The following is a 72,089-nucleotide window of genomic DNA, read 5'->3' on the forward strand; positions in this document are numbered from 1 at the left end:
TCTGCCTACTACAAATGGCTACCATTTATTATGCATGACCGTATCCTCTCAATGACACCATTATGCAGAGATTCTTATCCCTGTTTTGTAGATGAGGAATCTGTGGCTCAAACAGATGAACTTGCCAAAAGTAACCTAGCCAGCAAGTGTCAAACTAAAGTTTGAACTGAAGTCATCTAATTCGCAAGTCTATGTTCTTGTCCACCTCCTTCTGCTGTCTCCCCTATCAAGAATTCAGTAAACCAATTCCCTGGTTTAACATAGAATTTCCACGGCAACAGTTGGGTTGCTGTGGTGGTGGTAGAGGGGGATTTATTCTCAGAGATGTATGGAGTGATCTAGAATTGATGCTGAAAATGAAAGTTGCCCTGGATAGCATGTCCCATCAGTGGTGATCCCCTGCAGTAACCAGAGTAAAATCTACCAAAATTGTTTCTAGACTTTAGGTAGGCTGATTTCACAAAACTTTGTCCACCACAGTCACACACAGAGAAAAAAAATGAATCAGTGAAAATTAAATGAACCCTCTCCAGCTGTGTTGGAACTCAAAGCTGTCTTACAGAGCAACAAAATAGGGAAAATAGAGTAAATTCTACTTTAGTCCAAGTCAGACTTATTGTCATCTTGGGGAGGGAGGGAAAGTTCACAAAAACCATGATTCATAAAGCCATTTTCTGAAAAATAACCCAAACATGGCTTAAGAAAATAGGTTAACTCAGTTTCCATGGAAATAGTCCCTAATGTTAAAATTTTATGGCTCACAGCAAAAAGTGACAATGACAGAGAGATCAAAATGAGTGAAGCTGTAGAGATTGCTATAGAAACTTCCTGTTTCATTATCACATCCTATTCTAATTGTCCCTTTACACTTCACACCTCTATTGTATTTTGCGGACAGGGACTAACTTATTTCACATCAGTTTGTATCCGCATCATTTAGCACAATGTCTAACAGGAGGTAGGTGCTTCCTAAATGTTGGTAGAATGCAGTTGGATATTGCCGTACCCTGGGGGAGTGGTTCCCAAAGGCAATCTGCAGATTCGTAGCCCTAGAATCTCCTGATGAGATCTGAAAAATATGGGTTCCCTGTATTTATCATAGAGATTCCCAAGTATAAGATCTGTGACGGGGCCCCGATGCTTGCATTTTCATAAAGCCACATGGGGGTTCTGCATGCACCCAAGTTTTGGAACCACACCTTCCCCCGTACATAAATTTATAGGCATCATGCTACACTCACATTTGCCAAAAGCCAAGCTCGAGTTAATGTCCCCTATGAAAAAGCATAGGAAGAGCTTCTTTCACTCATTATGTTCACCACTGCATTGCCAATGTCCTTTGTAGATCCTACTTATCAACTATTAGTTGAATAGGTGAATCAATGAATGAGTGAGCGAGTGAATAATATTGGGCAGAAAGTGATTAAACAGCAAATTATGAGTTTCTTTTGAATTACTATCTGGGGGGGTAGTTTATCAAGCATAAACCATAGAAAGAATAGTGTCACTGGTCATATAAGATATATACTTTGGGGGCTGGCCCTGCAGTGCAGTGGTTAACTGCACACGTTCCGCTTTGGAGGCCCAGGGTTCACCGGTTCGGATCCCAGGTGTGGACATGGCACCGCTTGGCAAGCCATGCTGTGGTAGGCGTCCCACATATAAAGTAGGAAGATGGGCACAGATGTTAGCTCAGGGCCACTCTTCCTCAGCAAAAAGGGGAGGATTGGCAGCAGATGTTAGCCCAGGGCTAATCTTCCTCAAAAAAAAAAAAGATACATACTTTGTTTCCAAACCAAACGGGAAATGACTCTTCTCTCCAAAATGAAATATAAAATCCTTCAACTTAAAAAAGTATATATTCAGTATATTGTAGGCTAAGTATGTTAAAAATAAACCCCACAATTTCCGTCACTTAAGACAATAAAATATAACTTCTTTTTCATGTCACAGCCCCTTGAGCAGTTCTCCTATAAGCTGTAACTTGGGGATCTAAGTTCTTTCCATCTTGTGGCTCCACCATCTTGAACTCTTTCTTTTCAAGTCTTTAAATGAGCATAGAGAGAGCAAGGAAGATACGTGTGACATGTTATGGCCAGGATTCAAATAATGCACATCACTTCCATCCATATTCCATTTGCATGGTCTCATCAAGTTTTAAGAGGGCTGGAAAGTGTAGTCATCTTGTGCGCCAAGGAGGAAAATTAAATGGTTTGCTGAACAAGTGGCATTGTCTCATGTTACGTTTCCAACACTGAGTTTGAAAATAGGAAGAGCTGTGGTATTTCTAGCCATAGGTGATAGGTACAGAAAATACAAATAGGAAACAAAATAGTCTATAGTAATCCTTTAATAAAGATCCAATAATCAGATGTTAATCAGTTCACTCATTAGAAATATATGAAGTTCTTACTATGTACCAGTGTTCCCACTTTCTTATAGCTTACAGTCTAGAGAAGCTAAATGGGCCATTATAATGAAGTAAGATGAGAGCCTTGTTAGAGAAAGTTCAGCACGTGTGGGAGAACAATAATAATATTTTAAAATCATAATAATTCCTAATTTTTTGAGCATTTCCTGTGAATCAGTCACTTTAAAGACATTGCATTTATTTTTCACAATGCAAAGAGATACACACTGTTATTGTTGTTGCTTTGTGGATGGGTAAACTAAGCCTTAGAGGAAATCAGCAATTTGCTCAAGGTCACCCAGTAATGAGTGTACTGTGAGTAACTGAACAAGTGATGATTGACCTTGGTAATGAAAGTTTCTAAAACAAGGACTGGATGGTTTTACCCCAGATTGCATCATGTAGACTGAAAATAATGTAAAACACCTAGGAAAAAACCCACATGAGACGAGCATTGAGACTATTCCGTGACCACACAGTGATTCTCACCAGTCCTTAGTGAAGAGCTGGGGGTGACAGTAGAACCCACCCTACATCCCCTTGGTCTGCTGCATGGAGCTCTGGAAATGAAGCCCAGGAGTTCCCATTCCGAAGTGTGGGTTCTACCTTTACAAATGAATCTTTTGTCCTTTTGTCATCTCAACTTAAAAATCTTCTCAGTCGCTGCAAAACACTAGCTCTCTGTCTAATCTGTCTATCCATATATATCCATCTACCTAGCTAGCTAGCTACCTACCTACCTACCTACCTAAACTATCTAATTTATCTTGTCTACCTACCCACCTGCCTACCTAGCAGAGAAGCAAGCACAGCTAAGCAGAGCGAGGCAGGTGCTCCTGTTGAAATGTGTCTCTTCTGCTGGGATGTGCTATACCCTGGCAACGTGGCTGCATATCCACGTAAACAAATCAGAAAATACCTGCGAGTGCAGACAGTCCCATTCCAAGTAAATGAGAAATTTTATGCACAGCTTAAGTCATTTATTGTTTTAGTGATTGATGTAGGAATTAGGAAACAACACAATTTATATTTATGACATTCTTAATGTGAAAACTATCTTTCCACAGTAAAAAAAAATGAAACAAAATAACTAGAGTTGTGCCTAGCTTTAATATGACCTGCCTCCCCACTGCCTCCCACCCCCCACTCCTCTGCCAGAGTTTAAATTCCTAGGCACTATAAATTTCCCACCAAGGCAAGAAAAGGTTCAATAATTGCTCTGCAAATTAGAGAAGCCAGCTATGGTAAGACACTCAACATGGATATTTTCCACTGCAATAATGTGGACATAACAGATAGAATGAGAATGGCATAATGAGGCAGACAATTTCATCCTTGAGCCAAAGTCACATTTTTTCTCTCCACAGGATGGATTAAAGAGGTGGATTGAGTAAGGAGCTCACCTGGTGAACCCACTGTTTTTGCAGATGTAAGTGGCACGCAGCTGGCTTTAACTGCTGGGATTTGCTTACTCATATGTGGTATTACATGAAATAAAGAGGTGCTGAAACCGGGGAGTGGGAAATGCAATTTTTAGCACAGCCTCACTGTCAGCAATGGAAATGGCTTTTCTAAACCTAGAGTATCCTTGATGAAAACGTTCTTCGACATGCTCGACATTGCATTGGGATAAATTTTTCCAGAAACCATGGAACACTTCCTCTTCATTTTGCAGTTTTATTGCATTTTATTGTCTACTTTATGGAATAATGCGAAGCTCTTACACTGCCCTCTGCTGTTTTCTGAGCTCTATAACTAGGGTGTTCCCAAGTAAGAGTCTGAGATCATTTAATTCAAATTAAATACTTCTTTGAGTACGTGTCAGGCATGAGGGATGCAAGAACAATTAAGTAAAACAAGAATATAATGAGTAAAGCCCAGGTTTTAGAGTTAGACAGAATGAGTCTCGATTCCAGCCCCACCTCGTGCTGGCTGCGGGATTATGGGGGATTTATTTAAATTCTCTCAGGCTCCGGGCTCAGTTTCCTTAAATGCAAAATGGGAATATTAACACTTATTTGCATCATGTGATAAGGATGGGAAATGCAGGCAGAGTGTCTGAGCAGAGTAGACACACGGAAGGGAATGGAGCTATTGTAATGGAGATTAGTCATGCCCTGGGGAAGAGGATAAGACAGTTAGGGAATCTGCACTATAGGATCATGCAGCAGGAGGAGAGTCTGATGAGATGGCTATTATAGTGACCTGAATAGGAGAGTGAACCTTATTGAGGACATCAGCTATGAGAATGAAACTGCTTTAGGAAGTCCACACGAGTAGGTGAGGATCGTTCAGTAAGGGAGGTGGCGAGAGACTGGAAGAAGATGGATTGAGCTGTATACTTATGATCTGTCCATTTTTCTGTATGTATATTTCTAAGAAATTTTACTTTAAAATGTGCAAGATTTTTGTGGACTAATTTATGCTTTTTATTGGAAGACACTAAAAAAGATTTAAAACGTGTGTGTGTGTGTGTGTGTGCATCTCAAACATCTGAATCAAGTTCAAAATCCTAGCACAGATCATATACGTAGGGATTTGTTTGGTAGATGCAGTCTTTTTGCACACACAGCCTGACATCTTACCTCTGCTGAGCTAGCCTAGCTCTGAGCACTGCTTTTCGGGAGCTGGTGGCAGAAGGAGGGGAGGATTTGTTGAGAATAGATCACAGTCTGCTTCTCTGGAATCTAGATATTCCACAGCTTGTCCTGGAGGCAATCAGAATACACAATGATATGCTTTGACAAACAGACCAACAACAAACTTGAATCATATGTGGACCCTCAGGTGAAAAAAACTAAACAAAAAGGATTTTCTCAAAATCGTTTGGTTTAATTTTTACATACTGTGTATTAAACTCAGTGCTTGAATCCAGAAAGTTTGGAACAAATGGGATAGTTTGTACATAAAGTATGGTTATAAAACCATTTTAATGTTTTGCGTGATACGGTAAAACACAACATAATGCTATGAATGGTATAAAAATTCAATTGCATAAAATACAGGATTGAATAATTGCTTTGTGGATCAAGAACCATTGTTTTTATTTGGTCTGAACAAAGGCACAAACATACAGACTACGATAGTTATTCCTTACACAAACACCAGACTGAGAAAAATCCCACATGACTACAAAGCTGTCACTTTCTGTCCCCTACCTCCCTTTCTAATCCTCAGCTTTAGAATTTGAGCCTAAGAACCAGCTTGGACAGAGGAGAGGAGCAATCATGTTATATCTTTGCTTGAGTTATCATTTTCCTGCTGCAATTTATGTAGGCATTTTTTTAATGTCGAATGTCATTAGAAAATACAAATAGAGTGCTATCTTAGCTCAGAAACACCAAAAGGAAAACAAGAATAAAGAAATACGTATGGCCAAAGAAAAGGCAGAGGAGCCAAAGGCTTTAGCAAAGAAAAGTAATGAAGCACTGGTGACAATAGATATGTAGACCCTGCAATGGTTTTTATTTTGACAAAGGGTGTTTTTTAAAAATTTGAATTAGGAATAAAAGTGAGCCCAACTAGCTGGTTCATAAACATAAGACTTATATCACCTTTGGCTTAAATCTGTTTTATACACCTGTGTATGGCAATATTTCTGAGCCATTTTCATGATGACTCATGGCAGATGATGTTCATATGTCTGACATTCCGGGCATGTACAGATTCTTTCCCAGAACTGCAAAAGCTTTTGTGAGAAAGTACAGTAAATAGCCCTACAAAAATCTTTTCTTTTTGATGAGGCACTCATACGAAATATTTATTGTAAGCCTGTGAATAATAAAATCAATCCCATATAAGTATTTACTTTAAAAGGCTAAAAAATATCACGGTTAATCTCAAGTTAATATTTTTAGAAAGGTCTGATTTTTTCCAGACTTCTGTTCCAGAGGTATTATTAAGATAGACAATTTTATATCATTTCAGGAAAGGAAAAAGGCAATTTTATCGTTAATATTATAATGATAGAGTTTTCTAACTTTTAACACATATTCTATAGTACTCATTTTTTTTTCACAGTATTAGCTCAGTCTAGTTGCCTTTGATTTGGTAACAGGCATATGCTTTTGTGAATTTAGAAATAGAAGTGTTCTGCACACCTCCCTCAGTGATATACATGGAAGAGATAGTGCACAGGAACACAGCCAATCGGCTGGGCTGTGTTGCATAGATAGGAAGGTTGGAGGTTATGGCCTGCCTCCTCACTCAAGAAAGCATAACAGAATACAAATGAACAATTACGATGTTATTAGAGATAACCTTGAATGTACCACAATGTTTTTTCAGTAAATCCTTCACAAAGACTTGAACTTCACAAAAATCACTGAAAACAACAAGAAATAAACACCCAATATAAACTACTTTGTAACAATAGCATTCTAACATTGCGGCTGTGATATGTCTGATAACTATAACGTTATTGCATTTTCCGAGGAGGATTGATACTTCTGCTCATGCAGAGCTGTTTACAGAGGCTTTGTAGTAGAGTGAGCAGGGCACAATAATTTGGGGTGCGTGTTCAGGGTTCACATTCAGGCTCTGAAGCTATACTTGCCAAGGGATTGTGAGGGGTCATTTGATTTCTCAGAATCTCAGTTTTCTGCTATTTAAGTTTAGGATAATAGGACTCACCACATGATGTTTAGGAAGATTAAATGAGATAATACGCATCAAGTGGTTATCCCAGGGCCTGGAGCATAATAAATAATCTAAAAATATAGTAGCTGACTTTATGATTTGGTTGATGAAAGCAAATGATCATGGAGCAGAGAACAGTCAAAGATAGTCTGCCACAAAAATGTAAGTTATGGTAATAGTGATATTGAAGATGATTGGTTTGATGGGTTTACTTCCCTGGATTCCGATAGAAGAGTAAGAACAGGATAGGGCAGTGGAAAAAGTAAATCAAGAATAAGGTCTCAGCTGGAAATTCACTTGAGGCTGTTCCCAGTAGGAAACTCTGAAGCGTGAATGGTCTGACAGTCTTGGTCTCACCTTGTGGCAGTGGAGGTCCTTTGCTAGCCTCCCCCTCCCCAGGCCATCAGTCATTGGCCACAGTATATGGAACTGAAGGAGTTGGGACTGGAATGGGGAGCTTTCTTGCCCAGTAGGGAGCAATTCTCCTGAGAAGGAGGCACATACTTGAAGCAGCTGGGGTGGTGCACCAACCAGTAAAGGGGATAAGGGTGGAGCACCACAGTGTCCCTATGACTACCATCCTTCCTCAGTATGGTCTACTCTGCTGGGAGTACATGGTCTAGCTGTGTGCCCACCCTTTAACTTAGCCTTTCTTTTCTTTCCTCTCTCTGGTTTCCCTCCCTGATTTGGATCACTGTGTAATTTCTGTTATCATATTCTTTGTCCCATAATGTCCTACATTTCAAGATATTCCATGCCAGACTGATCATTTCCCTGTATCAGTCTTAACATACCCACTGCAGAGGGTTTCAGCACCTTTGTCCATAACTGTTGAGTGTAGTATCCTTTAAAATGTGAGACACTGCAGTGTGCTGGATAAGGTCCAGGGCAGAGAGACATGACTTGGGTTTAAAACTTATCTCCGCCATATACTAGCTCACTAGAATCTGGCACACTGGGTCTCAGTTTCTTCATCTGTAAAACAGAATTAATAATGTCACCTACTCCTTAAGATTCCATGATAATTCAATGAGCTAATGTGTTTAAAGCTCTTAGAACAGTATCGGATACAGGGTAAGCACTAGCTAAATAGAAGTGTTCATAGTCATAAAGCACAGAGGCTGCCTTTTTAAATTTCAGACCCTGTCAATTATGTTTTTAATTCTGTAGTTACTACCATAGCTCTTAATCACTATTGCACATTTGTGCAATGTTTGGATACCCATAAGGTCCAATTCTTCCTGAATGTCACGCGGCTCTACCAATGTCTTCTGCTTAGAAACAACTTCCAGAAAAGCCTTATAAAAACTCTCTGTGACTATACTAAACAGGTGTGGTTTTTAGCAAAGTGATCAGTGACTTTTAGACCAAGTCTTGCCTAGAGGACTCTTCCCCATCCCTCTGAAGCCCTTTCTTTTTATGACATTTTTTTTTCTGTCTCATATCCACTGTCTCCCAAGCTCCAAAGACTGAGACTAAAAACGCCTTATGGAGATAAAATTTTAGTCCTTAAAAATAGCAATATGTACCACCATTTGGCCACTATGGTGCTCATTTAATCCTAAAAATTACCCCGAGAGATATTATCCCCATTGATCTAGAAACTAAAGCTAGGAGAGCTTCAGTTCATAATGAAGTCACAAAGCAGGTGTTGTGTTGACCTGAGTCATGCCCACTGTTCGTGGGCTGCCTTAGCTGCCCCAAAAATGCTGCCCTGTGGACTACCCTACCAAGGTTCTACACGGGAGACGTCCCAGAAACACACACACCACAGAAAAGATTTGCTGAGGCCAGGTTCTAAAGCGTTGATTGTGCCTGGTTCTCCATCAAAGTCCACATGCTGATATTGGTTAGTCTTTTCTGTTATTTAAGCAATTAGTTACTTTTGAACTGTCTTTTTAATGAGTAAAGATAGGATAAATGTCACTGTGTAACTAAAATGTATTGTCAGGTCATTGATTCCACCTCCATTTTTAGTTTGAACTTTGGGAGGTTTTCCTATAACACACAGGGGAAAGCACTGTGTGATAGTGGTTGCTTGTGCCATTGTGCCACTTAATGATGGTGACTCTGACCAGTTGTCAGACACCACCATGCCTCTCTGTTAAAATAGGGCTGATAATACTGGCTATCTATAGAGTTATAGAGAGCAAGTAAGATAATGTATAAAAGTGCATATTTAAATGCCAGCCACTATTAAGGTACATGATTATGAGAATAGAGAGAAGCATGATTTGTGAATAAATACTGGCTAAAGACTTGGGGTATCTTTGGGTAAATAGAGGACTCATGACTTTAGTAATAAGAGAACTATTGGACAAATACATGTGCGGGGCATTCTATGGATAATTGACCTGGATTCTTTAAAAACGTCAATGTCATTAGAGAGAATAAAAATGTCAGGATCTTTGGGCTAAAGGATACTAAAAAGTAAGACACCTAAATTGTATGTGTAATTCTCTCAATTGGATCCTGGATTTGAAAGGAAAAAATACAATAAAGTGGTGATTCTCAAACTTTAATGTGTTTAGAACCACTGGGATCTTGTTAAATGAGATGAGCAGAGTCTGAGGTTCTGCATTTCTAACAAGCTCCCAGGTGATGCTGTTACTGCTCAGTCTGCCGACTGCACTTTATGTATTGAGGGAAAAATAGATGATATTGGAGCAATGGGTAAATTTAACTACAGACAACATATTAGAGTATATATCCATGATAAAGTTCTTGAGTGTAATAAAGATATTATGCTTACGTAGGTGAATATAATTAATTCTAGGATATATCTGTTGAAATACTCACTGTTGAGCTATGATGTGTTTAACTATCAAATGATTTGAGGAAAAAAGAGGTGTGTGTTCATGCATGTGTGTGAGAGAGAGAGGAACAAATGTGGCAAAATATTAACAATTTGTCAATCTTAGTTAAAGATTTTTGGATGTTCAGTACATTAATCTTACAGGTGACATCAGCATCATGGTGGAGTCAGTTGTTCTTTTGTCTCTCCCCTCTAATTACAACCAGTAGGACAGCCATTGACTAACAAAGGACTCCCTGCACAGCTCATCAAAATACCTGAGAGATCCATGCATTTATACATCTGAAGGTGGGTGTACTGGACCTCTGGGAGGCAGTGGAACATAGGGAACAACCTCTTCTCTCTCCCCTGCCAGTGATCCAAAATGCAGATGCTCCCAGCAATGGCAGTGGTACCTGACCTGAGGTTTCAAAGATCACACTGGCATGCACTGGCAATCAGAGGTAGCAGGAGTAGACACAGAACTCATGGCTCAGCCCCTACCCTTCCCCAGCAGTGGTAGGTGGTGCCCATGACCTGAGGCTCTAGAAAACAGTGGTGCTAGTGGCCCAGCCCCCTCCCCTTCCCCTGGCACTCATATCAGTCTTTCCAGCAGTAGGGGCTGCGTCCAAAATTCAGATACCACTGGCAAGGGCAAGGATACCCTGAGCTGAGGTTTCAAAAAGCACACCAGTGTGTGCCAGGAACCAGAGGCTGCAGATGCAGCAATGGCACTCACATCTTAACTCTTGCTCCTCCCCCAGCAGTGGTAGGTAGCGTCTGTGACCTGAGGCTTCAGGAGCCACAGCAGAACTTGTGACCCAGCCCCCAGTGTTGGCACCCTTGACACCAACTTTACCAGCTACAAGGGCTGCATACAAGACCCTGGGCCCCCAGTAGCAACAATGACACCTGTGAAATCAGTGACCCTGGCACTGGTGCTGCCAGCACCCCCAGATAACCTTGGAGAAGCAGTGCAGGTGGTGCAAAGGGCAGCAGCTCTTGAGCCAATGGAGAGCTTATGGAGAGCCAGTGGGAGAACATGAGCCTCAGGCAATCCTGGAAGCAGCAGAAGTGCTTGCAGCCTGGTAACCCTTGTGGCAACACCCGAGATTGCAGCAACATCATAAGCAGCAAGACATCAGCAACTTTAGAGACACAAGCAGGACAAGGAGGGCACTGACAATGCCTCTGGCAGAGACATTGGAGGGTGAAGAGTTCAGGCTCTCAAATACAACCAGAAGCAGCTCAGAATCAAAGTTAGTAAATAATTATAACATAAAGACTAAAGGGAAAGAAGGCATCAAAAATAATTATAACCACTTTAATTTGGTAACAAACTCACTACATAAAGAAAGGATAATTGGTGACAACAAAAACATAGAAGCAGAAGAGGCAAAGGGTGGAACCTGCATAGGATAATGGAGATAAGATGTTATCAGCAGAAAAGGGACTATCTCATTTGTGAGACATTTTATACAAACCTCATGGTAACCACAAAATAAAAAACCACAGCAGAGTCACAAATCATAAATAGAGAGGAAACTGAGGAAACCATCACAGAAAACGACCAAACTGAAATGGCAGACAGAAATACAATGAAAAAGAAACAATGGAAATATAGAACAACCAGAAAACAAAACAAAATTTGGCTCTTATATATCAATAATATCTCTAAATGTAAATGGATTGAATCACCAATCAAAAGACACAGAGTCAGGGCTGGCCCGGTGGCATAGTGGTTAAGTTTGTACCCTTCACTTTGGTGGCCCAGGGTTTGCAAGTTTGGATTCTGGGTGCAGACTTACATACTGCTTATTAGGCCATGCTGTGGTAGTGTCCAACACACAAAATAGAACAAGATTGTCATGGATGTTAGCTCAGCAACAATCTTCCTCAAGCAGAAGAGGAATATTGGCAACAGATGTTAGCTCAGGGCCAATGTTTCTCACCAAAAGAAGAAAGAAAAAAGACAGAGTGGCTGGATGGACTATAAAACAAGACCAAACAATATGCAGCCTCTAGGAGACCCATCTCAGCTTTAAAGACAAATATAGGCTCAGACTGAAGGGATGGAAGATGTTACTCCAAGCAAATGGCAACCAAAAGAAAGCAAGTGTAGTGATAGTTATATCAGACAAAATAGACTTCAAGCCAAAAAAGATAACCAGAGACAAAGATGGACATTATATAATGATAAAAAGGACATTCCATCAAGAAGACACAACACTTATTAATATATATGCACTAACATGGGAGCATCAAACCATATACAGCAACTATTAACAAACCTAAGGGGAGAAATTGGCAGCAACACAATAATAGTAGGGGACTTTAACTCTCCACTTACGTCAGTGGACAGAGTCAACAAGGAAACAGTGGCCTTAAATGAAACATTAGACCAATAAATGGGCTTAATAAATACCTATAGAACATTCCAACCAAAAGCAGCAGAAAACACATTCTTCTCAAGTCTATGTGGAACATTCTCAAAGAGGCCGTATATTGAGACACACAACAAGCCTCAATAAATTTAAGATTAAAATCATATCAAGCATCTTTTCCAAACACAATGGTATGAAACTAGAAATCAACTAGAAGAAGAAAGCTGGAAAAGTCACAAATATGTGGAGACTAAACAATATGCTCCTGAGAAACCATTGGATCAATGAAGAAATCAAAGAAGCAATCAAAAAATACCTGGAGACAAATGAAGATGAAAACATGTATACCAAAACTCATGGGATGCAGCAAAAGTGGTACTAGGAGGAAAGTTTATAGTAATACAAGCCTATCTCAAGAAACAAGAAAAATCTCACATAAACAATCTAACACTGTGCCTAAAAGAACTAGAGAAAGAAGAGCAAACAAAGCCCGAAGTCAATAGAAGGGAGAAAATAATAAAAGTAAGCAGAAATAAATGCAATAGAGACTAAAAAGACAATAGAAAGGATCAATGAAACTAAGAGTGGGTTCTTTGAAAAGATAAAGTAAATTGACAAACCTTTAGCTAGACTCCCTAAGAAAAAAAGAGAAGGCTCAGGTAAATAAAATCAGAAATGAAAGAGGAGAAATTATCATGGATACCAAAGAAATACAAAGGATTATAAGAGAATACTATGAAAAGCTATATGTCAACAAATTGGATAAGCTAAAAGAAATGGATACATTCTTAGAATCATATAACTTCCCAAAATGAAATCAAGAAGAAACAGAATCTGAATAGACCAATCACAAGTAAAGAGATAAAAATAGTAACCAAAAACCTCCCAAAAAACAAAATTCCAGGACCAGATGACGTCTCTGATGAATTCTACTGAACATTAAAAGAAGGTTTAATATCTATCCTTCACAAACTCTTCCAAAAAATTGAAGAAGATGGGATGCTTCCTTACTGATTTTACAAAGCCAGCACCATCCTGATACCAAAACCAGACAAGAAAAACACAAATAAAGGAAAAGTATAGCCCAAAATCACTGATAAACATAGATGCAAAAATGCTCAGTAAACTATCAGCAAACTAAATACAGCAATACATTAAAAGGATCATACTCCATGATCCAGTGTGATTTATTCCAAGGATGCAAGAATAGTTCAATATCTGTGAATCAATCAATGTGATAGACCACATTAACAAAATGAAGAATAAAAACCACACGATCATCTCAATAGATGCAAAGAAAGCATTTGACAAAATACAGCATCCATTTATTGTTAAAACTCTGAATAAAACGAGTATAGAAGGAGAGCACTTCAACATAACAAAGCCCATATATGACAAACCCACAGCAAATATCATTCTCAATGAAGAAAAACTGAAAGCTATCCTTCTAAGAACAGGAACCAGACAAAGATGCCAACTTTCACCACTCTTATGTAACATAGTGTTGGAAATCCTAGTCAGAACAATCAGGCAAGACAAAGAAATAAAAGGGATCCAAATTGGAAAGGAAGAAGTGAAACTGTCACTATTTGCAGATGACATGATTTTATATATAGAAAACCCTAAAGAATCCATTAAAAAGCTTAGAAATAATAAGTGAATACAGTAAAGTAGAAGGATACAAAATCAACATACAAAAATCAGTTGTGTTTCTATACACTAACAATGAAGTAGCAGAATGAGAAATTAAGAACACAATCTCATTTACAATTGCAACAAAAAGAATAAAATACCTAGGAATAAACTTAACCAAAGAAGTGAAAGATCTATAACTTTTGAAAACTATAAAACATTGTTGAAAGAAATTGAAAAAGACACAAAGAAATGGAAAGATATCCATGCTCTTGGATTGGAAGAATTAACATAGTTAAAATGTCCATACTTCCTAAAGCAATCTACAGATTCAATGCAATCCTGATCAAAGTTCCAACAATGCTTTTCACAGAAATAGAACAAAGTATCCTAAAATTTATATGGAACAACAAAAGACCCTGAATAGCCAAAGGAATCCTGAGAAGAAAGAACAAAGCTGTAAGCATCACACTCCCTGATTTGAAAATAGACTCCAAAGCTATAGTAACCAAAACAGCATGGTACTGGCACAAAAACAGACACAAGTCAATGCAACAGAATCAAGAGCCCAGAAATAAACCCACACATCTATGGATAGTTAATCCTCAACAAGGGAACCAAAAACATACAATGAGTAAGGAAAGTCTCTTCAATAAATGGTGTTGGGAAAACTGGACAGCCACATGCAAAAGAATGAAAGTAGACCATTATCTTACTCCATACACAAAAATTAACTCAAAATGGCCTATACACTTGAACGTACAACCTGAAACCATGAAACTTCTAGAAAACAAACAAGAAGTACACTCTTCGACTTCAGTCTTAGCAGCATATTTTCAAGTACCTTGCCTGACTGGGCAAGAGAAACAATAGAAAAAATAAACAAATGGGACTATATCAAACTAAAAAGCTTCTACACGCAAAGGAAACCATCGACAAAACAAGAAGACAACCTAACAATTGGGAGAAGATATCTGCAAACTATATACAGATAAGGGGTTAGCATCCAAAATATATAAAGAACTCATACATCTCAACAACAAAAAAAACTAACAGCCTAGTTAAAAAACGGGCAAAAGATTTGAACAGACACATCTCCAAAGATGATGTACAAATGGCCAACAGACACATGAAAGGATGCTCAACATCATTAACTATCAGGGAAACGCATATCAAAGCTACAGTAAGATATCACCTCACTCCCGTCAGAATGGCTGTAATTAACAAGACAGGAAACAAGTGTTGGAGAGGATGTGGTGAGAAGAGAATTCTCATACACTGCTGGTGGGAGTGCAAACTGGTGTAGCCACTATGAAAAACAGTATGGAGATTCCTCAAAAAATTAAGAATAGAACTACCATCCAATCCAGTTATTCCATTGCTGGTTATTCATCCAAAGAACATGAATGCATAAAGATACATGCACTCCTATGTTCTTTGCAGTGCTATTCACAATAGCCAAGACTTGCAAGCAACCTAGGTACCCATCAAAGGACGAATGGTTAAAGAAGATGTGGTATATATACACAATGGAATACTACTCAGCTGTAAGAAATGATGGAATCCAGCCATTTGTGACAACATGGATGGACCTTGAGGGTATTATGCTAAGTGAAATAAGTCAGAGGTGGAAAGTCAAATACCATATGATCTCACTCATAAGTAGAAGATAAAAACAACAACAAAATCATAGAGACAGAGATTGGATTGGTGGTTACCAGAGGGGAAAGTACGAGGGAGGAGGACGAAAGAGGTGATTAGGCACATGTGTGTGGTGATGGATTGTAATTAGTCTTTGGGTGGTGAGCATGATGTAATCTACACAGGAATCAAAATATAATGATCTGCATCTGAAATTTGTATAATGTTATAAACCAATGTTATGGCAATAAGAAAAGAAAATACAGGGTCCAAATGTTACTTATTTTCTATCAAATAAGTTGGAGTTTTTGTTTCATCTTTATTATTTCCCTAGCATTAATTTTTAATCAGGTTATATTAACAATTAATTCCATCAGTCACTTAGCAGATAACTCTATATCTATTTAAAAAGGTTGAGTTCATTTTTTAATATTTTATGAAAAAAAGTTTTAAAGACTTTCTTTATAAAAGGATCTACAATACAGAAGCATGTACAATGAAAAGGAAATACCTCACTTCATAAGTTGATAGAGTTTATAGAAGGGCAATTTGTCAATATCTATCATAATTTTAACAGTATATATCCTTAAATAGCCTGACAAATATGCTTGTAGGCATCTATATCTATCAGCATCAGTAAGATATCTTTTGGTTGACATTGACAGAAAGCTAACTTTTCCCCCAAATTCCCCACTCTCTTCACTAAAATTAATCACTGTTAACAGTTTATCTATGCTTCTGTAACTTTTTTGGACATTGCATATACGTGTAACTCCACAAGTTATAATTTAATTTTTACATAAAAGGGCCATACTGACTATGTTGCTTTGTAATATGCCCTTTTCACCTAATAGTATGTGTTAGTGGTATTTCTAAGACCCATTAGATTTCACTGAGTTGAACTAGAATCATATAATTCATTTAATGACTGCTTTATTGACAGATACTTGGGATTTTCTATTTTACTCTGCTCTAATGCTGTGATGAACAACCTTATGTTGTTTTTCTTTAGTAAAGTGCAGTGAGCACTTTTAGGCATTGGCCCATCCAGTTCCCATTGTCCATAGTTTTTGATAATGGAGTCCAATTGAGCTTTGTCAGAATCTCCTTCACCACTCTTCCAAGTGATTCAGAGAGGATCCTATCCCAATCAATCAAGTGTGGCTCAGGCCTAAGCCAGACGTAATATCCCATACCACAGACATAGCTTGCTCTTGTGATGGGCACATGACCCATTTGAGCTGGTGAGCATCATGGCTTGCATTTAATTTAGAAGGAAGAGAAACATTATTTTCTACTGAATATAAATCTGGTACAACACAGTGTTGAAATTCCTACAAACTTTCTGCCACCATCATGGGTGAATTTATCTGGGAATGGAGCCAAAATAAAGCAAGCGGAGCCAAGAAGCAGAGAGTCCTGTTGACTTAATGTCACTCCCTCAAACAGGACGTTTCTGATGCCAGCAAGAACTAGCCCCAGACTTTACAGTTATGTGAGCCAATAAATTTTCTTTCTCTGCCTAAGTCATTTTAAGTTAGCCTTTCTGTCAATGTCAACCGAAAGATATCTTACTGATGCTGAGGGATACTTACAAGTATAATTGTCAGGCTATTTAAGGGCATACACAGTTAAAATTATGATAGATATTGACAAATTGCCCTGCCATAGACTCTACCAACTTAAAATACAGCAAACCCCTAACCATCAAGAATATTGTAAATAACTTTATCCTTTGATAAAATATATTTAAAAATAATATATATTTTTAAAATTGCATTATCTTATAACTAGCTAGGTTGATCATCTTTTCATATATGTTTTGGCTGTTTATAACTTTTCTTCTGTGGCTTACGTGTACATACATTTTCCTATTTTTCTATTAGATCATTTATATGATTTTCAGATGGTCTTCATATATCCTATAAATTAATTCTTTATTACTTAGAATGCATATATTTTCTTCCAAACTACCCCTTTCCTTTTCTTTTTTCTTTAAGATTGGCCCTGAGCTAACATCTATTGCCAATTTTTTTCTTCTTCTTCATCTCCCCAGAAGCCCCCAGTACATAGACGTATATTCTAGTTGTAGGTCCTTCTAGTTGTGTTAAATGGGACGCCACCTCAGCATGGCTTCATGAGTGGTGCCGGGTCCACGTCCAGGATACAAACTAGCAAAACCCTGGGCCACTGAGGCGAAGTTCACGAATTTAACCACTCGGCCAAGGGGGTGGCCTCTCTACTCCTTTTCTTAAAACATTACTTATGGTGTTCTTATATAGATGTTTTAAAATTTAATAACATCTGCCAATTATTTTCTCTGTAGCTGATCGATTTTTTTTGTCTTGTTTAGAGGAATCTTCCTAAAACTATATTAACCTCCTTAGATTTTTATTTTTTCCTTAATTTTTAAATTTCATTTTATGTCGTGATTTTTAAAACATTTAAAATAGATTGGGTTATATGTTGTGAGGTAATGTAAAATGGATAGCCAGTTGTGCTAATGCTGTTCGCTAAATAGTTCTTTCTTTCTCAATGATTCAAAATGACATTTTTATTATTTGTTATTTTCGTCTTACACCTAATTCTGCCGCTTGACTTTATTCTACTTCACTGATCTATTCTACTTTTTAGTTTTTGTATTCAGGAGTGCACAATTTTATTAATCATATTCCTTGTTTTATGATATACTGTCACCATTGGTTTATGAATTGCCTGGTTTCATTTATTTCTTTGGCTTGACAATTTAATAAACACCTGCAAATCCATCACTGGGAGCAAAATCAGGACCTTGACAGTGACCTACATCTAGCAATTTGGTTACCTTCTTCCTATCCCATTCCTGCCAACTCATCATTGCTTTGCTTTCTTTGAAAATACTATATGTACTTTATAAATTTTATATGTATTTCTAGAATTAAACATTTTATTTTAATTTATTAACTTTAATACAATGAAACCACAGATGCCCATAGGATTTGTAGGGCCTTGGGGAAATACTTTTTGTGGGACCTCTGCCTATAAATAATTTGAATCATTCCAAATAAGTATACCAGAACCTTTCCGGCTGCCAAATCTCCATGTGATCTTGAATGAAATACCTATCGGGCCTGTAGGAGCAATCCACTTGTCAAGTGGCTCTCGTGGAACCAGGACCCCGCCACTGAGCCCTTGGAGGACCCCACAAGCATGAACACAGAGCTCCTCAGAGCTTTTGGTCAACCCCATGATGAGTAGAGGGTCAGAGAGTGCCTCAAAGGGGAGAAAGAATGACCAGGGCCCACTGCTTCTGGTCTGAGATGGGTAGATGGCATTGTAAGCCAAGGCTAATCCCAGGCATTGGAGGGGAACTTAAAAAATTTTGAGGGAGTCACTCTAAAGTGTGGAGTTCCCTGAGGTTAAGGGTCCAGGGCAAGGACCCTCTCTTGCCCGGGTATCAGGGCAGTACTGACGTGTAAAGTTTTCTCTTGGATATATAACCAGGAATAAAATAGGTTATGTAAATGCCCAACGTTAGGAGATAATGCCAAACATTTTTACAACGTCGTTGCACTAACCTGTGTTCTCACCAGCAATGTCTTCTAGGGCTCCACAACTTCTTTAACATTGGCAATGTGAGAGTTTTTAATTTTTGTCAACCAGGTGTAAAATATACTTCAGTGTAAACTTGATTGGCATTTACCTGAATAAAGACATGTTAAACATATCTTCCTATGTTTGCTTTATGTGTTGCCTCACCTGTTAAATGTCTGTTCATGCATTTGGAATTCTTTGGGTTCTTTTTGTTTTCTTTTTTTTTTTGAAGAAGAAGAAGATTAGCTGTAAGCTAACCACTGCCAATCCTCTTCTTTTTGCTGAGGAAGACTGGCCCTGAGCTAACATCCACGCCCATCTTCCTCTACTTTATATGTGGGACCCCTACCACAGCATGGCTTTTACCAGCAGTGCCATGTCTGCACCAGGGATCCAAACTGGTGAACCCCAGGCCGCGGTGAAGTGGAAAGTGCAAACTTAACCGCTGCACCACTGGGCCAGCCCCTGTGCATTTTGTTATTGAAAAAAATTTTATTTAAATCTTTATGAATCATTGACACTAATTCTTTGTCAGTGGTGTATATTGTAAATGTCCCCATTTATAACTTGTCTTTTCATGTTCTTTGAGGTGTTTATGAACCATATTTGTTTAATACAGACAAGATTATGATTCTCTTCCTTTTTATAGTCAATAATCTTATTTTGCTCAAAAATATTTCTCCGAGGGCCAGCCCTGTGGTGTAGTGGTTAAGTCTGATGTGCTCTGCTTCAGTGGCCCAGAGTTCGCAGGTTCAGATCCTGGGTGCGGACCTACACCACTCGTCAAGCCATGCTGTGGTGGCAACTCACATGCAAAATAGAAGAAGCTTGGCACAGATGTTAGCTCAGAGCTAATCCTCCTCAAGTAAAAATAAAAAAGAAAGAGGAAAGATTGGCAACAGATGCTAGCTCAGAGCAAATCTTCCTGACAAAAAAAAAAAACCAATTTCTCCAAAAGAGATCTAAAAGATATTTACTTACGTAATATACTATACTAAGAGTTTAAAATTTTATTTTATTTATTAATCCAGCTATGGTAGGGGTCAAAAAACTTCTTTGTAAAGGGCTAGATAGTAAATACTTTTGGCTTTGTAAGCCATATGATTTCTGCTGAAACTATTCACTCCAATGTTGTAGCATGAAAGAAATTATAGGCAATACATAACTTAATGTGTGGCTGTGTTCCAATAAACCTTTATTTATAAAAACAGGCATCAGCTTGGACTTGGCCCATGAGGCACTCTTGGCCAACTTTTGATCTAGGATTTTGTTTTTATAAATTATATGGAGTAGGGAACTAATATCTTTTTTCATATTCAGCAGTTTATTCTATTTTTAGTCATTCAACATTTTTTCTTTTCCCCACTGACCTAATACACAACCTCTATCACCTGCCATAGTTCATATATGTGTCTATGTCTGGACTCTCTATTATATGCCATTAGTAAATTTGTTCTTGCACCAATACCACATTTTCTCAATTAATATAGCATAGAAATCCTGATATCTTATAGAAATATTATTATTTCCCTCTCTTATTCTTCACAAGTGTTTGACTATTCTTGACCCTTATTCTTCTCCTTGAATTATATCCTTTCCTTGTCTAAAGAGATATTCACCTGCTGGACTGAAATATAGCTTAAAACTTGCTTCAGTTATGTATGGTTAAACTGTGATGATCTAGATTTCATGACATAAGTCAACCCTGGTTTTATTTAGAAGAAGTTGTTCTCAAGCTATGTTTTAGTGGGAACAAGGCTTTCTAATGCTGAATTTGAATTATTTCAGTTATTCCTTGGTTTGATAAGAAAAGGTTTTTTCAATAATGAATTTATCTAAAACTTTTGGGGGTTATTACTTTCACATACTAAAATCTATATAAGATATTGTATTAGGATAAGTGTGCCTAGCTGCTACAGTAAACAACCTCCAAATCTTAATGGCTTAAAATAATAAGGATTCACTTTTTGCCCATCTCATAGTCCAATGTGCATTGGTGAGGGTTGTGCTCCATGCAGTTATTCAGAGACCCAGAATCTTTCCATGTCGTGTCACCTCCATCTTTAACACTAAGTTCCAATAGGACAGGAAAAGAGTATGTGGAAAATTATCCAAGTAGTTTTATGTGTCAAGTCATACAAGTGGAGCACATAACTTTCTCTTAATTCAGTCAAAATGCAGTTTATTACTCCAAACTTACTTCTAAGGGTTAGGATATATAACCACCCTGTATGTCCAGGAGTAAAATAATATGAATTTGGTGAATTATAGCACTGTCTCTGCCACAGATGATCTCTTATGTATCATGATATATGTCTTTAATTGTTTTATGTTTATATTTAAGTGAATCATGATGTTCTACAAAATTATGGAGACTTTTGGAAATCCATTAGTTTAAAAACATTTGAGGAACACTTAAATAAATGTTGGAAAGTTCTGGGAGTGTTTTACTACCAGATTATACATTTGCCTATACAAAATATACAGAAAGTACAGACAGAAAAATATAAAGATAGAGCTGCTTAAAAAATAGGCTGAGGCCATCCTAATTCACTGGTAGAACTATCAGAATTATTCACGTTTGTTCAAAACATAAATGTAACAAAAGAAATCTAAGTATCAATTACAACTGGAACGTATAGAATATTTTCTATGTAGGAAAAGACTAAATTCTACCACATTCATTCCTATTTCTAGTCTATAGGTTAGGTATTTATTCTATAAAACACCTTCATGTAATTTATCTTCTCTGATTGTCTTTGAAAACAGTTGTAAACCATTATTTGTTAAGTCATTTTAAAACTTTCAAGTAACCTTCTTTATTCTCCACATTAACTTTAATATCTTAGAGTGGATCAAATTGAAACCATGGTTTACAGTAAATAATGCCTCTAGTGTAAAGACAAGAAAATTTATTTGTTACTCCCTAATGTGCAGGATGCTGACATAGACACTGTTCTGAGTTGATTTATGACCTCGGTAAGCCAGTAAATGCGTACAGAGATATTGTTGAAATGGAAGAGCAAGAGATTATTGAAGAAAAAGAGATCACTCAGGAAACTATGCATCTCCCTGGGTATTTCATCCAAAAACTTTATGAAAACATTCATATATGCTGAATAAACTGTGAAAAGTTTGAGAACCGATAACTAATTTTGATGAGTCTTCAGAACAATGGAGCAATACAAATTTCCTTACCAACAGGAATAATTTCTCAGGAAAAATAGAAGGAATCTTTCGTCCAAACTCCAATAGGGTTATATTTCAAGGAATCGCAGCCAGTCCAATAAATGCATAAAATGCCCACAGCAAAAAAATACCCTATAGCTTTTTATATTAACTGTTTGGTTTTTACATAATTGAGAAATATTTGTAAAAATATGTTTTACTTTTAATTCCTTTACTTTTCATCAATTTTGGTATGTTCATGGTAGAAAATTTGTTCTTGTGAACAGAACTCCAATTCTACAATTTTGCTTCCCGGAAGAAAATATTTCACTTACCATGGCTTTACTTGTGGTTGCTAACCATGGAATAAGTCAAAAGACCAAGGGAACATAAATGGCGTTCTACTGGATACTCAGTTCTCTCAAAATTCATATTACAATAGCAACTTTATGTGCTGAGAGTGGACCATTTCCCTATTCACTACCATATATTAACTTTGTTCTGCAGAAAGGAGAGTAGAAGAGTAGACCTCGAGACAAGAGAGAGAAGATTCTTCCAATTTCCTACAGAGTCTCACTCTATGGCAGCACTCTTCATTGTACACAGAGGAAAAATTAGGCTTGAATTTTAATGAGATACTGCATTGTCAGTTAAGTTGTGTAGAATGTCAACTGATGTATCTGCAATAGCATCAACTGAAATTCTTCATTTACCAGCTGTGGTCAGCAGTGTGAGGGACTGGAATTGGCCACCCCAAGATATGTCTCTTTGACGTGAGGGCTATTTTGGGCTGGTTACTTTTAAAAACTGCAGACAGGAAAGAAACTCTGAAAAAATAGAATTTACTTACCCTTTGTTAAGACACATTTACATTTGTAAAGGAAATCTCCATCTGTAAAGGTGTCTCCCTCTCTGTACCAGGAAGAGGGAGGGACGACCTTATCTCTAGAAACTGTCATCAATGTGGAAGGCAAGGACTCAAGTCTGCATAATAACCTGACTCTTGTTTACTGTACTTGTGTGGTAATCTCTCATGATCAACTCCCCTTCCACTCCCAACATCCTCCTTTGTCTTTAGATGAAGATGATATTTAAGGTGGTGGCTTCAGTCATTTTGGCGAGTTGCTCAGGTTGCCTGAGCCTCTCCCATGTATACATGTTATAAAGCTCTGTTTAATTTTCTCCCGTTATTCTGTCTCATGTGAATTTAATTTGATGTCTGGCCAGAAGAACCCAGAGTGGGTAGAGGAAATGTCTTCCTCCCCTACAGCAGAATAATGGTCCCTCAAAGATGTCCACACCTTAGTCCCTAAAATCTGTGAATATGTTACCTTATATGGCAAAAGAGACTTGCAGATGTGATTAAGGTTCAGGACCTCAAGATGGAGAGATTATTTTGGACTATCCTGGTGGGCCCAATCTAATACATGAGTCATTAAAAGCAGAGAATCTTTCCTGGCTGTGGAGAGAGATGCAATGTGAAGACTCAACCTGCTACTGCTGGCTTTGAAGATGGAGGAAGGGGACATGAGCCTGGGCAGCCTCTAGAAACTGGAGAGGCCCTCAGCTGACATTCAGTAAGAAACAAAGAAAAGAGGCGGAGGGGTATCGCCAATTCTGCCAACAACCTGAATGATCAGAATCAGATCCTCCCCTGGAATTTCTAGAAAGGAATGCAGCAGCTTTACTGATGCCTCGATTTTAGGCTGGTGAAATGCATGTTAGTCTTCTGGCCTACTAAATGGTAAGATAATGAAATTGTGCTGTTTTAAGCCACTAAGTTTATGGTGATTTGCTACAGCAGCAATAGAAAATGAAAACACCAGCATTTCAGCCACATTCAAGACTTCCTTGATTTGAAGGTTGAAATTTTCTCCAGCTCCGTCTTCTCTTGCTCTCAAATCACAAATGTCTGCTCCAATCCACTTTCAATTCCCAGACCATAGAATTTATTCTATGCTTCCATCCCTTGTCCCACGTTATCACTTCTACCTTGAATGAAGTGTCATGTCCTTTGTAGATCCTTCACAAACTTTCCCAGGTGTAGCTGACTATTCCCTCCATTTTAATCCAAATAGATGTGTTTACTCTCTCTGTGATATCGCAACTATTAGACATTAATTTATAGTAAGACTCAGACTTTAAAATGTACCTCACAACTATTACAAATATTCCTTTTATTTAGGAGGTGTTCCATTTTGCTGTGAAATATACCTTGATAAGTCAATTTCAGGTAGATGAGTAGCCACCAGGATCTGGATTTTGGCTAGTGTCAAGGCATTTGAGAAAGGAAAAGGCTTATTTGCATAATGGAAGAAGCATCACTGAGATATCCAGGGGGATCTGAAAAGAAGGTAGTAAAAAGAAGAGCAAGAGAAGGTGCTAGAGGAGGTCATCAAGAGGACAAGACTGCTGGTCAACCCACGAGCTGGACCCAGGTAATCAGAGGCTCCTTACCCCCTCCCCTGTCCTTGGAATATATGTTCTGCCCTCTGTTCCCACAGTGGGAATCACTTTCAAGGACACAGCCTTGAGAGAGCAATGTGCTGTTGAGACCATCTGGAGATGAACCCAGTCAAGGCCTCTACATAAACTTTCAAGATCCTGGCAGACAGGTGCAGAGATCTCATCTTGTAGCTGCCTAGGATAAGCCTCGTATATAAATTCACTTGTTTATCAAACCTGCCACCTACAAACATGTAGTAGTGTGCGTCTTTCTCTGGCCTCTCCTTGCCCTCTGTGTACAGGGCCAGTTTGCAAACCAACAGAGGGACAGAGGAACAAAGCAAGACTGTGTGCTGTGCTATTATAGACCACTCCTTCCAACCCTCAATGGTTATTATCTGACTATGTAAACCATCCTATCTATTGCCAGCATCATTGGATTTTAGCCCTGTGAAAAAGGTATAAAAGACACTTAATGCACAGATGGGAAAAGAACGTCTTACTTTTATGTTGAAACTTGCTATTAAAATTGGAATCTGTTGCCTGGCATTGAACCATGGCATGTCATTGATTATTTTAATTCAGGGTCTTTTTTTAAGATCAATATTAAGAAGAATGTATTATGGCCAGAAACAAACATTATTTTCTTAAGAATATTTTGCTCAGGATCTTTTCAAACAAAATTTCTTTCCAGCAGCAAATTTGCCTTTGGTATTGTTATTTTCAACAGCTGTGAAATTGGAAAAAAAGTGCAATAATTAGGAATGCATGTCTGTGAATTTCAGAGTCCAGCCAACATTTTCTAGGTGGTAGGGCTCCCAGAGGGACCTAGGCTCTGAGCTGAAACTGAGGGTTCCCTAGAAAGACCCAGGCTCTGTGTTGAGGATGAGCTCCCAGAAGGATCCAAGCTCTGTGCAGAGCTATAAATGGTAGGGAGTAATCTTGGGATTAAGAGACATCGCAACTTAATGTATGTATCAGCTACGTAGCATCAGTTTTTCTTAGCTGTTCTTTCGTTGACATTACGTTCAATTTGTGTTCAGGTGCAGGTAATAACTGAGAAAGAGTCAGGTAAGTAAATTTCCCTGATAATTCAGACCAAACAAACAACTTGTGAATGAAACTGGGACCCCACTCCCTGCTCCAACAGGCAAACCTAGCAAGCAAGCTGCACAGGCTTAAAGTGAGCACAGTAAAAACACATGCTGTCCTGTGAAGCAGCCATGCAGGCCTCAGAAGCCTGTGTCTACGTGACCTTGCGACCCCACACCTCATGACTGAAGACACAGCTGGACAGATCCACAACAGGAAAAGATAAAGGGTGCCTTACACTCTCACTTTTCCCAGCCACATTTCTTAGAGATTGAGGGAAAAAGTAACCGCCCTGGTCCTTGCCTCTCTCTGGGCACAGATAACACCAACATGCCAAGCCTTGTTTGATGAAGAACCAAAAAGCTCGTGTTTATACTATCTTTGAAGTATATGAATATTAGATGTGTAAGCTCTTTCCTGCATGTACACTGCTTTGTTACAAAAGGTGTGTAAACTACACTCAGATCTGGAGACCTCGGAGCAGCTGCTCAGAATCCTCTGTTGGCCTATTTCCTGGGATTCAAATTCCTCACTTTGATTATCAGATAAACTCCTTTAATTAACCTTTACTCAGACTCTTTATTTCAGTCAACAAACGAAAAACAGTTTACCTTCAAACATTCGCTCCTTTAGATATGAAGTGCCATTCCAAACTCTGCCTTTAGGTAGTCTGAAGGCTCTGTGAACTGTGGGAGACAATAACTTACGATTCACTTTCATTTTAAACGGTATGACGACTATGATGTGGAAATCAGTTCAATCCGGTTTTATTAACTCCTATAGTACCATGCGATATGTGCCATGCTAAATGCTGAAGAAGCCGAGGTCAGCAAAACACAGCCTCTGCATTCAGGGGTTTACAGTTTAGTTGTAGCGTGGGGAGGAGAAAGAAAGGCGAGCAAGTAAGTGTCCTTCAGGGTAACAGATGCTAAAGCCAGTCTGGGGTGTCTTATTGTTCTCATTTGAAGGAGGGGTGGGAAATTCCTGTAACAGACTGTCTATACCTTTTCCAGAAAAAAGGCTGGAGGGGCATCCAGTTCCTTGAGAGGGGAGAGACCCCCTCCAGGTCTGAAGCTATTGGCACAATCATGAAATGCAGGCCCTCAAAGCTAGGTAGGTTTTAATGGGTCTGTTCAAATTTTACCAATATTGGTGAATTGCACACAGCTCAATGAAAAGCGTCTCTTGGATGCTCCAGGATGCAAGCGAGATCTCTTATGGAAATAAGTTGAAGAAGAAGCATGAAGCTAAAATTCCTAAGATTAAGTACAGAGAAGAACTTCTAACACTTTGGTAGTGGGATGCAGGCGTTGTCTGTGAGTCTGCTGGTGTGCGTGTTTCGGTGCTGGGTTGGATCCTCAAAAGTAAATTTCTTCAATCAGTCTCTGGTGCTATATTTTGGGAGGGGGAAGAAGAGATTAAGAAAATACAGGTGCTATACCTAAAAGATTTTGACTAACAATCCAAAGACTGCAAAACTGAATGAAACCGTGAGCCATCCCAAAGGAGGCATTCCCAAGGGGACCTCGGACTCTCCTCGCTGTCCTCTCCCCTTAAAAAGACCCCACAGACACTGTGTTAGGAGGATTATTTGTGGAGAAAGGGCAGTGTGGTAAAAAGCAACACTGTCAGGGTTACGGGGGTGAGGGTAGGGAATGGTAACATCTAAGTTTATAAAGTGTGCCTGGGTGTTAAAGGAAAAAAAGGGAAAGAGGCTCTTTTTCCATTTCTAGGAAAAATCAACTATTATAGGATGGTGTCTCTGAGGAAAGAGGCTGCAGCAGAACTGATCATATTTTGCTGAATCAGCGCTTTGGTACTTTAGTTACGGTTTATTTTATGAAGACAGTACTTTTGCAGACAAAAAGTTAAATTGACTTGAGTGAGTTCTTGTGCTAACTTTGAAAGATTTTAATGTAGAAAGAGTGTGTGTGTATGTGTGAGAGAATGTGTATACTTAAAAGAAAGTCCCCAGTGAGGCAGATTTTTTTTTTCTTTTGGACGAGAGAACAGCCATTTAAAAGCTGCTTGCTGTTTTTGTTGCTGATGGTGGCGTGATCAAGCCACATTTGAACAGAATGTTACTCGTCTGAGTAGGTCATCATAAAGAGCCTTTGGTTGTAGGAAACAAAGCAAATGCTCACACATTTGGGGGTGGGGGGGCGGGCAGGTGGGGAACAAGATCTTTTTTTGGTTTTGTGAGATGCTAGGGTTTAAATGCTGTTTGAAGGTGAAGTTCCAGGATACTTACCTAGTACTCATTTATTTGACACAGTTTTTTTCAGGGAAGTTTCTGGATGGAGAGCTGGTGGGACAGAAATTACTTCTCTTTGAAGACAAAAGTCATTAAGCACTCTGGCCAACTGCAGAAAAGGACAAGAAAAGCGCCCAAATGACGTTCACAACAAGGAAGGAGGTGAGATAGCTGGGCTCAACATCAAAGCCCATATTGCGCTGGGAGGTGAAGAGTGTGGCTGAGGCTGAATCCTTCCTGAGGCAGTCTCACTGACGCCATGACGCCGTCTGTAATTCATAGCCTGGATCAAGAGCCATTTGAAAGTGGCAGTATGAGGGATGGTGACTATTAACAATTAAACCAGGAAAAAAGGCACAAATTGGGACTGGCCTAGGCGAACTGGGCTACAAACCCCAAGAAATTGGGGGCAGAGCAGTATGCCCCTGTTGCTATAGCACTTCTGGTAGTTCTCAAAACTTTGTGCCAACGTACAGACTTTCCGATTTCAGAGTGATCCTCTGTGGTGGCAAAAGTCATGAGTATCAGGACACTTTGATTTGCTTTGAGGAATCCAAAGTGCTGTTTGAACTTGAGTAAGCCCTTGTGAAAAACTGGATCTTCTTCCTGAGCCCAGAGTGAAAAATGCGTGTCTTATAACAAGTGGGCAAGAGACACAGGGCTGTTTTCATTAGTATAAAACAGGATTTAACCATAACAAATAAGGGCACATCAGTGTTGAAATTAATACGTGAGAATAAAGGGCTAAATTATGATATAATTACATGTTATAATGCAATAAATTAGTTACTCTGTTTCTTCCTAAGGTATACGCTGATTTTCTGGTAGTTAATTTGTTTCTAAACAATCCAAAGCTTTTCCAGTTTCAAGTGTGGACCTGAGGGGTCCGCGCCTTTGTTAAGCTTTACTGTTTTTCCTGACAGTCCAGAGAAATAAACGTCAAAGCTGAATGATCCTGAAATGTTATTCTGTATTGGGCATTCATTAGAATGTGGAAGGAAGACATTTCTAAATTTGGTGTTTATTATTTTGTCTTCTTTGTTGACTATATCTTGTTATGGAAAATACAGGCATGTGAACATAGTTTGCAATTTTGAATGGGAGATAAATAGAATGATAAATTATAAATAAAAATAAAACCATACATTATAAAAGGGATGAATTAAGACGGTTGATTAATTAGGCTTACATAATTAAGTTTAATTGTCATTCCTTTCTTGCTCAAAATCAGAAAAGATACTAACTTTCAACATTTTAGGAGGAGGAAAAACTTGTTTTTCTCCTATTATGAATCCTTACTAAGACCCGGGTATCGGTGGAGAGGGTCAAAGGCTGCAGACTACCATGGAAGGATATGCTTAATGGCTGAAGCAGCGGGTAGCAAGAAGTCTCTGGGAGAAGAAGCTGGATGCTGGCTGTTCTCTGGAACTTTCTCTACCCCTGTTTCTCTGAATGTGCTTAAGTAGATGGTGAGTTATTCCCCCAGATGGTAAAAGGGTTTTCTGAAAACTGCAAAGCAGGGAGGGGGTAAGAAGATGATGAACCAAATTTAGCTTTAAAACACAAATAGATACAAGAAATTGAAGATTAATTGGTTACCCTTTATTTTTTAATGAGAAAGTGGAAAAACATAGCAAAATTAGAGGATAATTATAATAGAATAAAGCTCTGCTAGTAAACTTTAATTGTATACCTTGATCTTTAAAGATTTATGCAATTGGAAGTTGGCCTCTGGTTAAGGATCTCAAGGCTTTTTTTTCTCTTAGCTCTTATTCTGCCCTACATCCTGTTCCTTAGGAAAAGTAAGGTAGATGTGTCTCCCTCAGGACACTGACATTATTGGTGTTCAGTGAAAGGACCGTCTTTCCCTCCTTTGAGTCTCCCTTTCTCCTTGGTTTGTGACTGAGGTCAAATTGATAGTTGTAACAAGATAGAGGAATTTTGTTTTTCTTTTTTTGGTGAGGAGGATTGGCCCTGAGCTAACATTTGTGCCAATCTTCCTCTATTTTATGTGGGATGCCGCCACAGCATGGCTGGAAAAGCTGTGCTAGGTCTGCCCCAAGGATCTGAACTTGCAAACCCCAGGCCTCCAAAGTGGAGCACATGGACTTAACCACTATGCCAGCAGGCTGGCCCCTAGAGGAATTTTTTTAACCAAGAATCCAAGGATCCTATACATGAGTCTTGTCCTGCTGCAGGCCCCTGAGGACCTGCTCCACACTCCCACCATCCCACCCTACTCACCTCCCACAGGAAACACACAATGATGACACCATGGGAAGCATATTCACAGAAGACAGTGCCAATCCTACAGTGAAACCCTAGGCTTGGGTTTCAGTTTTGGGTAACAAATTCAATTTCTTTGCTTGACATAGGACAATTTATTCAGCCTTTCTGTTTCTTTTTGTATCAGTTTTTATGAGTTGTATCTTTCAAGATATCTCTCCATTTCATGTAAGTTGTCAAATTTGTTAGCTCAAAGTTCTTTACAGTATTCTCTTATTCTTTTAATGTGTAGAGGCTGTGGTGACAAATCCTACACATTAAAGGTTCATTATGGATATTGTTGATTTATGTTCTCTCTCCTTTTCTCACAAAAATTCTAGCTAGAGGATCATCAACTTTGTTGATTTTTCTCCAAGAACTAGATTTTACTTAGCTAATTTTCTCTATTATCTGTCTTTTTCAATAGAATTGTTCTACTCTTATCTTTATTAACTTTCTTCTACTTTTTTTTTTTAAAGATTTTATTTTTTCCCCCAAAGCCCCCCGGTACATAATTGTATATTCTTCGTTGTGGGTCCTTCTAGTTGCGGCATGTGGGACGCTGTCTCAGCGTGGTTTGATGAGCAGTGCCATGTCCACGCCCAGGATTTGAACCAACGAAACACTGGGCCACCTGCAGCGGAGCGTGCGAACTTAACCACTCGGCCACGGGGCCAGCCCTCTTCTACTTATTTTATTCTTGCTTTTCTAGTTTCTTTGGATGGAATCTTAAATTATTGATAGTCTATCTTTCTTCTTTCCTAATAAAGGCATATAAAGTTTTCCATTTACCGGTGCTTTAGCTGCATCCTACAAATTTTGATATGTTGTATTTTAATTATATAAGTTCAAAATATTTTGTAAAATTTCTTGTTATTTGGTCTTTGACTCACGAATTATTTAAAAGGTGTAGTTTAATTTCCAGATGAATAGGGTTTAACTCAATATTTATTGTTAGTTAGCTCTAATTTAATTCCATTGATGTAAGAGAATACACTCTGTATAACTCAGGGTTTTTTTTAAGTTAATTCCTTGTTTTATACTCCAGAATGTGGTCTCATTGAATCTATCACATGTACTTGAGAAGAATGTGTATTTCTTAGTTATTGGATGGAGTGCTCTATAAATATAATTAGATAAGTGGTTTATAGCGCCATTGAGATCTTCTATGTCCTTACTGAGTCTTTGTCTCATTATTCTATCAGTTACACAAAGAGTGTTGTTAAAATATTTTACTATTATCAAAAATTATCTCCTTTTAATTCTCTCAATTTTTGATTTATGTATATTGAGGTTCTTTAAGTACATAGACATCGAAAATTATTTCTACTTGATTAATTATTTCTCTTATCATTGTTATAAAATGTAATCTGTGGAAATTCTCTTTTTATTAGTCCATTTTATCTCATATTAGCATAGCCACTCCAGCCTTCTAATGCTTACTATTTGTATTTCATGTTTTTTTCCATCAATTTACTTTAAACTTATCTCTATCTTTATATTTTAAGCGTGGCTCCTACAGCAGCATCCAGTTCAGTCTTGCTTTTATTCATTTGTCAATCTCTGTCTGTTAATTGGAATATTAAAGCCAATAATAGTTTATGTAGCTATTGATGTGGTTGGATTTCTTATTTGTTTATTCTTTCTTTTTTTTTTGTCTCTACGTTCTCTCCTCCTTGATTTTTTGGGAATGTTCTTAGTATTCCATTTTAATTTATTACTTGGCTTTTTTGGTATATATCTGTGTGTGTTCATTTTATTAGTTTTATTTTTAGTGATTCCTTTGGGGATTACAATATACATACCTAACCTTTCACATTCTACTTAGAATTTCTTTAGCGTTCCCTATAGAAAAGCTTTCTTAGTGAGACACGCTCTTAGTTTTATTTTATCTGAAAATTGTTTTATCACCTTCATTTCTGAAGGATGTTTTCATTGGATATAGAATTATGATTTAATAAGACTATTTTTTCTTTCTTTTAGCCTTTAAAGATGTTGTCTTCTGGCCTTGGTAGTTCCTGATGAGAAATCAACAACCATTCAAATCATAGTCCTCCTGTAAGTAACGTGTCATTTTTCTATGTATACTTTCAAGACTTTATATTTGAATTTTAGTAGTTTGACTATAATGTGTCTAGTGTTTTGTGGGTTTTTTTTGAGATTTTTCTTTTTGGAGTTCACCCAGCATTTTGAATCTGTAAATGTATGTCTCTAATGAAAGTTTGGAAGTGTTCAGCCATTATATGAAGTATTTTCTGCTCTACTAATTTTCTCTTCTTTTTTCTGGAACTTCAAATATACAAATTCTACAACTTCGATATTCCATAGGTCCTTGAGGCTCTGTCCAATTTTTTCAATCTTTTCTTTCTTTATTATTTCCACTATCATATCCATTTTGCTTTTGAGTCCATCCAGTAATTTTTTATTTCACATAAAAAATTATCAGTCCTAAAATCTTCATTTGGTTCTTTTTTATTGTTTTTATTTCCTGTTGAGATTTCTTATCCTCTAATTCATTTCACGTGTGTATGTTTTGTTTTTGACCTCATGGAGCATAGTGTTGCATTAAAGTCTTTGAAAATCCCAACATCTTTGTCATTTTGAAGTTGCATTCTTTGCTTTTTTTTTTTTGAGATGGGTTACATTTTCTGGTTCTTAGTATGTCAAACAATTTTGGATTGTATTTTAGACTCTCTTGCCTTCTTCTGTAGAATGTTGGTATTTTTGTATTAGCAAGCAATCAACAAGTGAGATTTGGACCCCAGGTTCCTCTTGCCTCCTGTGGGTGATGATTGAAACTTCAGCTCAGTTATGTAAATCATTGCTATGCTTTTTTATGATTATTATAGGTATACATGATTTGAAAATTATGCTAAGACTTGTACAGGTGATTCAAACCTCAGTCTAGTTTTTAAAACTTTTGCTATGTGAGTTTGAATCTGCCCACATGTGTGTATTTCAGAGGTTAGGCTCAGTCTTGTGTTACCGGTTCAAATATCAGTTCAGTTATCTATGTCTTTGTTATGTTGGTTTGGGTCTGTCCCATGCATGTTGGTTCAGAGTTTAGGTCAAGGCTTGCCGATTAACCTTAAGTTTCTCCATATACACGAGGAAGACTGATTATGTTGAAAGTGAACTTTTGCTTTAGATTTAGTTCTAAATTAGCCAGTATGGATGCGGTGTTATAGAAGTTTCAGTGATAAAAATGGCAAAAATAGCCAAAGAAAATTAATAAAGTGTATTTTGAGAAAAGTAGGGGGCATGAGGTAAATCTGAGAGGAAGTATAGCATAGTGCTTAAGAGCATAGTCCTTGGAATCTGACCAAAATGGAATCATGTCCCAGATCTTGTACTGTCTAGCTCTGTAACCTTAGGGAAATTACTCAGCCTATCTGAGCCTCAGTTTACTCAACTGCAGTGGAAAGAATGATTCCTTTTTCATAAGGTTCTGATGAGAATTCCATATAATTATGCAAACTGTTTAGCATAGGGCCTTAGCATTGAGATGCCAATACATGGTAAGGAAATATTTAAGGCACACCTGAAACAAGTTGTAATTATGGCATTGTTATGAGTTAGAAAAACTGAGATCCAAATGAGCAACTATCTCTGTATGTTTTGGTTTCCATATAGGTCAATTTGAAAGAGTAATCTCTGTTCTTTTCAAAGGATTGTTGTGGGGATCAAATGCAATAATCTACGGGACAATGTTTCGACCACTATAGAGCACCACACAAAATGCAGAGCAGGCCTGGTAACTTTGAATTTAATGGGACATTGTGTCATGAGCAGAAAATACAAAATGTGATTAAAGCATCCTGAATAGATTGAAACTCAACTAAGAGAAGAGGAAAGACGTTATTAAAAGTCCAGATCAATCAATAATATGGTAATGTCTGTAGGTCTTTAAAATTAATAGGTAATAATGAATGCAATGAGGGAAGTGTTTGTAACAAATTGACCTTTTCAAGAAAGAACAGAAAAGTTACATTACCCAGAGCCTATAATATAACTTTTCTTTTTAGTAGACTGGAAGAACCAGACTTTATTTTCATATCATTTTGTAGTTTCTAAAATATTTTCTCGTTTATTTTCTCATTTGAACTTTGCAACATCTTTGTGAGGTAGTACAGATATCAATTTCACTTTGTGTGAGCAGCTCTAGGTTTAAGAGTTTAAGTAATATGCAGAAAATTATCTCAAAGATAAGCCATGGGACTGAGATTTCAATCTGGGTCTTTTGACTCCAAGAGTAGTGCTCCTTCTTCCTCACCAAGAGCTATCGATGCACATGCTAGTCAATTAAGCTTTCAAAAGCATGTACAGGCACAACACCCTGGCCTTGGGAAGGTAGCAGAGATGAAGTGAATGTTCACTTCTGAGTAATTGATGGCTAACTATGTAGCAACACTGACGCGTGGTTCCTGCTTATCTCAATAGATAAATTCCACGTGGAATTTCTTAGTACTTTTGATACCCATCACCACCTCCAAATAAGGAAAACTGAAGAAAAAAAGAATCAAGGTGATTTGACCTGGAGACTAGCCAGTAAAATTTTATACAAGGAGAGAAGTTGCAAGGTGTGGCTGTTTGGAACATATGTGGACTGAGCTCCTATTGAAAGATTCTCCCCTCACATCTGACCAGTGTGGGATTCAGTGAGGTAGACATAAGTGGATGCAGCTGTCTACAAAACATGTGAGCATCAACTGGAGCTTTGTGGTACCCACTTCTCAGTGCATATTAATGAGGCCAAATAAGCTGTCTTAACAAAGAATCTGGGATCCGAGAAAATAATAAATGTATCTGGATCTCATGGGAGGGAAGAGAGCTCATATACCCCCTAGCTAGAGTCCCTACTCTGCCTATTTCAGCCAACACTCTTTCCTACAGCTTGTTTCCATGGCTGCAAAGCTCAGCTTGGCCAAATATGAGCTTCCCAATAAGACAAATCTCATACCTTTCATGAAAAATGTCTTTCAAATTGTAGGTGATTGTGTATGTGTGTGTGGGGGGGGGATGTGGTGGTGGGGTGGCTACTGATGAGGGAAAACTATTTTGAGAAAACTAGTATGGAAGTCTTGTGTATTTTGAAGTAACCCATTTCCAGGAGAGTCAGACTGAAGTAGAGATAATATGCAAAAGTAAAGTAGAAAATAAAGAACAAGATTATTAGAGAGCACACTCACATGTGCGGTTCACAGTTCAGTATAGTTTTTTGATGGGCATACTTTTAAGATATTTATGGCATGAATTAATTTTACAAATACTGATCAGGAATTGCTCACTGAATTGTTCAGTGAGAATGGAGGCCCCTCTCCAACTATACAAGAGGCTCCTTTGGGCTTTGGATGTCATCAAATGAGGGGGCCTAGGAACCTCTTTGCACGACTTTACTTGGATTCCATAATTTCAACTTATCTCAGGTGACCTTTCCCCCAAATTCAGCATAAACAACTTAAAATCATATTTTTTATTCTTCATCCCTTTCTCTCTCATTAATACAGCTTAATGATGCTCCACTGTCTCTTCTCTGGGGAAATTCTTGACCTTCACTAGGGCTGCAGGTTCCATGTCATCTTCTCTCCTCACATCATTTACTCTGGTCTAGGAAGTTGAAATTCCTTTTTCTTTCTTTGAACAGGCTCTCTGGCATGGTCTTCTTTATTCACTCATGGCACTTCTCAAATCTCACTTTAATAGGAGAGCAAAAAAAAAAAAGTCATGTTATACAAAGATAATTGCATTCTTCAGCCTCCAGGCCCTATCCACTTCGCTTCCTGTGGCAAAATGTTTCAAAGAACAACAAAAAGAAAAGAGGAAACAATGGAAGGAAGGAAGGAAAAGATAGCACATAGCCAGGTGAATCTCATTCTTCAAATGTCAACTAATAGAAAACATAAGTAAGTTACAGGTTGGATGACTATACGTCCCATGTTTCCCAGGACATCTTGGTTTGTCCTTATTGTCCTCACATCCAATTCAGTTAGCACCACCTTTTATCCTCCGAAGTGTCTAGATTTGTTCACCAATAGATAATAAGTTTTTTCACGTCCAAGTTGGATTGCACATTCTGAGAAATAGGCACGGAATATCTGAAATTCAAGACTGTTTCTGGTCTCTGGGAGGCCTCATCTTCAGACAAACATCCAAGTTCAGAAATACTTATCAAGGAAATAAGTTCTAAACAGCGAACACTCACTCATCTTCTAGAAGAGATACCATCCTGGTATCCAGAACTTGTCAGGCAGCTTGAATTTAGGAACAAAACCAAGCCCAAAGAAGAGATCAAGACATTCCTATTTAGAAGAATGTGTGTGCGTTTGAGGGTGGGTGGCTGAGAACAGCGGGAATGTGGATGGCAATAAGGGTAATGCAGTGCAGTGGAAAGGGGAAGGACTTTGGAATCAGGTATGTCTGCATTGACGGCACACTCCTACTACTTACTGGTTATGGTGGAACTTCCCCAAGCCTCAGTTTTCTCATCTATAAAAATAGACTAATAAAATGGAGACAAAGATATGGACGTTAGGAGTTAAAATGATTAAATATAAAGTATAATGATTTGTACAAAATAGTAAAGATAGCTAATATTTTGTAAATGCTTACTACGTACCAAGCGCTATTCTAAGAACTTCATATTAATTCATTTAATCCCTATGAGAACCCTAAGAAGATAACCTACTGTTATCATTAGCCTTTTACAGATGATGAACCTGAGGCTCAGAGTAACCAAGGGGCCAAGAATGATGGAATCTGGATTTAACCCAGATTGGCTGGTTTTGGAGTTATTCTTGTTATAGGTGTTAAGCATGACCTTAGTCACTATTCTCTACAGCTGTTCCCTGGCAAGCAAGTAAAAGATATTATTAATATGGGCAAGGAAAAGAAAACAATAAATTGTAATTAAATGAAAATGTACGCAAATGATAATGCTTTATTTGAACACTCTAATAGAAATGCATCTATAAAGCTATGTCAGACTTCCATTTGCCTTATACATAAGAAATATTCATGTGCATCAGTACATTTTCCATTACTTTTGATGGTAATGACATTTGGGTACATTTGTCTCTATTGGAACTCCTGCAAAGTATACTAATTTGAGACAGGACCCCTTAAAATAGACATATCACTAGGTTAAACGATAACTAACATTACCCTAATTTAGGATCAGTATAAAATATTGCAAATATGCTTTTGTCCCAGGATGCTAGGCTAATGAGTCTGTGTGTGTAGGACCTAGGCATACTGGATGAACAGTCCTTCCACTGGACTTTGTGGAAAGGATATTGTCCTGACAATCACTCAGCAGTGCCCCACTCCCTGACCTTCAGGAAACCAGTGGCCAATTAGTCCACATGTAAGCACCTTAGCTCAGTGCTCTATTTGCTTACTCTGAAACCCAAGGCTCCTGCTGACTTCCTGTATTTCTCAATTCACCATGGAAGAAGGGAATTTATTTCTTTTCTCTAGTGCAAACCCCAACAAAATTGAGTAACCCCTCCAGCAATCACCATTCATTTTCATTTGTAACGTCAACATCTTCCTAACTCTTATTTTTATTTGTTATCACTTCTCTGCCCTCTCTACTTTTTTCATGTCTCCTTTCTCCCTCTTTCCATAAAGCTAAGAATCATTTCTAATCTCCAATAGAGGCTTCTTTAAGCAAAGGAATTTGCAAGTTATTTTCCTGTTGCTTGGGGCCCAATCTCTCCAGTGACATTATGTAGGCTGACTGGACTACATAATGAAGCATATTCTAGTTCTTTTTGTTTTCATTCTCTGTACTTTTCAAACCACTGTGATATATATCACCACAATCAACCTGACAGAAGCCATTTGAGGTACACGGAATACAAAGGTTTCTCTTTACTGGCTAGATGAAGATTTATTCTTGGCATACTCAGAGTTTGGTCTAGTTTCTGGCATCAACTCAGTTATTGATAAATTATTATGAATGGATGATGTTGGAGAAACTTGCCCCAAATTTATTAGTGTCTAAGTCAGAGGCATCCCCTATCTTCTATTTCACTGTTTTTCCAATATATCATATTAAGAGAGTTTGTCCAAATATATCTAAAGTACATAAAAATTGTGCTGCTGCTAAGACTTGTCACTTAGAAACTTTAATAGTTTTATTTCTGCGTGTATAAAGTAACGAAATCATGTAATTTTATTCATTCCACTCAAGACGGTCTTGGTAAGATGTAATTAGGGAATCATAGCGTGGCTAGTTTAGTAATCCTTTTTGGCTGAAAAACAATTGCTGAAAAGCCAGGCAGTCTATAATTAGAAAGCAACCAAGTATGAACTATGGTCTGGGATTCCTGTACATTTGATAATGACAGGTCAAAGCCCAGACATGCGGACCACCATCTGCCTGAATCACGAGGTTTCTACAGTATCTCTGGTCATTTACTTTAATTAACAAGATATTTATTGCGTGTTTTGAACCACAAAGAATTGTATTACATAGTTGGAGATACCAACAAAGGGTAAGACGTGGTCTTCAATCAAAGAACACAAGACAGAAATCTATTAAATGCATTTAAAAGCAAGAAGTGGAGACAATAAAAGCCCTAGGAATTTGCCTGCTAATAGCAAAATGTATGAAAGCCATTAAATAAATGATCTTTTGCTAGGCTACTGACTAGAATAAATTTATTCTCCTCTGAGATCTCTCTAGTGTCCCATGGATAGTAGCACACTTTACTAAAGCAACATAGCATAATGATTAGGAACACGGGCTTTTGGCTATGCCTCTTGTTGGCTGATGGAGTTTGAACAAGTTACCTGTGAAATGGAGAAAATACTAAAATTTGCCAGAGTTGTTATGAGGATTAAGCAAGATGATGATGGTAATGAGTCTTACAAGTGTCAGCACATAGTAAGCACTGAGTAAATGTTAGCTATTTTTAAAGTTAGCAGAGGATGAGCTGGAAAAACTATTTCAGGATGTCATATGTTGATTCCATAGTGTAGTATTTGAATTAAGACAGAGATATATGAAATGACAAACGCCCACCATGAGGTTCAGATGCACTCACATCATTGGTATTTTCTTTACCCCAGACAAGGTTTGTGCTACCTGGGATGCTGCTCCCTGGTAAAGGCACGAAGAACACCCAGCTTTCTTGGGGTAATTCAATTCCTCTTAGATATTTTACTTTTTTCCGAAAGAAGTCAGATCTCATAGACCAGTTTCACTACCAATGGGAGAAATATACACCATGGATTCGAATTCATGAGTGAAGGATGATTTCTGTTAATAAGTAGCTATCGACTCCTGAGTCTGGCTGTTACATAAAATGAGCAGAAGCATTTCTTCCTATATTTGGTTCACTGGAAAGTGCTGAACACATATCACAGTGTTTCAGCAATACTTATACAAGGAATATTCACCAAGTACTTATTGAGAACTTGCTAAAGGCCGAACTCTGATTGCTTAAGGGCAGGTAATTTGCAGAAAGATCAATTCAAAAGAAGGCAACAAAGAACTATTAATTTGTAATCCTAGATGTCAATATCTTCAAATATCTTTGTATATGTGCTTAATATTTCATATTTTCATCACTGCTTTCACCTGTGGGGAGTGACTACCCAACCCTGTAAGATGGAAAGTGCAAAAGCTTTAGTCAAAAATTAGTTTCAAAGTGAGTGGTACTAACACTATTTGTGTGATCGGAAGCAAAAATTTTTAGTTTACTTGGTCCTCAATTTTCTCATCTGTAAAATGGGGAAAATAATGCCTGACTCATTTGGTTGTTGTGAAGACTGAGTCATAATCGTTGGTTAGTTCCAATTTGACTCTCGGGAAACCTTAACTTGTTCCCCTCTTCAATTATACTATCTCTCATGGCACTTATACTGTACCACTGCTGTCTCCCTCTCATCTTATGCTTAAACTTATGACTGATGCATGTGCAGAAGCTCAGAAGGGCATTCCAGAGCTTTAGCAATAACTGTCAAAGCAAATTCTAGACCAAGACTGAAGTCTCTGCTGGAAGAATTGATGATAGAAGAATCTCATTGATTCCTGAAAAATGTATTAGGTATCCACATTGTGCTGGTCATTAAGAATATAAATCTGCCCTCATGCTGCTCAGAGACAAGCACACAAGACTTTTAAGCAAGGTGTATGTGCTAACATGAGAAAACATAGGGTGCTATGGAGACGGAGGGTGCCAAGCTCAGTTTTGAGTTCAGGAGTGGGGTGACCAAGGAAATCTTGCCAAAAGAGAATGATAGTAAGAATAGTGATGACTGCCGTTTGTTGAGTGCTGCAATGGTCACTCAGCTGTTATGAGCATTTTGTAAAAGTTAGCTCTGTCGTTCTACACAGTATCTCAGTAAAGAGGGTTCCATTTTATCCCCATTTTACTGATGAAGGAGCTGAGGTACAGAGATTGAGTAATTTTTATAATGACACAGTTAATAAGGCACTGAGATCTGGCATCCAAACAGAAACTTTTAGTAGTTAAAGGGGGAATTCTGGGAAGAAAGGAGGGGCAAAGGCAGAGGGAATCCCGAGTACAAAGGCCTGGAAACAGCACAAAAAGAGAATCTAAATGTTGGTCTTGTGGTGGAAGTGAAGAGTGGGAACGGGGGGAAGAGAAGAGGTGAAGCCACAGAGGGAGGCAAAGACCAGATACTCAAGAATTGAGTAAACGATGCAAAGAAGTTCCCATGCTTTATTCTAGGGGCCATGGAAAGCCAGTGAAGGATTTAAATGCTTGCCACAACCAACTTGCAGTATGGAAGAAAAACTCTGGCTAGAATACGGAGAAAAGAGTGGAGGAATGGAGGCTAGAGTCAAGGAGAACATTTAGGATTTTATGGAGGCAATTTTGGGGAGAGATGATGTACTGGACTCAGGTAGCAGCAGAGAGGATGAGAGAAGTGAATGGGGTAGACAACTATTTTAGGTAGTTGAGTCAACAGCAGATGGTGATTAACTGAAGGAGGAAGTTGAATGAGAAAGTAGTCAAAAATATCTCACAGGTTTCTGGACTAGGAAACCAGGTGGACAGAATTTTCATTTGTTGGAAAAGGAAATGCTAGAGAAAGGACAGAAGAGAGAGAAATATATTGAGTTTAGTTACATAATTGCATGATTATCTGTGCAATACCAAAAGTTGGTTTTAAATGGAGTTTTCAGAGGTGAATTTGTCTAAAGGGTTCAAGTCTTTCATAAAAAGTCAGTGGGAACAATCTGCTTGTTAATCATTCCTTTTATAGGGAAATTGCATTATTGTAGAAACTGTCCCCACTTTATCACAGCTGTATATTATGTGGAATTTTGAGACTTGTTGAAGAAAAAGTGCAGGTTAAAAACCATATTTGGTATCCTGTACTTGATTCAATGTGGAGAAGAATAGATGTCCTGATGTCAATGGGGGGAATGGACGCAGCAGATCAAGCAGTGGGTTACTGTCCCAACCACTTTCAGAGCAGTGTTGGTTTGCTAATACAAAGTGCCATAGACTGGGTGGCATAAATAATAGTAATTTATGTTCTCACAGTTCTGCATGCTGGAAGTCTGAGGTGTAGGTGTTGGCAGAGTTGGTTCCTTCTGAGGGCTGTGAGAGAAGGATCTGTTCCAGGCCTCTCCACTTGGCTCGTAGATGACTATCTTCTCCCTGTGTCTTCGCGTCGTCTTCCCTCCGTACATGCCCGTGACCAAATTTCCTTTCTTAAAAAGGTACTAGTCATATTGGATTAGGGCCTGACCAAATGACCTAATTTTAACTTTGTTACTTCTGTGAAGACCCTCTCTCCAAATATGGTCATATTCTGAGGTACTGGGAGTTCGGATTTCAACCTATGAAACTAGGCGCAAGGCAGACAGAATTCAGCCCATAAGAGTACCTCTGGTAAAATGCCCTAAGCCAGACCTTAATATGAAGGGAGTGATTCAAAGACAGCAGAGACAGTAGGGAACCCACTCCAAAGGTATCAGAGAGGGTAGTCAAACATCCAGGATCCAGACCGGTTTTAACAGCCAGTGTGCCCAACATTCAGTGCCTTTGGTGACACTGCCAAAGACACGACCTAGTTCCAGTTGGTGGCAGAGGTAGGCTCACCTGATTGTTCTTCTGGCTGCTTCCTGCTGCTTGGCTTCCAGTTGTTTCTGCCCATTTTCCTAGCCTAGTTCTCCAGCTTTTCCAGGATTCTAAGAGGCCCCCAATGCTTTACTTTCTCCGATCCAATTAGTCAGATAGGGTTTCTCACATTTCTAACCAAAAACCGTGACAGCTAAAGAAAGCATCTAGAGATTCGTCCACATGTTGAATTGAGACTTAACTATTTCTTATGGTACAGAAGAAAAAGAACAGACCACAGAGTAGGCAGATCTAGTTTAAGTTTTGGCTCTACTATTTACCAGAAACATAGGATGGTTTCTGAAACTGAGCATTGGTTTCCTCATAAGTAAATTTTAAATCATGATATATAATGCCAAACATTGGTCCCTTTGCAAATTCCAGGCACTGTTCTGGTTTTACGTACATTATGCCATTTGCTTTTCATAACAACCCCTTACCATAACTAGTATTATTATTATTAATATCAGTTTTATAGGTGAAGAAATGATGCTACATGTCAGTGACTCCCAAATGCTTCTTCCAAACACAAGACCTAACTTCTGAGCTCTTAACTGAATATATCCAACTGCCAACTTGACTAATTGCAAAGCTAATATATTAAAAATGAACTCTCGAGCTCAAACTCCTTCCCAACTACTCAATAAATGAAAACAGCCAAGTTTCTCAAGGCTAAAACCTTTGTTCTTGTTAATACCCCTCATTTTTTCACCTCCCCCACTTCCAGTCATACCCAAACCCTGATTAGTTAGCCTCTATATTAGGTTTCTATCGCTACTGTGACAAATGACTACAAATGTAGCAGTTTAAATGACCACAGTTCTGGAGGTTAGAAGTCTGGGTCCAGCATGGCTCAGCTGGTTCCCATCCTAGGGTTTTACAAGGCTAAAATTAAGATGTTGGCGGGGATGTGTTTCCTTCTGGAGGCTCTGCGTGTGAATCTTTTTCCAAGATTATTAAGATTGTTGACTGAGTTCGGTTCCTTGTGGTTGTGACTGAAGTCTCAATTTCCTTGCTGTTTGGCAGCTGGGGGCTGGTCTTTGAGTCTAGAGATTGACAGCATCTCTTTCCCTGCCTTCCATGGGTTTCTCCAGTGAGTGTCCCCAGTTCCCCTCATGCTTTGACTCCCTCTGACTTCCCCTTCCGCTGCATCACCCTTCGTCCAGCCAGAGTCTCTGCTTTGCAAGTCTTATGTAATTAGATAGAGGATAATCCAGAATATTCTTCTTATCTTAAAGCCAGCTGGGTAATGACCACAATTGCATCTGCAAAACCTATTTGGCCATGTAACGGAACATATTCACAAGTTTTGGGATGAGGGTATGGACTTCTTTTGGAGGACACTATTCTGCCTAAGCAAACACATACATATCTCATTACACACAGATAAGAGCAATGTTACATATTGGTTAAGAGCAGAGTCTATGGAGCTGGACTTCTTGGGCTTTTTCACCTATTGGCTATCAACTTGGACAAGTTACTTAACCTCTCTGTGCTTCAGTTTTTTCACTTTAAAATGGAAATAATGATAGTCCTTACCTCACAGGATTCTCGGGAATATTAAATGCTTTACTATATCTATCTTTTTAGAACAATTCCGGGTAGATAGTAAGTGCTGTGCTCAATCTTGTCTATAATATGAAATTATATATTTGTATAATTACAAATTGATACTTATTATGAAGGAAAAAAGTGTGCTATAAGAAACAGGTGGGAGACCAATTTTCTAACGAGTGTCAACACAAATCTCTTTAAGCTCAGAACTGAACAATGGACGCTATAGAGTGGCATGACTTGAGTAACATCTTTGGAGGGTCACTCTGACTGCTATGTGGAAAGGGACCGGAAGGGGCAAGCACAGAAGCAGGGAAACTGGTTAGAAGTCCATGGGGACAGTCCACATGAAAGGTTGGTGTAGGGCAATGGAAATAAAGAGAATTGAATATATTTGAGATATACATTGGAGGTTGTGGTAGGCTGAATGAGGTCTGCCTACCTCCCTCCAAAGATCCCCATGCCCTAATCTCTGGAATTTGTGAATATGTTGTGTTACATAGCAAAAGGGACTTTGCAGATGTAATAAGGTTACCGACTTTAAAATAGGAAGAGTATCTGAAGTATCCAGGTGGGTCTGATCTAAACAGATGAGCCCTTAAAAGGAGAGAACTACTCCAGCTGGAAGCAGAAGGGGACTTCAGAGAGAGGTGGTGTAAGGAGGTCAGATTCTAAGTGTGATAAGGATGTGGCATGCCATTGCCGGCTCTGAGATGTAGAGGCTTGTGTGCTAGGACTGGAGAGAGACCTTAAGAGAAGAAGGGAGGCCACCAGTTGACAGCCAGCAAAGAAATGGGCCTCAGTCCTACAGCCACAAGCAACTAATTCTGCCAACAACCTGAATGAGCTTGGAAGCAGATTCTTTTCAAAGCCTTCCAGTAAGAGCCAAGCTGGCTGATACCTTGATTTTGGCCTCATGAAGCCAAGAGCAGAGAAAACAGCTGAGCCAGCCTGGATGTCTGAACTACAGACTGGTGAGAAATACTCTTTTTTAGGTTTTTAATTTATTTGTTGTTTTGTTTTCAGCCACTGAATTTGTGGTAATTAGTCATGGCATCGATAGGAAACTAATACCTTTATGTATTGATGTCAGTCTCCCTCATGGACTGTGTTTTATAAGTACAGGTACTGTGTCTGTTTAGCTCACCACTCTATGCCTGAGACTTAGCCCAATGCCTAGCATATGGTAGGTGCTCAAAAAGTATTTTGTCGCAAAAAATAGGACAATGAAAGTTTATGTAACTTGCTTAATGTCACATAATTAGTAAGTGTTTGAACCAGGCCTTGAGTTCATGCCAGAATACCACACATGACATGTAATTGTTTTGAACATTAAGAGAGTATGTATAAAGTCTCTGACACATAGTAGGCGTTCAATAGCCATTATGTCTTCTGTTTCCCCTTAGGTATTCTGACCCCTGTTCAGAAGCTTCTCATTGCACTTCTGGTTAATTGTCATGTCCTGATGGGCTTCACTCACTCTTCCAATCTTTCTCCTGCCAGATTAACATTCCACAAACACGTTAAGTGAGATACTGTCTCTCAAAGAACATGGCCAACTGTATTGTTAGTATTATTACCATCACTCCCAATTTCTTCCTGGATAAAATGTAGACTGCTGAGCCAAGCTTTCAGGGGGCCTGTCTCACAGCCACTTTTCCTGTCCTCTCTGACTTCTCTCTCACCATTCCTCAGTACACACTCATTGTGCAAGCCAAGCTCTCTCCTTTCTGTCGGAGAAACATACACAACTCACTGTTACCCTAGGTTTTCCTTGTGCTCTTTCTGGCCTCCCATTCTAAATATTGCCCCTGCCCCAACTTCAAAGCCCACCTCCTTCTTACAAGGTCTTCCTTAACTACACAATCTGTTGATCTCCTTCTCTGATTTCCTAGAGCACTGAACTCTGATCCGTGCTCTTCTGAATTTATCTATTTAGTTTATTCCACAATTCTAAACTGCATGTCTTTGATGTGACAGACATTGTGCTAGGCATAAACTAGGACCTTTGCCCAATACTGTTTTGGATGGCTTTTAGTAGGTTGGTGTGTGTGTGTGTAAATCTTGTCTCTCCAGCTCTACAGTAAACCCCTCACAGCCACCTAAGAGTTTGAGCATCAGGCTCTGGAGTTAAACAGGCTACATTCAAATCCTGGCTGTCACTCATATGCACCTCTTTGACCTTGAGCAATTTCCTTAATTTCCCTAAAACTTAATTTTCTGATCTATAAAATGGAGAGAATAATAGTATACTTCACTGGATTGTTGTGGTAAGAAATAAAAGAATTTAACTTACATAGAGCTCTTTAAATACTCTCTGGAATGTAAGCGCTCAGTAACTGTTGTCCACTGTTATTTTTTATCATTACCTTTACCACTATTCTATACCTTCCCCAATGTCTAGCACTAGGCTAGACACACAGTAGGTGCTGGATAAATACCCTTTAATAAACAATTGTTGAAAAATAGGCTAGATTACATGGCTAATCTAGCAGAGGAAAATCAGAAAAAAGGTTCAAAGTAGTATTATTTGAGAATTCAATTAGAAACCAGGAAATAATTTGGGAAGTGAAGATAGCCACTAATTATTCCGTTGTAAATAAATCATATGAAATAAGGAACAGAGAAGTCATAATCATCAGGTAATTTCATTTTTTGAAAATTTTAAATTATAAATTAATGTGTGCTTTTAATAAAAATGAAATTCCAGCAATGGAGAAGGGAGGTAATCTTGCCTCTAACCTCACTCATCTCTATTCCCTCTGCTTACAGGTACCTACTCTGAAAAGTTTCTTGTCTGCTCATCCCTAGATTTTCTGTGTGCAGTTAGTTGCCTTTCTAATCCTCTATTTCCTCACTTTGAAAATGAGTCTAATACCAACTCCTTTGTATGAGTGTTCCAAAAATTTAATAAAGCATGCAATATTTTATCCCAAGTCAATCAGAGAACAGCATAATTTTCTAGGCATAGAGGCCAAAGAGCGGAGATTTGTCAAAGAACTTTCAAGGTGAATCACAGATTAATTCTCCTGAAGGTGTTGTCTCAAATATATTCTTTTTTGGAGGGTGGGGGGCGAGGAAGATTGGCCCTGAGCTAACATCTGTTGCCAATCTTCCTCTTTTTGCTTGAGGAAGATTGTCCCTAACATCTGTGCCCATCTTCACCTATTTTGTATGTGGGACTTCATCACAGCATGGCTTGATGAATGGTCGATAGGTCCATGCCCAGGATCCAAACCTGCGAACCCCAAGGCTGCTGAAGCAGAGTGCAAACCTTACCACTAACCACGACGCCATTGGGGCCAGCCCCTCTAATGTATTCTTAACTAAAGATTACTATAGAGTATGACCTTTCCTAAATCTGTTTAAATGATTGCATTGTTCAAATAGGAAGTTGTAGATGAATTAGCTCTTAAAAGTGTTTGTTAAGAAAGAAAATAAATATGTGCATGTATAATCATTCATCACAGTCAGCTAGCTTGCCAAATTTAAAGCATGTTGTTTAGTAATCAGAAAAGCTGATGAACAAATTGAAAAAACATAATTACAGAAAAAGTCAATGAATAAGCAATTACTGGAGAACGGATAACAAAGGAATAGATTAGGAAGTAGGGCATGGAGGCCACGCCTGTGTGCGCAGGATGAGCCTCTGTAGTGTCATTGCCCAGCACTTGCCTCTGAGTAAGAACAACCTAGTGATCTTCCCCTGGCCCCCTCATCCCCTGGCAACATACGCCAGACACAGAATAAAATGCGCTTCCATAGCTTTCCCTTTCCACCGCACATCTTCACCTCTTTCTACCCTGTTTTACTCTCTAGACTCCAGATTTGCCTCTCAATCTTCTACGATGATGATAATGATGACTGTGGTGGCAATGCTAGTGATGATGACAGTGGTTTAACTATATGAGTATGAATGACAGTCCAGAAATTCACATCTGCAAGAAATGTACCTTTATTTTATTTTTCTACATCTAAGCTGAATTTATATTTCATTTCAGTTCTTCCAAGGAAACTCGTAATCTCCTCAAATTCTTCCCCCAGGGCTGTATCTGTGTTGTCACACAGTGACAAGGCAGTGGGGTGGAGGCAGCATGGCCTCTGGGATTCATCATTCTTTCAACCAAACTTCTATTCCTCTTTGTAGATCGCAGGATCCTTCTGATACTCCTTAGCCGTCGGAGAATAAAAAACTCACCGGGGCTTTCTCTGACCCTTTACCATTTCCAAGACGCTATTGGGCACACAGGAGACATGCTGCTGCACCTGCCCACATCAGGGCCCTGGGGACCCTGTGAGCTGTGTTAGACCCCTCAGTTTAGGCAACGCCTGTGCTGTGCTGTGGAGCCAGTAATAGGCTGTCAAATCATTCTCAGTCTTTGACTATCTTTCTCTTTATACCACATGTTTCTAAAGTCCTCTTTAGCTTCCAGCTGGAGTTTTAAGACTTCTCCTTTTAAAGGCTCATGTGATTAGATTGGAGTCCCCTTGGATAATCGAAGATAATCTTCTCATGTGAAGCCACATAACCTTAATACATCTGCAAAGTCCCTTCTGCCGTGTAACATCACATATTCAAAAATTCTGGAAATTAAGGTATGGACACCTTTGGGGGTGGGGTGGATTATTCAGCCTACCACAGCCTCCAACATATCTCTCAAGATGTTCAATTACTTTTGTCTCCATTGCCCCAAAGCAGTCTTTTATGTGGACTGTCCCAATGGACTTCTAACCAGTTCCCTGCTTTGGTTCCTGCCCCTTCCAGCCCCTTCCCACACAGCAGTTAGTGTGATCCTCTAAAGTGTGTTAAAGTCATGTCACTCTATAGCTTCCATTGCTCTGATGTCTAAGTTCCTCATTCTGACCACAGGGACTTGTGAGGTCCCATGTTCTTTTTCTTCTCTAGCCTTTCTTTGCGTTGCTCTACCCTTTCTCACCAGGCTGCAATCACAATGACCTACTTGTAGTCCCTCAGAAATACCAGTATTTTCTCACCCGTCTTTGTCTATCCGGAATTCTCTGCCTAGGATGCTTCCTTCACTATCCCACCCCCTCTCTACAACCTGTCGTAGTTGTCTCCTTTTCTTCTTTCAGTTCTGAGCTTAAAGAGCTTTTTGTGGACCAGTCATTGGAAAATTGGTGTTTACCTGTTTGTGATTTCCATAGTTCTCCCTCATTTGACTGTGTCCGGAAGGCAGCATAAAAATTCCCCTGTATCAAGGACCCAACTTTTCCTCTAGCTTTTCCTTAAAGTTTCCCCAACCTTCCTGCCTCAGGATGCTATCTAATCACAGCGCAATGCAGAGCTCTGAGACTTCTTGTATTTTCTGTGTTCCACCTTTCTACAGGACTTAGACTTTAGAAACTCAAAGCACTTTTCTCTAAGTTGATTAGAACTTTCCTTCCTTGATGTACTGGAGGATATGATCCACATGAACGAGTAATGGATAAGTTATAGGGCACAAGATTGATTGAAAGATAAATCAGTTAATATTTTAAAATATCATTCTGACACAATAAAAATAAAAACATGAAAAATAACTACCATTTACTGAGTACTTAGGACTTATGGTGTATCTGTACCACTAAATGCTACAGTTTTTTTAAATCTTCAAAATAGCTCTGGGACATAGGTGATGTTTATTCCATTGTATTGATGAGCAATCTGAGACTTCAATAATATAATTATTATGCTATTTGCAAAGGCTTCTAAACAGAAATGGTCATTGGCTTCTCTCTGGCAGAGATGTTGATTTTCCGCCTGCTCTGGCTAATTGTCTTTCTTGTTCACTACAGGTCCTGGAACCCTCTTACCTGTCAATGACTTTCCCTCTTGGAATTTGAGGGAACAACTGGAATGCCCCCAGCTTTTCCCACAGATGGTAATTGTGTGTGTGGCAGGGGAGGGCTATGCATGTTTGGTGAAACTGCAATTCTCCAGCAAATGCATTAGAACAGGTGTTCTGAGAGTCCAATCACCATGGAGAATTCAGGGAACTAGAAAACGTGAGTTCAAGGAGCATAGAAAGAGGATAAAGAAGTGATGATTAAGCAGTCACTTCTCTAAAAAAGAGTTGTGTCCAAATCTAGGAATCTGGGGACATCTAGGAAGAAGAATTATTTGAAACAGCCAGATAAGACAAGGGAGACCAGCTGGAGCAATGGCTCTTTTAGGTGCAGGGGTCTTCAGAGGGATTACTCAGGGCGTCCCACTTAGCATCACCCAGTCCTCAAAGAGCCTTGCTTTTGTATGCCCTAGGAGGTTCCAGTCTGGATACTAACCAAGCTGAATTCTCTGAGAATGTTCTGTGGTCCAGGTCTCGAGTGATTTACAAGCAGAAACTATTGAAGCTAAACAGTCACAAGGCAGAGAGCACCTCTCCCCACTTTTACTTTCCACACATAATTACACGTTTTATGCCAGCAGAGAGGGATGCAAACCTACTGTCTGTAGCACAGACGGGAGACAGTCATAGATCTTAAACATTTTTAACTGCCAAGCATAGATGAATGGAGATTTAAAAATGGAGATCTGACTTGAATATCCAGATGGAACTAGATTAAAATTCTAATAAATATAACAAAGTTGTTAATGATGAACGAACAATGCATTCTGAATAAGCTAATCTAACAACACGGTGAAAATTTTGGAAGCCCTAAGCATGCCTTACAACAGTTTTAAGAATTCTTTGTGGACTTGGCATCAATTCATAATATTGAAGTTAATGGTTTTTAAATATTTTTAATGTTTTATTTTGGAATAATTTTGATTTACAGAAATGTTGCAAAGACAGCACAGGAAATTCCCATATATCCTTCACCCACTTTTCCCTAATGTTAATTATGTGTTATCACGGTACATTTGTCAAAACGAAGAAGCCAACATTGGTAAATTACTATTACTTAAATTCCAGGCTATGTTTGAATTTCACCAGTTTTTTCACTACTGTCCTTTTTCTGTTCCAAAATCCAATCTGGGACACCACATTGCATTTCGAAGCTGCTAGGTTTTAATCTCATCTTTTCCCTCTACAAAGCTAACTACAGCAGACACCTATTTTCTCCATTTTGTAAGGTGCGGTTTGCATCAGTTTCTGAGTTTCTATTTGAAAAGAGATACATTCAATCTACTGATGGTTTTGTCTAAAGTTCTCCAAATAACTCTTGTCTCCAGGTGAACTGATTATTTTGGTAGTGGGAAGACAGACTGAGTGTCAAGAAATTTTCTGAGTCAGATCAGTATATGGCAGTAATACAGATTTAGGGATTTTTATTTCTCAATTTAGGCTATGGCTTCTGACTCGCTGACATTCTTCCTAAATCAACACTACCATTGATGCAGGTTAATATATTTCCAGTTTAGAGTCAGTAAAAGGAAGAAAAACTATGATTGCATTTCTTTTATTATTATGGTTATATGTTATGATACTTCCTTAGGGATAAATAACGTTTTAAGTAATCTGATCAACCATGTCATTCTCAATTAGATTTATATTTTCCATAGAGTATTCCTTAAAAACTTTCCACTAAAGACTCCTAATGAGAGAGAATCAAACTCAAACCCTTGAGATCTAGGAGCTTGTCATAGGAGCCTGCCAAAAGCAAAAGAATCTTTGAAGTCTTCAGCTTTAACTTAAGAATTCATATAAGTTTTGCATTCTACTCCATGATATATTTGCATTTGTTTTCATATGAAATTAGTGTTTTAAATGACTTACTAACAAGTCAAAACTGAGCCCTGTTTATGTTGTGCTTTCATAAGCCTCCTTTCTTGCTGATGGTCGGGCATATGGATGTCCCTGTTTGACAAGCAGAACCTGCTGATAGAAGTCTGTGCTTATCAAGGTGTTTTGTTGTGGCCCCAATTAACCTCTTCAACCAAACCTCTTTCTACAAATAGCATGATTTCCACACAGAAAAAAAGTTTGTCTCAAATCCAGGCCTTAAGTCTTCATGCTTCTATACTAATAAATGTATGGTTCCTTCTGTCTTTAGTATCCTCCTCCGTTTCTTCACTTAGCCAATTCCTACGTATGGTGAAGAGGTTAATGACACAGGCCTTGGAGGCAGGGAGACTGGGCATCTGGCCCATTGTAGAGCAACATGTAGGGCACTCTTTACCATGTGGTCATGGTATTTAAAATTCTCACACTGCCATACATTAGACAAATGACCTTGAGCAAAAACCTCACTAAGCCTTAATTTCCAACTATGTAAAACTGAGATTGATAACAGTAGCTATCTTTCAGATTTATTATGAGAATTAAATGGTATGATGCATGTAAAGCATTTAGCTGTCTGACCCATAGTAAGAGCTCAATTATTTTGTTACTTCTAATATTTTGAGACCCAGTTCAAATGTTACTTCTTTTGTGGAATCTTCCTCTCATTTCCATGGAGAATTAGTGATCACCTTCTTTGGATTTCCTTTCACATTTTAATTTTTTTTAAATATAGAAAGGATTGTCACGGGAAAATTTTCATATGCTTTTAACTAATAAGATTATAAAACAGCAGGTGTGAAACCGAGGACAAATGAGTTAAAGTTTCCCTGGATTAGGATGAAACTCTGCCTGTACCCACAAGGTTAACATGGGAAACAAAGGAATCAAAATTCCTGAGCTTGCCTTGCAGAACAGCAGGAGGGCCACTGATTGGAGACTAACTTGCTGACAGCCCTCCGCCTGACTAAGCATCACGCAGGAGCATTGAGAAGCTAACGTGACCAATAGTGAGCTTCTCACGTCTTAAGAAATATGAAAGACACTCACCGCTGCGCAAAGGACTCTTAGAACTTCAGCCCCCAAGGCCACATGCTCCCCTCCCTGGCTTATTCTCACAATGTGTTTTAGACAAACGCTTAGAACTGCATGTAGGCAAGCTAATCTGTAACCGGTAGAAAGAATAACTTGTTAGCAGAAAATTTATGTCCTCTGCCCAAATTGTTCCTTCTGTCCCAGATAAAGAAGTAACTGAGGTTTACTTAGATTCCTCAGGAATGTTGCATTCAGCAGATCCGCCATGGAGAGGCACCCAACTTGCTGCAGTCATCCATCACCTGACACTCCTTAGCCCCTTCCCTAACCCCATTTGCCTTATAGAAGTCATTTCCAAATCGGTTCCCTTTAAGATGGATTTTTTAGAACGATAGTCCACCATCTTCCAATATGCTAGCTTATCGCTTATTAAAGTTCTTTCTCTACCACCACCTGCTTGGCCTTTTATCTTGCAGTGAGCAGATCAAGCTGTTGCTCAGTATCAGGTGCAGCATGTGTTGAGATAATCAGGTTAACAGTGAAGTATTTTCTCTTGGCACCTCCGTATTTTTCAAATTTTCTGCAATGAACATGCATTAATTCTATAATCTGAAATAAAACAATGTTGTACTCTTCTAACAATCCACATTAAATGTATTTTATCTGAGTAACATATATACACAACCCCTCTCCTGCCACTTCCTATCAACTCAATCCTGATCCCCAAAGGATATCATTTTCAAATCTTGTCATTGTTTCTCCCGTTATATGCCTTCATGTTTCTAAATAACATTCATACGTTAGTCCTCAAATTTTCCATTTTAAATGTCTATTGACTTTCTACTTTGGAAGATAAAAACTTGTGTCTTGTACCACTGCCCAATTTCCCAGCATTCCTCTCCATCCTCCCAATATAGTTATATCACTGGATTTTTCATGAAATCATTATACAGCATTGCTATAACTATTTAAATATAGTTCACAGCTGAACTATGCAGTTTCTTGTATTTTGTACATTTTGGTTCCCTGGAATTAATAATTGTTTCATGATTTGTTTAAAAATTATGTATCTATTATTCTTTCTTCCCAAACTCTCCCATGGAAGAGTCAATTACCTCTCAATAGCAAATACATCCAATAATCTCTTTTTTTTTCTTGGCGACATCCTTCCCTGACCCCTTGTCCTCCAGCCTTACCCAGGACTGCTTCCTTTGTAGGCTTCTTCTATGCACTGAACTGTGTCCCCCTAAAATTCGTATGTTGAAACCCTAACACCCAGTACCTCAGAATATGACTGTACTTGGAGACAGGGCCTTTAAAGAGGTGATTAAGTTAAAATAAGGTGATTAGGGTGGGCGTTAATGCTGTCATTATCATATATTCTGCCTTTATTTTTTGAATCCCCAGTATTTTTTTATGTTTTATAGTCAGTGTCTGTTTATATTTAGTCACATTTTTATTACTCTCTTTGCTTCCAATTGCTGTTTGCAGTTATATCTGGGAGGAATTTCCTTCTACCTTAAATACACCCTTAAGAATTTTTTCGTATAGGGCAATTGCTGGTAAAAACTTTCAGGTTCCATTTGTCTGAAAACATCTTTGTTCCACTCTTGTTTTTCAGAGATAATTCTAATGGGTTTAGAATTCTAGGTTGCAGTTATTGTCTTTCAGTACATTGACTACGTCATCCTGATTTCTATTGTCATTCCTGAGAAACTGGCTCCCCTTGTTTCACTTCTTTGAATGTTTCTAATATTTCTGCTTGTCTGCTTTTAAGATGTTCTCTTTTTCTTTATTGTCCTGTAGTTTCACTATAATTTATCCAAGTTCTTCTTGTTTATCCTACTTGTGATTTGTTGGGCTTCTTAGAAATGTGGATTGGTCTCTTATTTGTACTAAAAAATTCTTAGCCGAAATTCATTCCAATATTGCTTCTATCCCTCCCTTTTCTCCTCTTGGAACTCTGAGATGTATGTTAGATTTTCTTACTCCACTATCCATGTCCCTTTGCTTCTCTTTTGTACATTCCATGTCATCTCTCCATACTGGCTTGAGATAATTTCTTCAGATCCATCTTCTACTTTACTGATTCTCTATTCTTCTCTCTCTAATATGCTGCTGAACCCAATTGTTTCATTTAAACTATTTTTAATCTGGCCATTGATTCTAGTTCCTTTTTTTTTCTATACATATTTTCAAGCTCATCTTTTATTTCTTTAAGCATATTAAACAGTTATTTTATGATCTGTATCTGGTTATTTAATTATCTGTTTTTGTAAGACAATGTCTGCTATTTCATGCTGGTTCTTATTTATGTTACTTTGTTTCCTTGTGAATTTAGTTTATTGTCTTTCTTTCTTTTCATGAGCCTATTATCCTTGGAGTTTTATTCATGGGAATTATTTGAGGCCTTGGATAAAGGTGAGTACTACAGAGGCAATTTGAATTTGCTTTTGCCAAGTGCTGCCAATACAGGACCACTGTAATTTAAAGATGTGACTGGGTTTCTTTTGAATCAGATGGTGAGATTATAGATTGCAAACCTGAGTCAGGGCTGTTATGGTTCTCAATTCTTGCTGGTCATTTTTCATTTGGAATCCATTCTCAAGGTTCAAGACAATCTTTCAATCCACCAAAAGAGATTTTATTACCTTTGTTTTTGGTTCTACATCATCCTTATACTAAAGAGGTCCTTATACACTCGAGGCCCTAACTTGAACAGAGAAATCTATTGACTCCTTGCTTTTGGCAGGCCTTGGGCTTTGCTTCCTCTCTCCTTCATTCCATGAGTCCATGAAAACCTGAACTCAAATTCCTATAGTTTGGTGATTGTCCTTAGAGTGAATTCCACCTGCAAAGCTTTACTTAGTTCTTTGAATTGCCATTCTTTTGTGTGTGTGAGGAAGATTCCCCGATCTAACATCCGTTGCCAATCTTCCTCTTTTTTTTTTCCCCTTAAGGCAGATTAGCCCTGAGCTAACAGCCATGCCACCCTTCCTCCACTTTGTATGTGAGATGCCTGCACAGCATGGCTGATAATTGGAGTAGGTCCACACCCAGGATCTGAACCCATAAACCTGGGCTGCCGAAGTGGAGCAGGTGGAACTTTGACTACTAGGCCATGGGCCGGCCCCATGAGTTGCCATTCTTTATCAGTGCCTGAGCTGAGAATTTCTTACTTTCCCAAGAGTTTATTAATGCTTCAAATTTATTTATTTTAAAAAATCATATTCAATACATTTAAACTAAAAAAAAAGTTTACTCATTTCTCCCACCTCCCTCCTACCCGCCCTTCTCTTATAACTACCAGTGTGTTCTCTACATCTATAAACTTGTTTTTGTTTCTTTTTTAGATTCCACTTATGAGAGATCATACAGTATTTGTCTTTCTCTGCCTGACTTATTTCACTTTGCATAATGCCCTCAAAGTCCATCTGTGTCATCACAAATGGCAATATTTCATTCCTTTTATGGCTCAATAATACTCCAATGTCTATATCTATATCTATTTATCTATTTATTATATATCTATATATATATATATGCCACAATTTCTTTATCCATTGATGAACACTTGGGTTGTTTCCATATCTTGGCTATTATAAATAATGCTTAAATGAACATGGGGGTGCAGATATCTCTTCAAATTAGTGATTTCATTTTCTTTGGATAAATACCCTGAAGTGGAATTGCTGCATCATGTGGTAGTTCTATTTTTAATTTTTTGAGGAACTTCCATACTGATTTCCACAAGGATTGTACAAATTTACATTCCCATTAATAGTGTACAAGAGTTCCCCTTTCTCCACATCCTCACCAACACTTATTTCATGTCTTTTTGATAATAGCCATTCAAACAGGTGTGAGGTGACATCTCATGGTAGTTTTGATTTGCACTTCCCTGATGATTAATGATATTGAGCATCTTTTCATATACCTATTGGCCATGTATGTGTATTTCTTCTTTGGAGAAATGTCTGTTCAGAACTTCTGCCCATTTTTTAATCAGATTGTTTGATTTTTTGCTATTGTTGTATGAAATCTTTGTATACTTTGGATATTAGCCCCTTATCAGATATAGATTTGCAATTATTTTCTCTCTTTCAGTAGGTTGCCTTTTCATTTTGTTGATGATTTCCTTTTCTGTGCAGAAGCTTTTCAGTTTGACGTAGTTCCACTTGTTTATATTTTGCTTTCTCTTTTGGTGTCAGATTAAAAAAAATCATTGCCAAGACCTATATTAAGGAGCTTACCACCTATGTTTTCTTTTAGGAGTTTTACGGTTTCAGGTCTTATGTGCAAGTCTTTAATCCATTGAGTTAACTTTTGTGTATGGTGCAAGACAGTGGTCCAGGTTCATTCTTTTGTGTGTGGCTGTCCAATTTTCCCAACGCCATTTATTGAAGAGACTGTCCTTTCCCCATTGTATAATCTTGGCTCCTTTGTTGTAAATTAATTGACCGTATATAAATGGGCTTATTTCTGGGCTCTCTATTCTGTTCCATTGATCTATGTGTCTGTTTTTATGCCAATACCATACTGTTTTAATTACTATAGCTTTGTAATATAATTTTAAACCAGGAAGCACGATGCCTCCAGCTTTGTTCTTCTTTTTGAAGATTTTTTTTGGCTATTTGGTGTCTTTTATGGTTCCATACAAATGTTAGACCAGTTTGTTCCATTTCTGTAAAAGGTACTATTGGAATTTTGATAGAGATCACATTGAATCTGTACATTGCTTCAGGTAGTATAGACATTTTAACAATATTAATTCTTGCAATCCATAAGCACAGAATATCTTTCCATTTATTTATGTTTTCAATTTCAGTAATGCCTTGTACTTTTCAACATACAGGTCTTTCACCTCCTTAGTTAAGTTTATTCCTATGTATTTTATTATTTTTGATGAATTTGTAAATAGGATTGTTTTCTTAATTGCTCTTTCTGATAGTTCATTATTAGTATGAAGAAATAGCGCAGAATTTTGTGCATTGATTTCGTGTCCTACAACTTTACTGAATTCATTTGTTAGCTCTTCACCAAGAGTCCCGCAGTTTCCTGCCTCAACAGTGCTTGGACTGAACGGGCTCTCATCCCCCACCCTGCCTGGCGCTCAGAGCCAACCTTTCATCGCCTCTTCACAGCTCCCTCAGACTACCCCAGCCTCCACCACCGCCACCACCTCTCCTCAGCCACATGCTATGAGGACCACGTCCCCCTCACAGGTATGCCAGGACTACCACCTTGACTCAGAGGCCGCCATCAACTGCCAGATCAACCTGGAGCTCTATGCTTCCTACATCTTCCTGTCCATGTCTTACTACTTTGAGATGATGTGGCTTTGAAGAACTCTGCCAAATGCTTTCTTCACCAATCTCATAAGACGAGGAAACATGCTGAGAAACGGATAAAGCTGCAGAACCAACGAGGTGGCCATTCCTTCAGGATATCAAGAAACCAGATCACGATGACTGGGAGAATGGGCTGAATGCAACAGAGTGTGTGTTACACTTGGGAAAAAGCATGAATCAGTCACTACTGGGACTGTACTCACAAACTGGCCACTGACGAAAATAGCCCCCATTTGTGTGCCTTCATTGAGAGTCATTACTTAAATAAGCAGACAAAATTCTTCAAAGAATTGGATGACCACTATAACCAACTTTTCCATTATGGGGCCCCCAGAATCTGGCATGGCAGGGTATCTCTTTGACAAGCACACCCTGGAAGACAATGATGGGAAGAACTGAGCCTTAGGATGTTTCCCATAGCCATGAGAGGACTTCCCTGGTCACCAGGCAGCGCATGAATGTTAGGGTTACATTTATCTTTTCTGTAAGTTGTACCAAAACATCTACTTAAATTCTTTCATTTGTACCATTCCTTCAAATAAAGTAACTTGGTGACTCCCCCCCCCCCCAAAAAAAAGTTAAATTGCTATTCTTTATCGGTGACTGACCTGAGAATTTCTTACTTTCCTGAGAGCTTATTAGTGCTGAAATTTTACTTTTAATGTTATATTCAGGATTTTTAAGATGTTTCATCAGAGAAGGTTGATCCAGGAAGCTGACCTCCTGCATTATCAATAAGAACAATCCTGCTGCTGCTCAGAGCACAATATCTGTCAATTATAATGTAGTGAATGTACTTGCTTGTGTTTTTCTTCCCTTCTAGACTTGGAGCTTCTCAAAGACAAAGACTGTTGTTCATCTCAGTGTCTTGCTTATAATGGGTGTCGGTGTCACAGTCCAATGTACGCATCAGGATAGATGTGGAGAGGGCTGATGGCCACTCTGAGTTTATCATAACCAGTGTTTCAATATATACATAGCTTACATCTGTTAAACATACACAGGTGTTCTGGACAATGTAATTAGCGAATGCCAAGAATTCTTAGTGATTTCTCAAGGAGCCCTCCCTTGGCCTCTGTTTTAATATTATCATGTTATTGCTGTGCTCGTATATTTTATCTTGGAGCATGCAAGCCCTCCTAGGCAACGGCCCCTCCTGCTCCTGATCTCGCGTCTCCATCTGTGCCCCCGGGCGACTGGTGCCTGGCTTAGGTTGCCTCCCCCTGGAGGTCTTACCCATCATTGGCTAACCGGCCTCCTCACCTCTGGGTCACAGTTTGTTGGCAAGCCTTTTGCAGTAATTATTAACCCTTCCTGCGTCAGGGGTGGCTACAATGGGTACTCAATGTATATTGATAAACAAATATTAGAAAATTCTATATCAAACCACATTTTCTTGTTCTTTATTGATTACTTATGAAGCACATTTCTGGATTTATAATTAGGATAAGATAAAGAGATCTGAATTTGAAATTTGATTAACTGATGATAGAAAGTTCAGGTACTTTTGAGTTTCTGTGTTCCTTTCTTTGTGGCATGATCTATAGGAGAAACTTATTATGAAATTGAGTGTATTACCTCATTAAAATCCATAAGAAATACAAACCAGTTGCCCACACAGCATAGGAACGAAAACAAAACAAAAAACCCTGTTATATAACATAGACTTTTCATTGTCTCATTTTTTGGTGGCCTGTTGCTATGGAAATCTCCCCATACTATCTGCAGATATGAATCACATTCTGGGGAGCACCACACCTGCAGTGCTGCAGTGTACCATATGGCAAACTTACTGCAGCCAAAGGAGGCAAGGAGAAACTCTTTCCACAAGTAGATTCAACATCTTAAAGGTTGAGCCATCTGTTAAATATGCTACGTTGCCTGTGTCTTGGCAATAACCAAAATTCAAAAAGCCATTTGATCTGAAAGACTGAATAGACAGATGCTGGGCTTGCACTTGAAGTGGGTAGGCCAAAGGGACTGCTGTGAAGACAGCTCCAGTAGAAACCTCAGACCTGAATTGGTTAACACTGTCTCAATCCATCAGTTGTCTGGTCTCTATCTGAACCCAGTTCATCATTAGTGTTTACAGAATGTTAGTGATTTATAGATCTATAGCTACAGAGCTACAGCTCTTGGAAAACATTTCAATGTTTGTTTCATAATATCTGTTTAACATATGACAATTGGCTAGATGGATGGATGATAGAATTGAGAAGTTAATTCTTGATGTATCTAGAGCTACAGTTGATGCAAGCAGATGATGGCTACCATTTGTTGATCACCACACATGCAAGACCTTTATCTAAGTGTTTTAAATACATTATTTTTTATTTTCTAATATTCCTGCATAGATAGATATTATCCCCATTTGCCCTATAAGAACACTAAAGTTAAAAGGTATTAATTTGTCACTTATAGTTTGTAAACGTGATATAAAGTTAAGGATCACTGCAATTCTGTCTGACCTCAAAGCTTGTTCTCTTGACACTACGTGATAATGTCTCTTTGAGAGGCATATCCATAGATCAAAGGTCAACACTGTACTCTAGGGTCTGACTGCCTAGGCCCAGAAGCAAGCTCCATCTTTTACTATCTATGTGACTTCAAGCTACTTACTTAACCTTTCTTTATCTTCAGTTTTCCCATCTGTAAATGGAGGTAATAAAAGTACTCACCTAAGAGGACTCTTGAGAGAATTAAATGACCGATTACATAAGGCCTAGTAGACGCCATGTAGATGCTCAATATGTGTTAATTACCATTGTATTCATTCACTAATTTGAAAATGTGGCATATTAGTTTTGGATATACAAGGATGAGTAATACATTTTTTCTTCTAGGGCAGCATGTTTACTAGGGCAGTAGTTCTCAAACTGTGGTTCCCAGACTAGCAGCGTTACCCTCAGCTATGAACTTGTTAGAAAAGCAAATTAGCAAGCCTCATCCAAGATATTCTGAACAAGAAACTCTAGAGATAAAGCCCAGCCATCTGTGTTTTAACAAGCCCTCCAGTGATTTGATGCACACCAATGTTTGAGAAGCATTAGTGTGGGATAAAACATGTTGTCTTTCCTGGTTTTACCCAAGGCCAACTCAATCCTGAGACACTGTGGTTTTTCTAGAATCAATTCCCACAGCTTCAAATGGATGACACAATTACTTTGTTCTGTGAGCCCATCTAATCACTAAGATTCCTGATTAATAGTTAATCATTTTGTCATGACTGCATTTGAAATGATCGATTATTTTATAATGGTTTCCTCTTGTGGGGAATGAGACGTAACACTGTGATTATCACAGCCATTAGAAGACTCTGCTGGAATTTCTCCAGAGTTGAAGCAGACAGAACATTGGAGGGTGCCCCTAAATCAGGCTAGTCTCCATTTCGCCATAAAAAATATTAACATTTAATTAGTTTTTTCTGACTAGGGATTATTTGAATTAACTTTGTAAGGCTTTTTCTAAGTTTCACATTGTTTGTTAAAGTTCATGAGTAGAAAATGACGCATTGGCAAACTTTCAGATTAAGCCCGCTTCGAGGCAGGAACAAAATTCACAGGAATGTATTTGAGCCTCGGTAAGATTCATTTAATACCATTCTCAAAAATGAAAAAGTGCTTATTTTACAAAAATCAAAAGAGAGGAAATTAAATTAAAATCATTTTTATCAATGTTTTTAGACAAATGAGAATGCTTAAATGGTTAAACATTTCAACCTCCCCCAATTTTTTAAGCCATTTAGCCTTCCTAAGTCTCTTAATCTATAAAACAAAGGCGTTATTTCAATTGATTTTTTAGTTTTTTTCTAGCTGTGAGAAAAGAACGGTGCAATGACTCTATCGGAAACTATCGTTTACATTGAGGAATACAATGTTTAATTCCTTTGGATGTCTTTCTAAGATAGACTCAGCTCTAACTAGGTAAAAATTTTAAGCAAGGTCTTTTGAGATTTCCACAAAAAGTATCAATTTGGTAGACTTTACAGCAGTTCTTGGACAGCTGGCATCCAGTAATTATATAGAAGCTCTTGATTTGAGCAGACAGAAAATCCCAATTAGGTTGAGGGTGTTAATCTATCTGCCCAGCTGACCCTTAATATCTCCATCTGATTTATAGATATATTACTATTACCTATCTCATACAGGGATTGCATAAGGTTATAAGTGGTAATAAACCTAATGCTTGACTCACATATAGAAGGAGCTCCACATACATGCTGTTATTATTCTAGCACAGTGGTTTCTAAGCTTTGCCATGTATCAGAATCACCCGGGAGCGGAGCTTCTTTAAAAATATAGATTCTTAGGTCCCATCCCAGAGATAAAGTGGGTTCACCAAATCTCCATTTTTAGCAAGTTCCCCAGGTGTTTAGAATACAGCTTATCTTGTGTCTTAGGGTTTTTCAAAGAAAGGAAATCAGTAAAAAATATAAATGTAGGGAGAAGAGAGATTGCTCTATTTTAAGGAATTGGCTCATGCGATTGAAGGAGTTGGCAAGTCTGAAATCTGCAGGGCATACCAGCAGGCTGGAAACTCAGGCAAGAATTGACGTTGCAGTCTTGAGTCTGAATTCCACAGGGCAGCAAGGCAGAAATTCAGGCAGGGTTTCTATGCTGTAGTCTTGAGGAGAATTCCTTCCAGAAACTTCCATCTTTGCTCTTAAGGTCTTCAACTGATTAAATGAAGCCTACCCACATTATGGAGAATAATCTGCTTTACTCAAAGTCAACTGATTTAAATATTAGTCATATCTAAAACATCCTTCACAGCAACACTTAGATCAGTTTTTGACCAAACAAGCAGGTGGAGGGAGAAGGAATGATAAGGTTGGCTCAGACGTGAAAGAAGTAGGGAGAGCCATATTTTTTTAAGCATAGAAGTCAAGACCAGTATTACAACCTTCTGAAGTTTAAGCATTACTCAACCTTTGCTTCTCAATAGCTAGATGCAACTCGAAAGACCTGGAAGACTTTGGGGGTGTGGGAAGAGTCAGTGAGTGACTTGAGGAGTGCAGAGGAGCTGAAATAAGAGGTATTAATATTTACCTTAAGGTATTAGTATTTACCTTTAATGTTTTAGATGTTGTTGCTGCTTGTGAGTAAAAACTAATACATGTAATAGGGAAAGACAACACAGAAACTAATTCTAGTGCCCAGTTCCTACGCAGGGGCTAGAGCCAAGATTAGATGGTTCAGATGTTGGGAAGAAGCAGCCAAACTAACATTTTCAAGACCGTGTCATTCAGAAACCATGTAGCTGGAGCATACAGATTATCTTATTTAATTCGAACAGATTCTAGAAGTTTTTACAGATGAGACAATTGAACTTCGAATTCCTTAAGTAAATTGCTTGGAGTCATACAACTTTTTAGATCCATAGTTCACATCCAGGTCTGTCTGACTTGAAAGCCCATTCTCTCTTTGCTTCATCATTCTGCCCCTGGAGAAGTGGAAAGGAAAGAGTCATGAAGGAAGTTGCTGCATCAAATTTACACAGACTGGTTCTGTCCAAGGTGGGTCTCTCGAAAAAGCCTGGATTCTGCCTTCCTGGCTGTGCCTGATTCTCTCTTAAACTAGGTCAGCCTCACTGCCCCTACTCCCTGAGGGCAAGTGGGAGTATCCAGGAAAACCTCAGGGCCTGGGCTCCTCGAGGCCTAGATTTGGTATGGAGACAGAGCAAGACTGGTTTATGAACCACAGAGCTTGAGCCAAATGTGTCTGAAAGGAAGTACCCAACTTGGAACCTAACTTGAAATCCTGGCAAATAGAACCAAGGTGTCAATCTAATGCAGAGAGAGGATCCAGGTCTGAGGCGATGGGAAAGAAATGAGGCTTGCCAAACCAGAGCCAGAGGCATCAGAACAGAGGGGAGAGGGAATGCGCTTTTTGATAAAACTCCTGAGACAAACTCACCAGAGTCACATAGGCACACTGTGTCTAGATCTTGGCTCCCCTATCACTTATAAGTGGTGTGACCTTGGACAAGTTACTTAGACTTCCTAGGACTCTGTTTCTTCATAGGTAAAACATCTAAGCTTATATCCATAAGTGTTCAATAAATTGCAGCTGTTTTTCTTAATTATTACTAACCATTGTTGAGAAGAGTGCTATAAGAGATGGGATATGTTTGATGCTTCACAAGTCTCACCTGAAACTGCGTTCTCCCAGGGGACTCTGAGTGATCTAGTCTTGCCTCCTTTCCCTGGTGCTGGAGACAACCAGAGAGCAGGGGATCCATGACATGAATCTCACAGGTGACTGTCACTAGTATTTGCATTGCTATAGAGCAAAATGCAGGTAACAGCAGACATATGTCGAAAGGGAGCTAAGGTGGAAGAAATCCAAACTTGTTCTTCCATCAAAGGAGGTAAGAAGAGAGTCAAGGCCCACAGCCCAAACCGGGAAACTGAAGGAACCAGGAAAGCTGAGCATGAGAAGAAGAGAACAGGTATTCAGGAGTCAGCTAAAATGGATCCCCAAGATAGAATGGCCACCCTGGCTGTGGCAGGGTTTAGAGAGGTTTCAGTGAGGGTTTGTTCAGTCTTAGACAAACCAGTTCCCTTGAAAGAACCAGAATAGGAGACGGAAGAGTGGATAACCGTTAACATCTAGTTTATGACTTCTTGAGAAGGCAACGTTCTCCAAGAATAATGTGCCAGAATGTAAACATTAGACCTTACTCTACCACACAGATTCCCCAATCCTGGAAGTGGAGAGAGGCCTTTGGCTACTATAGGCCTCCCTCCCAAGTCTCAGGAGACTGACTTCTGGGGGCACAAGCACGTGCTGGCTCTCACCCACCCAAAGTGCCCTTTTTTCCCGTGTCAGATGAACTAAGGATGCTTTATCTGATTTGCCTGCTTACTTTTCCACTCTTGGTTACCTGCCTCCTGGAAAGGGAAAATGAGGAGTCTTAACCTTGAACGTGCCAATCTGATTTCACCTCGGGCCTGGCACAGTTCTTCACCAACATGCTGCACCTTAATGCCTGGGTGGGTTTTGAGAGAGCTTGGAAATCTTCCTCCTCGTATCCTACCAAAATTCATCACTTGAAATAAATTCCTGTGAGGTTTCTCAAATGTTCGTTTCCGCTGTTCTTATCAGACTGAAGGATCTGAAATACCATCTGTTTTCTCTTAGAATTCGGGTACCTCGTAGAGACACAATTTTATTTCTTCTACCTCTTCGCTGCTATATGTTACTAATGTGAGGGGAAAAAAGAACTATGGCTTTGGCCGTGGGTGGTAAGAGGCACTGAGTCTTTTTGATAAAAGCAGACATTTCTTGCTATAAAGTGACATTGCTCATTTTTAGAAAATTTCTTTGGAAGATAGCCTTTAAATTTGTTTCTCATCCAGGGAAAAAACAGGAGAACCATTTTTACAGTCCCTCTATTCGACGGGACAATTTAGACTCCATGATTAGCTATTTTTCTCTAATTTGCGAGGGATTAATTCACTGCTGACCTAAATTCCTTCACCGTGACAAAACGAGAATGGTTTCCAAGCAACCGGAAATTACTGACATGAGGATTCAATCTTTCAGCATTTTGCACAAAAGCCAAGAAGTCCATTCTGCTGGTCAGATGGATGGAAGGTGCATGATGAGACGCCTGGGACCTCTGCAGACCGACAAAACTGCTTAACTGTCAAGCACAGAGCCTGTGCCTGCACGGTTGGGCCCATGTTGTTCTCGGTGGGGAAGATGCCACACAAAGTCCATTGTGCTGAGAAATCCCCAAAGACCCTTCCCATTATTCTTACTCTGACGGAATATAAGTAACAGGTATACACAGAGTATTTCCCAACAAAAACGTGCAACTAAATGTCATTTCAGTCTTAGGAATTGAAATTGTCTCTAATTTTTTTCACAGCCCGAATTTTCTTGTATTTGTAGAGCAGATTAAATGATACAAAGTGGGCTCAACACACAGGAAGTGCTCAGTGGAGTGTCAGAGGTGATTTAATCATTGGTGATGAAGGGGTCAGGTAGGCCTAACGGCAAGTCAGAACCTCCCCACGGATGACAGCGAAGTTTTTGTATTTAGCAAAAAAGGATTTTATTTTTCAGTTTGAGTAAACCTCTCCTTTTTTTTTTTTTTCGTGAGGAAGATTGGCCCTGAGTAAACATCTGTTGGCAATCCTCCTCTTTTTACTTGAGGAATATTGTTGCTGAGCTAACATCTATGCCAATCCTCCTTTATTTTGTACGTGGGATGCCACCACAGCATGAGTTGATGAGAGGTGCATGGCTCCATGACAGGGATCCAAACCCATGAACCCTGGGCCACTGAAGTAGAGTACATGAACTTAACTGCTACACCACAGGGCTAGCCCCTGAAACTCTTCAACTTACAAATGAGAAAATGAAGTTGTTTGCTCCAGTTCAGTGATCATAAAGTTGAGGTCCTAATCCCTAAATGCTGAATTCTTTTCTACGTCATAGTGAACAGCATCCTAACCAACTTGAAGTTCTCTGACAACCTCCAGGCTCATAGTTTGATCTAAAGCAAAGCATTGGAGGGCTGGACCAGTGGCGCTGTGGTTAAGTTCCCATGTTCTGCTTCTCGGCGGCCCAGGGCTCGCTGGTTCAGATCCGGGGTGTGGACATGGCACCGTTTGGCAAAAGCCATGCTGTGGTAGGTGTCCCAAATATGAAGCAGAGGAAGATGGGCATAGACGTTAGCTCAGGGCCAGTCTTCCTCAGCAAAAAGAGGAGGATTGGTGGCAGATGTTAGCTCAGGGCTAATCTTCCTTAAAAAAAAAAAAAATTAGAGCAAAGCATTGGAGCCAGTCTGATTTGAATTTCTAGGAGGATACAAAATGTATTTATTTTGTAATGAAAACCAAGGAAGGAAACTCAAATAGCTCACTGGTAATTACTCCCTGCATAAGCTCCTGTTTGAAATTGCACACATTTCAATTTCTGTCAACTCTCACACATGAAAGACCACCAGTAAATTTCCTATGATTTAGGAATCTTAGGTACTTAATGTATAAAATAGGAGTAATATTTATTTAGAGAAGGTGTTGCTAGAATTTTAAAAACAAGTTAATAAGTACAATCCCTGGTGCCTTTTCCTTTTCCCCGAAATTTAAAAAGCAATAAAATATGGTAAAATAAAGGCTGTATTAAGGCAGTCAAAGTGAGGGAAGGACTTTATGTAGAGCCAGAGAATAAGAAAAAGAAATTTTCACAGGGGAGGTAAGATGAGCAGCCTCCCAAAGATTCCACAGCAAAGAAAGTGACAAATGGAGCCAACATTCCAAATAGAGGGTCTAGCTTGCAAAAGATGCAGACCATGAGGTTCTTGAGAACAGGCGGAGGAAATATGCGTGGGGAGGCGAATCATTGAATTTGGTCTTTTTTCCTCAATTCAGCATTGTACTGTTGAAAATTTTAAGCAAGTGAGTGTATGATCCTATTTGCATTTCAGAAAGAAAGAGTTATGAGTAGGCTCTACTAACTAGCTCCATCTGTGCTAATCAAACTTTGCCTTAACCACTGGGAAGAATATAACCATTGAGTTACAGAATGATTCACAACAAAGGCACAACTAGGACTAAACTTCCTCTGGCTTTATGATTATCATCTAACAAAATAAAATCTAAGTTCTACTTACAACTTAAATCCCCTCTATGTCTATATGATAATGGGCAATCTAAATTTTTCAAAAATATTGAGGTATTGATGGAAAAACATGTTTCTCCTAAATCTTTTTATATATCTGAGAAGTGACAGAAATTGGGGAGCAATTGAAAGGCATACAGTTTAAAATGGTGGCTTATTCAGATGGCAATTTCAATTATTATCTGAATTCCCTTTATTACTTTTAAACACAAAAGGGATATAATATATGGAAATTAGATAAATCTATCTTTTCTGGTTAGTAAGAATAGGAAAAAGCTTGAGAAAAAAGAAACCAGCAACATTATAATCAAAGGTATTTTATTTTCTGGGATTAGTGTCCTCCAAATTGTTAAGCAGTTAAGAAGGAAATGGAGAATAAAAGGGCAGAAGAGTAAAACCAGTTTTGGGAATAGACCATTCACCTTCTTGAAACTTTTTTCAGAGCTTTCACTGTACATAATTACTGTTCCTTTGATAATTCTTTGAAAAACAAAAGTACTATCATTGGTCTTCTGAAAATGTGAAGGTTGCCAGGTTCAAGTAGGATTTTCTGTATTTTCCCATGTGACTGTATCTTGATTTGGTGTTAACAAGTCCATGTTCACATCACTTCGTTGGGCTGCACAAAGTGGTGATAAGCAGGAGTCTGAGGCCATGACTTGTCTTTGTGTTGCTGGCGGCTCAGCTCTGCAGAAGCCCAGGCTGCAGTCCTGGCCCAAGACCAAGAAAAAGCTTCGTGTCCATCACATTCGAAAGTCTTTGTACACCGAGGGTTGAGTGTGAGGATTCCTTTGGAGTCTGTCTGGGCAAAGCAGTAGTGTGCCACCTTTAATCAAGATTTCTTGGTATATCTTGCACATCCTCTTTCCTTCAAAACTTCTATATCCTGATGTTTTAGATGTGGCTCTTGTGCATGGCATATAGCTGAGTTTTGTTCTTTTTTTATCCAATCCAGAAATGTTTTTATTTGTTAGATCATTTACTCCATTTATATTAAATGAAATCACTCACACATATGGGTTTAAACCTGCTATCTTATTATGTGTTTTCTGTTTGTCATGCCAACTCTAGGTTCCTTTTCCTCTCTCATCTTACCTTCTATTAGATTGATTACTTTTGGCAATTCCAATCCTTCCCCTTCCAACCCTTCCCCCTTAGAGGTTACATGCCCCATGTCTACTATTTTCAAGATTACCCTTTAGCATGCATCTTTAATTTATTAAAGTCTAGTATTAACTGATATCCTTATTTTCCTCCAAGAGAATGCAAAGAACTTAGAACAATTTAACTTCAGTTATTATTCCTCCTCATGGATATGATATTATTGTCGTGTATTTTCATTATACATGTGTAAGGGAATATATTAAAGATTCACGATTTATACATTTATATATGTATATTTAGACATTCTACAAAATTATGAATATTTTATTTTATATTCAATTTTCATTTAGATTTACTCACCATTTTTATTACTTCATTTGCTCTTTTTCCTTCCTATATTTCTGAGCTTTCTCCTGGTATAATGTTCTTACTGCCTCAGCTACATGTTGACAAATCCTATTGCACTGGATCTACTGGAACTGAACTCTCTCATATTTTTCTTATCTTAAAACATGCTTATTTTGCCTTCATTCATAAGGGTATTTGCACTGGTCATAGGTTTCTAGACTGTCAATTACTTCCTTTCAGTGTATTGAAGACATAATTCCATTGCTTTGTGCTTCCAATGTTACATTTGAGAAGTTAGCTATCAGTTTATTTGTTGCTCATTTAGAGGTAAGTTGTCTGGCTGATTTTAAGATTTTTATCTTTGTCTTTGGTTTTCCAAAATTTCTGTATGATGTTCTCAGCTGCGAATTTCTTTTATTTATCCTATTTTGGATTCTTTGGGCCCTAACATCTCTAGATTAATGTTTTTCATCAATTTTAGAATATTTTCAGCCAATATATTATCAAATATGGCTTCTGTTTTGCTTTGTCTCTCCCGTTCTTCTGAGGCTTAAGTTAAATGTATGTTGGACTTTGTCACTGTAACTTTGAAATTTTCTATGTATTTTCTCTTCTTAATTTACACTGGATAGTTCTCCTGACCTATTTGCCAGTTCACTAAATCTCTCTTCAGCTGGTTCAATTGATTGCAAACCCATCCATTGAGTTTCTAATACAGACTGTTTTTATTATATTTTTTCAGTTCTACAATTTCTGTGTGTGTGACTTTTTTTAGTTAACTATGTCACTTTTTATAATTTTCAATTCCCTGCTAAAACTTTCATGCTTGGCTTTTATCTCCTCAAACACATAAACATAGTTTTTTATAGCCTATGAGGGACACTTCTAATACCAGAAGTCCCTGTAGGTCTGCTTCTATTGTCTATTGATTCTTCTGGTATTTGCTTATAGAATTTTGCATCCTTTTGTATCTGTTTATCTTTGATTATGTATTGGATATTTGTTTGAAAAACAAATAGAATAGTTTGATATCTAGGATGTGATTATCTTCCTCCATAGAGAATTTACATTTTCTTCTGCCAAGTGCTTAAGAAGCTAGAAGTCTGAGCCAACCTTAAACAAGAAAGTTTGAAGTTTCCTGGACCACACAAATGACCCAACCCAAGCACTGATTTACTTATAGGACCTACTTAAATCTCAGATTAGAGTGGGTTTGTTTATCAGAGTTCCAAACTTCGATATGCCTAGGGATTTTATTCTGTAAGACTGCAAAAAGCACAGTACCTCTACCCAGCTGCCTTCACTGGATCTACAAATATTCCAAGGGCAAAAGTACATCTGCATCAGTCAAGGTCCAATCACAACATAAACCACCATAAACTTTTTTAACAGAGAGAATTTAATACAAAGAATTGCTAACTGGATATAGAAAACTAAAGGAAGTAATGAAGACATAAGTATTTACCACCCCTAGTGCTAGGGAAACAAAGAGATGAGAATGGAATTGCTAAATCTTAGAGGCTTAGAGGAAAGGAACTTCAGATAGGTGACTCAGACCTATGAGAAGGGGCCTCAGCTGGCTGGTGCTGTTCTCTCTGAAGGGGCATGAAGGGATTAGTTCTGGTAGTAGAGAAAAACGGCAATGTGGACCAACCTGCTGCTACTGCCAGGGTTAAGAACTACTGCTGTGGTTACACTGATAGGAACAGAAAGAAAACAGGAAAAAACAAATGTCTCTTTTTCTTCTTCCAGCCTTTCTGTCTCCTCTATTAGCAGGGCCTAATGGGAGCCAGTTGGCAAATGAGTAATGTGTGTTGTAGACTTCCAGGTGTAGTGTATAGCCACACCTCTCCAGTCTCTCATCCTTTCTTAGACCTCAACTGGTATCTCTACGCTATCTTGTTAGCTCTTTGGAGTTTTTAATACACTAGTCAGCATTTTATTTGTCTCAAATGTCTAGTCAGCCATTAGTGGAAGTGGACTACCTGTCTTGCAACATTACAGGATTAGAGACAATGCACTAAGTGTTAGCAGTACATTCTTCATTCACATATTTTTCTCCTTGAAGCTTTGAAGTGAGAAATTTGGTGCAGCATTGACTAATAAAAAACAAAACTTTTATTGCCCTGATTGAAATATTTGACTTTATCTCTGCCGCTTTCATAATTTTTTTCAGTTATATCTGGTGGTATTATTTTTTATATTATTTTTAAAAAGAAGAAGAAGCAAAAAATAAAAACCACTAGAAGGAGGCAAATAATAAGGGAAATAAGTGTTCTGGACATTTTTCCAGATTTCTAGCATTAATATAAGAGTATCTCATGTAGTTTCTATTTTTATAGGAGAATATCATTTCTGTCAAAAAAGATATTCATAACTCTGTATAAGAATTTATCAGTTATCATTCTTTAATTTTCCTCTTACTTTCTCTGATGATTAATTTTATGGGTCAATGTGGCTGGGCCATGGTATCCAATTTTTGGCCAAACACCAGTTTAAGTGTTGCTGTGAAAAATGTTTTTTAGATTTGATTAACATTTATGTCAGTAGACTTTGAGTAAAGCAAATTACCCTCCATGATGGGGGTGAGCCTCTTCCAATCAGTTGAAAGCCTTAAAAAAAAAGAGTGAGGTCCCCAAGGAAGAAGGAATTCTGCCTCCAGACTGCCTTTGGACTTGAACTGCAGCATCAACTCTTCCCAGGGTCTCGAGCCTGCCGATCTGCCCCACAGATTTCAGAATAGCCACCCCTCACAATCGTGGGAGCCAATTCCTTAAAATAAATTGTTAAAAAATACACATACACAGATCCTATTGGTTCTATTTCACTGGAGAACCCTGACTAATACTCACTTGCCGGTCATGCCCAATAGCCTGTGACTCTTTTGAATTCAGGGATCATATTTTTCTTCTCAGGTGTCTGCTTCAATGCGGCATCTAGAGAG

The 72,089-nt window shown here is 38.5% G+C and overlaps 1 pseudogene; it reads left to right on the top strand.

Annotated features, from left to right (window-relative positions):
- The first annotated feature begins 28,290 nt into the window (after window positions 1-28,290).
- Window positions 28,291-58,460, top strand: LOC103554761 (ferritin heavy chain-like; annotated as a pseudogene).
- Window positions 58,461-72,089: the final 13,629 nt, after the last annotated feature.

Source organism: Equus przewalskii, chromosome 6 (assembly GCF_037783145.1).
Source record: "Equus przewalskii isolate Varuska chromosome 6, EquPr2, whole genome shotgun sequence".
Taxonomy (NCBI): Eukaryota; Metazoa; Chordata; class Mammalia; order Perissodactyla; family Equidae; genus Equus; species Equus przewalskii.